This window comes from Macrotis lagotis, chromosome 3, assembly GCF_037893015.1.
Source record: "Macrotis lagotis isolate mMagLag1 chromosome 3, bilby.v1.9.chrom.fasta, whole genome shotgun sequence".
Taxonomy (NCBI): Eukaryota; Metazoa; Chordata; class Mammalia; order Peramelemorphia; family Peramelidae; genus Macrotis; species Macrotis lagotis.
The window spans coordinates 135,189,878-135,261,966 of record NC_133660.1 but is presented as its reverse complement, the minus strand read 5'-3'; the positions used below and the strand labels follow the sequence as shown (position 1 = coordinate 135,261,966).

The 72,089-nt window shown below is 33.8% G+C and overlaps 1 pseudogene; it reads left to right on the top strand.

Moving 5' to 3' along the window:
- Positions 1-42,769: 42,769 nt before the first annotated feature.
- Positions 42,770-56,554, top strand: LOC141519208 (THO complex subunit 3 pseudogene; annotated as a pseudogene).
- Positions 56,555-72,089: the final 15,535 nt, after the last annotated feature.

The following is a 72,089-nucleotide window of genomic DNA, read 5'->3' as shown; positions in this document are numbered from 1 at the left end:
TTCAGCAATATTTTTGTATAGGGTATGAAATGTAGTTATATATCTTATTTTTGACTTACTGTTTTCCAGTTTTTCCAGCAATTTTTGTCAAATGGTGAGTTCTTATCCCTGAATTTAGGATCTTTGGGTTTATCAAAAAGTACAGTACATTTACTACTGTTTCTTTAATATTTCATCTAATCCATTTATCCATTTCTCTATTTGTCATCCAGTACTGGACTGTTTTGATGGCTGCTATTATTATAATTTTTATATTATTATATTATAGTTTAAATCTAGTACAACTAGGTCACATTAATTTGCATTTTTTATTTAATTCCTTGATATTCTTGACTTCTTGTTGCTCCAGATGAATTTTGTCATTAATTTTACAGGTTCTGCAAAAATAGTTTTTTGTCAATTTGATTGGTATAGTGCTGAATTATTAACCAAATTTTGGTAGAATTATCATTTTTATTCTGTTATCTTAATCAACCCATGGGCAATTTATATTTTTCCAGTTGTTTAGATCTGAATTTATTTGTGTGAAAAATGTTCATATTTTGTTCATATAGTTTCTTGGTTTGTCTTAGACTATAGACTTCTAAATATTTATGTTGTGTATAGCTACTTTAAATGGAATTTTTCTTTCCAACTATTGTTGCTGGGTTTTGCTGGTAATATATAGAAATGTCAAATATTTGTGTAGGTTTATTTTACATTCTGCAACTTTGCTAAATTTGATAGTAGATTTTTCAGTTGATTTTTTAGGAATCTCTAAGTATACCATCATATTATCTGTAGAGTAGAAGCTTTGTTTTTCTAATTCCTTCAATTTCTTTTTCTTCTCTTATTTCCAAAGCTAATATTTCTAATACATTATTGAATAGTAGAGATGATAACAGACAAGTTTATTTTATCCCTGATCTTATTAAAAATGCTGTGATTTTATCCACATTACATGTAATGCTGGCTGATAGTTTTAGATAGATATTGCTCAATATCGAGGGGAAAACACCATTTATTCTTTTGCTCTCTAGTATTTTTTAATAGAAATGGGGCTGTATTTTGTCAAAATCTTCAGAATCTATTGAGTTAATCATATAATTTTTATTATTTTTGCTATTAATATGATCAATTATGTAGATTATTTTCCTAATATTCACCATCCCTGCATGGCTGATATAATTCCTACCTGATTATGTGTATTATTATTCTGTTAATAACTTCTAATCTCTTTGCTAATATTTTATTTAAAAAATTTTGCATCAATATTCATTAGATCCAGTAGGATTTATACCAGACTGAAGGGTTGGTTCAACATTAGGAAAGCTATCAGGATAATTGACCAAATTAATGAAAAAAACTAACATAAATCATATGATTATTTTAATAGATGCTGAAAAAAGTATTGACAAAATACAGTATATCCATTCCAATCAAAATCATCATAGAAAACAGGAATAAAGGTAGTGTTCCTCAAAATGACTAACAGTATCTATTATTGTATTAGCAATGCTAGCTTTACTTTGAAGTGTTATTTATTATGGCATTATGTATGCTTGCTATTAATAGAGATCTGACTGTAAACATGAATAGTTGTGTGAAACATTTTTGTTAAATAAAAAAAAAGAAATGCTAGCTTTAGAAATAAGAGAAGAAAAAATGAAAGAATTAGAATAGGGAATGAAGAAACAAATATCTCACTCTTTGCAAATGATATGATGGTATACTTAGACAATCCCAGAAAATAAACTAAAAAACTACTTAAAACAATGAACAATTTTAGCAAAGTGGAAGAATTTAAATAAGCCCACATAAATCATCAGCATTTCTAAATATTATCAACAAAGCCCTGCAGCAAGAGTTAGAAAGAGAAATTCCATTTAAAGCAACTGTAGGCAATATGAAATACTTGGAAGTCTACCTGCCAAAACAAAACTCATAAAGCATATGAAAACAATTATAAAACACTTTTCACACAAATAAAATCTGATCCAAATAATTGGGCAAATGTCAATTGCTCATATGTAAGTGGAACTAATATAATAAAAATGACATTTCTTCCTAAATTAAATTACCTAATCAGTATCATGCCAATCAAGTACCAAAAATCATTTTACAGATTTAGAAAAATAGTTACAAAATTTATCAGGGGCAACAAGAGGTCAAGAATATCAAGGGAATTAATGAAAAAAAATGCAAAGAAAGTTGACTGCCATATTAGATCTAAAATTGTATTATAAAACATCAGTCATCAAAACTTTTTGATACTGGCTGAAAAATAAAGTTATAGATCAGTGAAATACTTTAGGTATAAAAGAAAAAGTAGTAAATTGTTACAGTACTCTACTACTGATAAATCCCAAAGCAATAGATTTTTGGAATAAGAGCTCACTCCTTGATTCAAAAAAAAAAAACAAACTTCTAGTAAATCAAGAAGATAATATAGAAGAAACTAGTCATATACCAACATCTCACACCCTATACCATAATATCATCTCACACCTATACCAGGACTAGATCAAAATGGGTTCAAGATTCAGCTTAAAAGGTGAGATACCATAAACCAATTAAGAGAACAAAAAATAGTTTATGTGTCAAATATGTGTAAAGGGGAGCAGTTTCTTTTCGGGTTTTTTTAGATTTTTTTCAAGGCAATGGGGTTAAGTGGCTTGCCTAAGGCCACATGGCTAGGTAATTATTAAGTGTTTGAGGTCGGATTTGAACCCAGGTACTCCTGACTCCAAGGCCGGTGCTCTATTCACTGCGCCACCTAGCTGCCCCAGCAGTTTATTTTCAAAGAAGAGATTGAAAACATTACAGAATACAAAATAGATAATTTTGATCACATTAAATTGAAAAGTTCGTGCACAAAAAATCAGTGCATTAAAAATTAAAAAGAATGCAATATGTCAAGAATCAATGTTTACAGCTAGTGTTTCTTATAAAGAACTCATTTCTAAAATATAAGGGAACTGAGTCAAATTTATAAGAATACAAGTGATTCCTCAATTGATAAGTGATAAAAGCAATGTGAATAAGTTCACAAATGAAGAAATTAAAGCTATTTATAATAATGTGAAAAAATATTCTAAATCATTATTATAGAAATGCAAATTAAAACAACTCTGAGTTACTACTTTACATCTATCAAATTGACCAATATGACAAAAAAAAAAAGGAAAATGTTCATTGTGATGTAGAAAAACTGGGACACTAATGCATTGTTTGTGGAGTTATGAACTGATTCAACCTTTCTGGTAAGCAATTTTGAATTATTTCAAAAGGGCAATAAAACTGCACATGTTCTTTGATTCAGGAATACCACTACAAGTGATCCACATATACAAAAATATTTATAGCAGCAATTTGCATAGTAGTAAAGAATTGGAAGCTGAGTGGATTCCCATCAATTGGGTGACTGCTGAACAAATTGCACCATATGAATGAGAACTATACTATTGTTCTGTAAGAAATCCTGAAGGATTGGGACTTCAAAAAAGACTTTTAAAGGCTTTCCTGAACTGATGCTCAATAAAGTGAGCAGAACTGGAACATTGTATAAGTTAACAGAAACATTGTATGATGATCAACTATGATAGATTTGCTCATCTCAGCAGCACAATAATCACCGACAATGCTAACCATACTTCTGTTGGAAAATGCCATCTACATACAGAGAAGGAATTATAGTGTCTCGGGATATACTAAAGCACATGCATGCCTGGCATTTGAAGGTTGATAGTTTACCTGTTGCTGTGCTAAAACATATTCTCAGAGCTTGAGTCTTGTCTTTTTCTCTGGCCACACTGAGGTATATGGGAGCTCCTTGTGTTCTCACTTACCTGGAGCTACGTCACACTGTGGCTTAGGATCTCCCACTGGTTTGCTGAGGTGAAACTTGCTAGTGGCTTCCTGGGACTATTCCTGTCCTGGACAGGGTTACCAGAGTGAAACAGACTTTTCCCAGTTTCCTTTGGTTAATTGACTATTTCACCCAGTCTTTTTTCTGTTTTTTTTGTTCCAGGATTTTTTATGGTTTTGCAGTGATTATGGAAGAGTTTGAGTAATTTATCACTTACTCTGCCATCTTGCCTCCCAGAAGTCCCTTCTCAGGATCACATTTTTATGTTTACATATCTAAGTCTCTGATGAGGACCAGTAGGTCATTAATTTTATGTAAGGAAACATATTAATACCTAGAATTAAGTTAGCATTTAATACAGAGCCCATACAAAGTTGTCTTCTCAATTTAGATAAGTTTCTGAGATATATTGTTCAGCTATGTATAGAACACTTGGATTCAGAACAGCGTAGATTCAGATTCAATTTATGGTACTTGCTACCTTTATTACCCTAGGCCATCATTTAACCTCTCTATATCTCAGACAACACTCTAAAGCTATTATAGTTTCATTTTAATGAATGTTCATATTGATGAAACCAGATATTTGTGATAAATCTAAAAAAATTACTTTGATTTAATAGTTTGTCCTACCATTGCAATGATGTGTTAGACAGTTAACATTTTGAGACTACTTATTATTTTAAAAATTAGCTCTCCTGTCATGGAAACAGTGTAGTAGAGTGTAACAAAACAGTGACTTTTGAAATTAGGACAACTTGGTCAAACTCCTGCTTCAGACAATTTCATTTTTTTGTTTGTTTTTTGTATTTGCAAGGCAATGGGGTTAAGTGACTTGCCCAAGGTCACACAGCTGGGCAAATATTATTAAGTGTCTGAGGCTGGATTGGAACTTGGGTTGACCTGAGTTCAGGGCAGTGCTCTATCCACTGCACCACCTAGCTGTCCCTTGAATTTCAAGGTAAACTTTTGAAATGGTTTGATCTGAGTCTTAATTTCCTTATCTGTTAAAGGGGATAGGATACAAGGCCAAAATCTTGTGTTGTGCAGTGATGAACTGTCTTTCTAAGTCTTGGCAATGATTAAGGTTGAAGAAAAGATGAAAGTACCTATATTTCTAAAGTAATGTGTTAGCCATAGGGTAGGAGCTCTCATGGATAAAGATGACTGAATAAGTTCAGAATAAAGAATTCCTGAGTTGCTAAGACGCATGAATAAGTAAGTAATAATATTTCATTCATTTATTACTGTCTATTCTTCAGACTCTGAGATGCTTCCAACCTATACTGCATCATCAAATGATTGTTTTCCTAATTGATATTTATTTTATTTTTCCAATGACATGTTATGCAAGTTTGTCGGGAGGCTAGGTGGTGTTGGGAGACTAGGTGGAGTAGTGGATAAAGCATTGGCCTTGGATTCAAGAGTACCTGGGTTCAAATATGGTCTCAGACACTTAATAATTACCTAGCTGTGTGGCCTTGGGCAAGCCAGTTAACCCCGTTTGCCTTGCAAAAAAAAAAAAAACCTAAAAAAAAAGAAATTTTGTCATCTACATAAATATACATGTTTATAAGCCACATAATTTCCTTCACCCCCTCCCTTCCCCACGCCCTTCCTCTCAGCAGTACAGCCTGCCCACCAAAGTAACTGCAGTCATCCCAGAACAGATCTTGGGGAGCCTGGGTCCATGGAAGCAGTGATGGTTTCCAGACATCCCAGCCTAGGGATTAACATAAACAACTTGGAAAATAATCAGGAAAACTCTGCCACACCAGGGTGAGAGGGGAATGTAGTCCAGCACAGGCCTCATTGTAAACCCAGTCCCAGGGGATCAGGAGCAGATGAGGTGCCAGCTGACAAAAGCCACCTGGCAGGTCACCCAGCTGCTGCTTTCAGAGTGCTCAGTCAACTACAGTAAGGGGATTGGGTGAGATTACAAAGGGCTTTTTGCTATCTCTGAGACAGGACTCAGTGATTTTGACCATAATCAGATCCAAGTGGCAGGCAGTGTAGAGCCCCAGTCTCAGAAAAAAGAGCAGAAGCACAACAGAACTCATTGCCTTCAGAAGAGCAGGGACTCTCTTCACAGTTCCAGGTGTGCTTGTAGTCATCCACAGATCAGAGGGTAGGCAAGAAAAGCAGTTATAGTCTCTTATAAGACCTTGGAGGAACTGAGAACTTGCTAGATCCTGGGGGTTGGAAAACAGCTGCAAAGCCCTTAAAACTTTTGGAAGAGTGTATCCTCCACCCTGAAAGCATAGCTCCAACTTAACAAAGAGTTAAAATCAAGTCATAAACTGTGAAATGAGAAAATGATAGAAGAAAAAATATGACCTTTGATCTAACAGAGGATCAAAATACAAACTCTGAACAGTAAAAAATCAAAGTTTCTACTTCCAAAACCTCCAAGAAAAATAAGAATTAATCTTAGACTATAGAAGATCTCAAAAAAAAGAGTATGAAAATCAAGTAAGGGAGGTAGAGGAAAAATTGGGAAACAATGTGGGGAAAAAATGAGAGCAATGTGGAAAAATACTGAAAATCAAGTCATCAGTTTGGTGAAAGAGATATGAAAACATACTGAAGAAAATAACCTCTTTTTAGGTTAAATGGAGAAAACATCTAATAGGTCAATGAAGAGGAGAAGAATGCCTTAAAAAGAACTGACCAGTTGGAAAAGGAGATTACAAAAGCTATCTGAAGAAAATAATTTCTTTAAATATAGAAGGGAAGCTGACGACTGTGAAAAATCAAGGATCAGTAAAACAAAACCTAAAGAATGAATACTAGAAGAAAACATGAAATCTCATTGGGAAAAAAAAAAACAACTGATCTGGAAAATAGATCCAGAAGATAACTTAAAAATTATTGTAATACCCGAAACTCATGACACCCCCCCAAAAATCCTAGATGTCATTTTTCAAGAAATTCTCTGGGAAAACTGCCCTGATACTCAATAAGCAGAGGGTAAAATAGAAATTGAAAGAATCCACCAGTCACCTCCTGAACGAATCCCAAAATGAAAATTCACAGGAATATTATAACCAAATTTCAGAATTCCCAAGTTAAGAAAATATTGCAAGTAGCCAGAAAGAAATGATTCAAAACATGGAGCCACAGTCAGCTTAACATAAGATTTAATGTACCTTAAGGGATCCTAGGACTTGGAATATGATTTCCAGAAGGCAAAAGAACTTAGATGACAACCAAAAATCAACTACCCAGAAAGACTGAACATACTCTTTCATGGGAAAAGTTAGACATGCAATGAAATAGGGGATTTTCAAGCTTTCCTGATCTGAGCTGAACAGAAAATCTGATCTTCAAGTAGGACTCTCAGGTGAAGCATAGAGATAGTGGATGGGAAAGGCAAATCCTGAATTGAATTACTTGTTCCTGCATGGGAAGATGACACGGATAACCCATTTGAACCTTCTCATTTATTAGGACAGTTAGAAGGAGCATATATAGAAAAAGAGTTTTAGGGAGTTGAATTTGAAAGTAAATATATTTTAAAATGTGGAGTTATAGAGGAGAATGGAATGCACTGGGAGAAAGGAGGAGAGATAGAATGGGGTAAGTTATTTAATATAAAAGAGGAAAGAAAAGCTTTTGCAGTGGTCTGGAGGAGAGGGAAGGTGATAGGAGAGTGAGTGAATTGACTCAGAGAAGGAATAACATACACACTCAATTGGGCATGGAAATCTATTTTACCATGGAGGAAAATAAGAGAGAAAAGGAATAGGAGGAAAAGGACAGCACCCAACTGGAGTAGGGGGGGTGGGGGGAAGAAGGGAGGGGTGCAGGTGATAGAAGGAAGGAAAGATCTTGGGGGGAGGATAGTCAAATGCAACACACTTTTGAGGAGGGGCAGAGTGAAAGAAGAGAGAGAATAGAGTTAATGAGAGTGGGCAGTCATAGGATAGAGGCAAATACAGTTAAGAATGGCATCTGTATGAAAAAAATATACTGAAGCAAGTTTCTCTGATAAAGAAGCAAAGAGAACTGAATCAAATTTATAAAAGTAGGAACCATTCCACAATTGAATGATCAAGAAATATGAACAGTTTTCAGATGAGGTTATCAATTTAATCTATTTAAATATTTTTTTAAATATCCCACCTCACTCTGATGGGAGAAATGTGGGTTGGAGCAATTCTGAGGTACCCCCTCATATGTATTGGATTTGTTAATAGGACAGAAAGAAAAAATGACTAATGTTGGAAGGGATGTAGGAAAATTAAGAAGATGCACTATTAGATGAGTTGTGAAATGATTCAACAATTCTGCAGAGCAGTTTGGAACTATAACTAAAGGACTGTAAAACCATGCCTCCCCTTTGACCTAGTAGTGTCATTGCTAGGTCTATATTCCATTAGAGATGAAATACAGGAAAAGAAGAATCTATGTGTATAGGGATATTTATAGTAGCTCTCTCTTGTAGTAGGGAGTAGAAGATGGAGGGGATGCCCAGTGCTTGGGGAATGGCTGGACAAAATGTGGCATGTTATTGAAATGAAATGCTGTTTTGTTATGGGAAATGATGAACAGGATATTCTCAGTAAAAATTTTACATGAGCAGATACAGTGGAAAATGTATTTTATATAAAGAAACAATAATCTTGCAGGATGATCATCTATAAATGACCTACCTTTTCTTCACAATGCTGTGATACAAGAGAACTCTGAAGGATTTATGATAAAGAACTTTATTCATCCCAAAGAGAAGTGATAGTGTTTGAATACAGATTGAAGTATACATTTTTCATTTTATTTTTCTTGAGGTTTCTCTTTTTTGTTGGGGGAGATTATGTTTACTTTTCTAACACAGCTATGGTGGTAATATTTTTCATGGCTTCACATTTTTAACTTATACCAAGTAACTTGCTTTCTCACAGAAGGGGAGTGGGGTGAGAGGAAGGGAGAGAATTTGGTACTCAATGTTTTGAAAGCAAATGTTGAACTTGTTTTTATATGTAGCTGGGGGGGATTTTTTTTAAATAAAGATTAAAAAAATAAAATCACTGCAAATTTTCAACTATAATCTAAACCATTTTCATCTACCTAATTATTTTGCTTTTTTGAAGTCCAATGTTTTCTCCAAGATATATATGCCAAGATTATCCAAAGATCAAGAAAGAGATGTATAATAGGTTCCAATATACAATCCCTAAAGAACTGTGTGGGAGAAACAGTATAAAATAGGTTATTATATGAGGCAAGACCATAATATTTAATTAAAACCATGATTATAGAAAAGAAAATAGCACTGAAAGACATCAGATACTTGCCATGCTTACTCTTGATATCAGAGTGGTGACATAGGACAATTGTGCAAAGAGGAGTTACATGATAGGGACAAAAAGAAGGGAATTTATCTGTTGTATGCCCTTGCCTGTTTGTCTACATAACCAATATGATGCTTTATTTTTCTTAACTATACTTCTTTGTTGCAAGGCAAGTTCAGTTGAAATGGGATCATATTTCAAATATTGATACTAAAATCAATGAAATCATTTTTAAAAGTAAATTCATAAATACCATTTATAAAATTAGGAAAGGAACAGGTCCTATGGTCAATTAGTATATAAAAACAGTCAAAATACATTGGTACACAAACAATGTCAAAAGATCTAAAGAAGGCCATCAAGGTAAATCTTCTAGTCTGTTTCCCTGTGCTCCAACTTAAAAGGTGGACATATATTCAATTTGAATGTGTTTTGATGTGGATGTTTTGCAGATCGCATCATTAAAAGAAATATCCACATTCAGAAATTTTTGAGGTACTAATCTTACAAACAGGCCTTAGAGAAGTTTTATTTATAAACTTATATGATTGGGTTAAAGTAGTAAAATAATTTTATTATTTTAGAAAAATATCATATAATACAGACAAATGTTAATGAAGTATTAGAAATAAGTGGCAGTGAATTCTAATCCTTTCCCTATTAAGGAATAAATATTTTTGCCTAGTAGAATTATTATTTCTATCATATAGCTACTTATCGCTCATTCTAAGCTATGATGTGCAAGCAAAAAAAGCTTGTGCATTTTTTATATATCTCACTACTTTTCATTCCTGCCAGGTGTACATATACATGAAAGTGCATAATACCCACATATATGTAAATATACGTATGTATATAATATATTCATGTATATGCAAATATATACATGTGCTTTGGATAGATGAGAGTATTTCCTCTGAAGTTGGGCTCACATTTTATCTTTTTAAGTTTAGATATGTGTTTTGGTCCTTTCTTAAACTATATTCATGACCTGAAAACTTCTGATTGATTCCTTAGACCCAGTGACTGCAATTGTGTTGATTTAGCAAAAAAGGGCATCTCCCTCCATGAAGACAGAAGAAGAATGGTAGGGAGTCTCTCTTTTACTTTCAACAGTGTCACTTGTGTCTTGCCATTCAGGTGTATAAATTAATACCAAAAAACTACTTTCCTATTATTATTGTTAGTAATTTAACAATGATCGAGATAGGCCATTGAAAACCTAAATCATTATTAAGAAAATGGGCAACAAGCATCACACATACTTAGTTTCTAAGTAAAAGGTTTCTAAAACTGCAGGACTTAGTTTTGTATCCCAAACCAATATATTTTTTCACCGTCAAGTAAAGGAACTGTTTCCGTGGGAGCAGTACCCCATAGTTTGTAGCAGTAACTTGTAAAGATATTTAATTAGAAAATTCAACATTTTTCACAGCAAAAAACTTTTAGGAGGAAAATTAGGATCCTTTTTTAGTAATCATTTACTTTGGGGAGGGAAGTAGACGAAGTGAGAAAAATGGTTTTTCTTGTCATGTGAAAAAGTATAATTTACTTCACAACTTTTCCTAGAGCTGAGATTTATTTTTATTTTTTTGCCTTTTTTTCTAGTACAGATGTATGCACGAACATATAATACCATACATAGCTGCCTCATGTCTGCTCTGTCTGGGAGATCTGAAAAGATAGTTGGACTTATAGCAGATTGTCTTTCTATTTGCATTCAGTCACAAATAGAACACCAGAAAAACAGTTAAGAGGAAACAACTATTTTAGAGTTTCTGGAACAGTCTTATGCAAGATATATGTGTCCTCAAACTTCCATCATGAAGTTATGAAAGTTAAAGGAAAAAGACTTAACTTGTATACCATAACTAGTAAGCATACAGAATAAATATTATTCTTTGCATATGTGTACAGGGGTAGAGATAGGGCTGGGGTGCAGGGGGCAGGGGAAAGGGGATGATGTGAAAGTCTAACTAAGTCAAATAGTTGAGTCCTATTAAATTCTAAGGAATATTTTTAATCATGAAATCCAAAATAAAATTTTAAAAGGTTTATGCATCTTAAACTAGACATGAAATAAATATAAGATGTCAAAGAACTTTCAAGTGTTCATCTTTTGTCTCCTAAGTTGTTCAAAGTAATACATGACAGGGATCCCAGCAAGCAACCATATTTTCAAATGACTTAAAAGAGTGAAAAGGTAATACAAAAGAATTATTAAGATGTGCATGGAAAATGAATATAAAAACATAAACATATTAATCAATATCTAATGAAGCAATGTCCTGAAAACATATTTCCACATAAAAATTTGTGTCATAGTCATTTGCAAAATGGTCATTATGCCTATCAATCTTCCCAGAGTCACAAAAGTTATTTTTGAAAAATTTGGTAGAATAGACATTTTAAGGGAAAAAAGAGAATCCAATCTGAATTCTATCCTATATATACTATATGTACTATATATATATTGGATAAATTAATCTGATTGTCACTAAGCCCTCATGGTTAATTGTGATTCCTAATTTTTTCTTCCTCTCTCTCTCTCTCTCTCTCTCTCTCTCTCTCTCTTTCACATCCACTGATTATTTGCTTATTTATTTATTTTTGATGTTTTACCTCCAAGAAAGAGATATGGACTGATGACAGTACTACAAATAATTTTTCCCTACATTTCTAGTTTCTACTTTCATTTTAAACTTGATCTGTAGATGCCAAAGGATCAGGTACTTATGGAACAATTGTTGAATTTAATCAATCAACAAGAATTTATTAAGCTTATAAAACTGGCTAGACATAGTATGAGGCAGTGAGGATACCACTACAAGTAACAGACTGATTGAATCTTGTGACATTGTACAGGCACTGGACCTGAAGTAAAATACTGAGTTCAAATTTTTCCCTTTCTACTATATTCAATATCCATTTTGACCTTATATCAAAATAAGTTGCTTTTACCCGGTTGGATTTTATTTTGCTCAACTGTAAGAGGAAGCAATTGGATTGAGTTCTACAACTCAGTTAAGTCCTAAAGCTGATGTTCTGGAACCAAATGACCTTCTAAAGCAGTGATCTCCATAGACCTAACATAAAATGTTTGTATTTTAATCAGTAGAAGGTAGAAGGATAGTTTTACTTTCATACTGTCTGACAAAAGTCAACCATGAGTTTTTCTCTAACACAGTCACACCAATTAATATCCCTCAAGACTCTCACCACCCTTCATCCCTTCTACTCTCTTCCATTCATTTTATTTGCTCCTATTCTTTGACCTAGTGACCTAGGCTTTGCCTTCTCTGATATAAAGACAACTAAACAATTCAGTGGAGAGAGGCTTGGACTTTAAATCTGAAAGAGATATACTGGAATCTTATATATGTACATACATATATATACATATATATATACATATATGTGTAATTAAATAAAAATTTTAAATAAAAATAAATAAACATTTAGATACTATGTTTACTTTCTAATGGCAATTGGAGGGAAAATGAAAAGCCAGATAGATGAAGTAATACATGACTATAACTGTTTTAGGCTTGCAAAGTATTTTATTTTTATTTTAAAAAATTTTTTATATTAATTTCATTTATATTCCCTAATTACATGTAAAATTAATATTTATATCTTAAATTTTTGTATTCCAAATTCTCTCCCTTCCTCCTTTGTAACTCCACCACTTAATGATGCAAGCAATATATGTTATACATATGAAATAACATTTCCATATTAGTCGTACTACAAAATACATATACACATACACACAAACACAATTTGAGATATTTTTAAACTATCCACCTTGAACTACCCAACAGGTAGTTAAAACCAGAAAACCAGATAAAAAGCATCCTGAAAGAGAAGAATGAGAAATTAAAAATATCATAAAAAGACCCACATATACGAAAGGATTCAAAGCACCTACTTTACTGATAGGAAAGAACTAGAAATTGAGGGGATGACCATCACTAAGGGAATGACTGGACAATTTGTAGCTTATGAATTAATGGAATAGTATTGTTCTATAGGAAATGATGAACATTTAAATCATTATTGATTAGAAAAATGCAAATTAAAAACTCTGACATACCACCTATGAACTACAACCTATCATATTGCCTAATATGACAAAAAGGGAAAATGATCAATGTTGAAGGAGATGTGGTAAAATCAGGATTCTAATGAACTGTGGGTGGAGTTGTGAACTGATCCAACCATGCTGGAGAACAATTTGGAACTATGTAAAAAAGATTATCTGTCCTTGATCCAGCAATACCAATACCGGGTCTGTATCCCAAATATAATGTAGATTATAAAATCTAATATGTAAATCATATGATTTGTAGATCATAAAATAAAATATCATATATATATATATCATAAAAGTAGGGGAAAATTCACGTGTACAAAAATATTTATAACAGCTCTTTTTGAAATGGCAGAGGTGGGAGAAAATTTTACAAAAAATGAATATTGAAAACTATTTACATATAATTGGAAAAACATATTTAAAATAAAAAAAAAGATGAGGACTAAGAAACAAAAACTATTAGAATTATCAATTAAAAGAAAATTGGTAATGACAGTAATTTCAATTGAGAGGAGGTGAGAGAGCAGATTACACAGAGCTGGTGAGTGACAGAGAAGAAGTGGAGGCTATAAATTTTATCCCATTTCATACCCTAAATTTGCCTGAGAAAGGGAGGAGAGATATAAAGTCACATAAAGATAAATCTACTCTCTATTCTCAGATACCATGCTAGCTGATCTAAAGAATCATCACAGATGTCCCACCAAATGCATTTTGCTAATGTCTTAAAATGATTTATTCTTAAAGTTGCTTCTTTGCTTGCCATTTAGGAATGACTCATTTCACAATCTTAAAAATCAACTGTTTTCCCTTCACTTTATTATCTATTCCTCTGTTTTTAGATTCATTTCCTCTTTTAATTCTGCTAAATTTCCCTGTTTTTCTGAAGGGATTTAGGGCTCAAAGGAATGATAATAAATTTTGAACAAGTAGAAGAAACCTTTAGTGATCATAGTGTTATTTTGTAGAAATTTAACTCAATTCAGTTCATTCGAGATAATGGTAATATTGAAGATTAAATTAAAATTTGTTCCATGCACACATCCCCCCCCACCAGTTGATCAATAATCATTCACTTGTATTATATGTTGATAAGTGTGATGGATAGAGATGCAATGGAATAAGGAAAGGACTTTTGCTAGTGATGATACCTGAACCATTCTTTAAAGTCAATTATGGATTCTGCAAAGGGAATCATACATGGTTACCACCTCCAACCACTTCAAAAGCAAAAAAGGAAGGAGTTGAACATCTTGTAGGAGACTTTAACAGAAACAGAAAATGAAAGAAAAACAACAGCAAGAAATACATTTGGGAAGGTAGTTAGGTGCAAGACTATGGAAGAGTTTAAATGAAAAACTAAGAAGTTTAAATTTATCCCAAGATAATCAGAATGACTTTATTTTTCTACTTGATTTCTGTTATGAAGAAAAAAAATAAAAATAAATTTTAAAATTCTTTTTAAAACATTTGAATGGGGTTAGTTTGTTTAACTAAAATTCTATCATCAGAAATAATACTGAAATTATTTTTTTTATCAAATCAGGCCTTTATAAATAAAGTCAGTTGAGGGAAATGAAACTTGGTCTTATAACATTTAAAGATGATCACAAGATTTCTACCAATATCACAAAGCCATCTAGGTGGCACAAAAGTCAGGGTACCTGGACCTAAGAAGACCTGGGTTAAATTTGACTTTAGGGGCAGCTAGGTGGCGCAGTGGATAGAGCACTGGCCCTGGAACCAGGAGTACCTGGGTTCAAATCCAGCCTGAGACACTTAATAATTACCTAGCTGTGTGGCCTTGGGCAAGTCACTTAACCCCATTGCCTTGCAAAAAAAGAAAACTTGACCTTAGATAATTATCACCTGAGTACCTCAGAGTAATTAACTTGCTACCTGACTCAGATAATATTATTAACTAATTCCCAAAGTAACTTAAGAACAAAATGAGATAATATTTTAAAGTTCCTTTTGTAACTATAAGTGCTATTATTCTTTATTATTATTATTATTATACATTAACTTAAATGACTAATAATATTTGAGTAATAAAATAATCTGAATGAATTGAGTGAAACTCAACTACATTTTTTAATATTATGTTATTTTATTTTATTTTATTCTTTTCCAATTACATGCAAGGATAGTTTCCAACTTACATCTTTTTAGAAGTTTTTGAGTTCCACATTTTGCTACTATCCTCCCTTCATTTCTCTCTTCCCTCCCAGTGGTTAATATACAATCATGTGTAACATATTTTCATATTTGTCATGTTATGAAGGAAAGGGAAAAGAAACCATGAGAAAAAAGAAGACACATAAAACAAATTTTATTTTATTTTAAGGGGTTTTTTTGCAAGGCAAATGGGGTTAAGTGGCTTGCCCAAGGCCACACACTAGGTAATTATTAAGTGTCTGAGACCGGATTTGAACCCAGGTAATCCTGACTCCAAGGCCAGTGCTTTATCCACTACGCCACCTAGCCACCCCTTTATAAAACAAATTTTAAAAATTGAAAATAGTGTTCTCTGATCTTCATTCAGATTCCATTATGTTTGTTTCTTCCTCTGGATGTGGATAGCATTAAGTATCACAAGACTTATAGAATTGTCCTTGATCACCGGACTACAAAGTAGAACTAAGTCTGTCAAAGTTGATCATCCCACAATGTTGCTGTTAATGTATACTATATGGTTCTGCTTACTTCAAACTACACCAGTTCCTACAAGTCTTTTCAGGCTTTTCTGAAGTTCATCTTTTTCTTTCTTTCTTTCTTTCTTTCTTTCTTTCTTTCTTTCTTTCTTTCTTTCTTTCTTTCTTTCTTCCTTCTTTCCTTCCTTCCTTCCTTCCTTCCTTCCTTTCTTTCTTTCTTTCTTTCTTTCTTTCTTTCTTTCTTTCTTTCTTTCTTTCTTTCTTTCTTTCTTTCTTTCTTTCTTTTTCTCTCCTTCCTTATTTATTTAATAACAAACAGATATGTTACTATCAATCATAGAAACTCGTAAAACAAAAATAAATCCTGAATTTTCAGTGATTTGATTATGAGCCCATTTATGAAGTTCACTTAAGTAGATGTCTAGGAGGATTAGAAAGCACAATAAAATTGTGGAAAGAAACTCTTCTTTATGTGCTTAGGAATGCACAGTGATAATGACCTCTAAAGTCAGAAAAGGAGAATATAGTCATTGTTTCCTGTAAGAGTTAATTTAATTGTTTAAAATCTTGATTTTGTGTAGCTAAAGGAATAGGTAAAAATCAACACATAAATATACTCACTTTACTATAATTCATGTGGTCAATAAACATTTTTATTTCCCTCAGTTCAAAAATAATTTTCCCCTGACTTCAGAATTGCCATTTCACTAATCTAAAGTTATATTCACACAGTTTTAATTTCTTAAAACCACCTTGAAACTTTTGAAACACTCTGTATGTACTTATGTATGTATGTCTATGTGTATATGCATATGCGTTGTTATGTCTGCATGTGCATGCATGCATGAGTGTGTGTGTGTGTTAATGAGAGAAATCTATACTAATGACTTAAATTTTAACTGTGACACAATGATTGAATTGATTTACTAGTGTATCAAGGAGGTGATTCTGAGTTCTCAAAGGCTATTCAAGGACAGCATAAACTCAGGGAAATAGAAATTGAGCCAAAATTAAAGACTTGGGTGCCAACTATCATCCTTTCCACAAAAATTTAAATGAGATAAAATAACTATTGAGAAAAAAAGAAGAGCCCAGAAACTACTTAAGCTAGTAATTTTTTTTCAGAAAAATAATATAGAATTAAAGACACAATTGTTTTTAAAATATCATACCAATAGTTTTTACCCTGTTCAGTTCTTCAGGTTTAGAGTGGTAGCAAGAAGTAGTTTGTGAGAAAGCAGAGTTTCACAAACAAATTAGTTTTTTTTTTTTCAGGATTAAAAGTATAAGTATTACCATATTGCAAACATTTGCACAGATCATATCTAGTCTTAGAAGATAAAGCCTTGGAAACCACTGGGACATATCCAAAACAAGTATTGAACTTGCAATACCTTCAGGAATACCACTGTACACATGCAGCATACCTGTTATGTAGTAAATTCAATTGGGATGGTAAACTCTGGTAAATTAAAAATCATTGACAGATAGACCATAAAATGACTATTCCTTTGTTAAAAATAAATGAAAATATATAATGCAATCTATATTTTACACAATAAATCTTTCCTTGAAGATTTGGAGGGTACTATAAGAATGTTAAATTCTCTCAATGTCATTAGTATGAAGATTACATATACTCATACTATTCTGTGGTGAAAAAAAATGTTAGTTACATAAGTTTTCTTTTTTGTGTTTTATTTTGCTTTGGGGTTTTTTCTATCGGAGGAAGGGAAGTTTGGATATATTAAAACCTAATGCACCTGTAAATTGACTAGAAGATACTTAATAAAAAGAGATTCCTTATCTGTTATTCATTATTCTTACTAATGCAAGTCAAATAGATTTTAATATAGCTATAATGAAATTTCTTGAATTTATTATTAACCAACAAGGGTAATTTGTTGTATGTTATTGAAAAGTACATCAAATAAATACAATTGTGTGTATTTCATATAACAAATTGAAGATCAGCTCCTAATGCAGGTGTATGTGTTTTTTACATCACAGCCATCAACTTCATTTTCTGTTGCTACTGGGCTTGATTACCAAAATGTCCTGGATTCATTTGGACTTTTCCCAGTGGTACTACCAGGACAGCAAACAAATGAGGCTATAAGGAATTTATCAATGATGACACACATGCCTTATGTAAAGGAAGGTGATGAGTAAATTTTCAAATGATTTTGTTTTCCTAATTTGCTTATGGACCACAAAATGAAGCAATTATGTCAATTGGAACTTTTTTAAAAGCATGTCTTTTTTTAACTAAGTCAATGTGTGTGCAATGGTAAAATTGTCATTTATTTTCAGTCATGTGAAACAACTGTAAAGAACAATCTTATCAAGATGTTTTTCGTGTGCTATATTATTATAAAATGAAATAGTAAAAAGTTGGTTTGGGAATCTGACAGCTATAATTTAATAAAGGTGACAAGAACCCTTACATGTTTAATTTTATAGTTTAGTGGTATATCAATAATATTGATGACTTTTGAATATGCTTAACATGGGGAATAAATTCTTGTTTTGAAAAAAATTGATTAATGGTATGCTTATGTTGGTGATAAGCATGTGAGGTAAATGCAGGAAACTCCCTAAATCTAAACTTGGACCCCACCCTAATTCAACTTAAAAAAAATATATGTGTGACTGTGCAAGGTCTTCTAAAAATGAAATGTGAGAAGCAATGTTAAGAAAACTGACACAACAGTTAATTAAACCTAATTTCAAGTCTCATTGTTTCCATATATTGACTATGTGTTTGGGACAAATTATGTCACCTCTTTCTTCTCCACTCAAAGTATCAGAGAAGGTGCTGGCACATGATGGCAAAGGAAATTCCTCACTAAGAGTTCTTTTCGTTGATTCCTTTGAAATGCAGAACTCTTGATTTCTGACCAAGAGGGCAGTGAGAAGCCAGAAACTTTGTTAGCTGTTCTGAATTTCCCTCAGAAACAACATGAATCAAGCCTCTTAACAGATTTTAGTGAGAGAATCCACAAAAGAACAGAGTGAACAAGAATTCTCATGGGGGGAGTGTGGGTGTGCAGAGACAACAGAACAGACACCCAGTGCACCAGCAATGGGCGAGCTAGTGACTAAAATATAATTCTCGGCTGTAGGAGTGAAAGTTTTTGCAGACTGGGTTGCACAACTGTAAGAGTTCCAGGACAAGTGCCCAGCACCCCCATTCAGCTGGTGGCTAGATTGAATGATCCAACCAGGATAGAGAGTACCCATGCTCCCAGCAAAGAGGGACCTGGCATTCAGGCATAGACAGTCCAGAGACAGCCCTAGGTGTTCCTATCTTTCCCAATGACCCAGGGAGTGAGCAACTGACTTCATCAATTTTGATGGTCCAGAGGAAGGGAGAGAACCTCTGACTATTTCTAGCCCAGAAAATCTAGAACACTTACAGTTCTGCCAGGGTGGACAGCCCAGAGATAGCACTAGGCATTCCCACCATTCCCAAAGGCTCAAAAAGTGTGCAACTGACATCATCAGCACAAATAGTCCAGAGAGAGAAAGATTCACGAATTCCTTAGTGATTGATCCAGTGAGAAATCCACTGGAGTTCCTAACAACTACAGCTCCAGACCAGTGAGCAAACCTCTAGATTTTTCAACAATGAAGTGCTGTGAGCAAAGTCCTTCCCCAACATAAGACCTTTGGAATAGGTAACAAATCCCAAAATGAATAAAAAAGGTCAGAGAAAAGTAAGGTCTTTTGAAAGTTACTTTGGAGATAGAGGTGGACAAAACACTAACTTAGAAAAGGACTGCAGAAGGGGTATTACATGTGAGATTAGAGGAGAAAAAGAATTGGTGTCTAAACTGAAAAGCTTTTTAAAAGAGCTCAGAAAGTATTTAAAAAATCAAATAGATAAAAAACAAAAAAAATCAAAACAAAAGTCAAATGGAAATAATTGTGAAGAGAAAAGCCAAGAACAATTTAATACCTAGCAGCCAAAAGTGTCAGAAGAAAACAAAACTAATAAAAAATACAATCAGGCAAAAACAAAAAGAAAATAATTCCTTTAGAAATAAAATTCAGCAACAGCAAAAAGAAAATTCCTTCAAAAATATAGTTGGGCAAATGAAAAAAGATAACAGCACCTTTAAAAATAGAATTAACCAAATGGAAAAGGAGATACAAAAGTTAACTGAAGAAAATACTTCCTTGAAAAATGGTCTGGCACTAGGGAAACTAATGACTCCATGAGACAGCAAGAATCTGTTAAAAAAAAAATTTTTAAATGAAAAAGAAAAGAAAATGTAAAATACCTCCTAGGTAAAACAACTAACCTGGAAAATAGATCCAGGAGAAATAATTTATGAGTTTTTGGACTAAAATAATAATAAAAAATAATCTAGATAGTATTTTTAAGAAAACCATCAAGGAGAACTGCTCTGATATCCTGAAACTGGAGGACAAAATAATCATTGAAAAAATTCACCAATCTCCTCCTGAAAGGGATCACAGAATGAAAATGTCGGGGAATACTGCAGTTACACTTTGGATCAAGCAGAAAATCCTGCAAGCAACCAGAAAGAAAAAAAAATTAAAATACAAGGAGTCAGTTAGGATTACACAGGAGCTGGATACATCAACATTAAAGAATTGAAGGGTTTGGAATATGATATTCTGGAAAGCAAGGGAGCTTTTTATTACAACCAAAATCAACTAACCAGTAAAACTGACCATACTCTTTCAGGGAAAAGATGATATTTAACAAAATAGATGACTTCAACACTTTCCTGATGAAAAGAACAGTGTTGAATAGAAAATTTGTTCTTCAATCAGGAGACTCAAAAGATACATAAAAAGGCAAAAGAATGTGAAGAAAAAGACTGATAATCAATAAAATTAAATTGGTCACATCCAATCATGGGATTCAGAACACTTTAACCAAAACAATACCTAAAAGGTAATTCAGTATGAAATATATATGTTCCAAGCAGAATATCATCCAAATTCTTAGAAAAGAAGTTAAATGAGTTTTAAGAAAACATAGACAGCAAAACTAAACTAGTCTTAATCTACCTCTCTCAGAATTATATAAATTTAGTCACAAAATAAAGAAGAAGGAATTAAAGAGGTGACTAGAATATTGGAAATTTTAGATATGATAGATATCTGGAGAAAATTAAATGGGGATAGAAAGAAACACCTGTTTTTCCCTGTGATATATGAAAATAACATCAAAATTGGTCATATATTAAGGTACCAAAACCTCATAAACAAATGAAGAAAGGCATAAATTTTAAATGCATTCTTTTCAGATCATGATGCAATACAAATCACATGCAATAAAGGACCATGGAGGGATATTCCTCAAATTAATTGGAAGCTAAATCACCTAATATTAAGAATGAGTGTATCAAACAACAAATTATAGAAATAATTAATAATTTCATCCAAGAAAATGACAATAAGGAGACAACATGCCAAGACTCTTAGGATATAGACAAAATAGTTGTTAGGGAAAATATTAATATATAAATGCTTACATAAATAAAATGGAGAAAAACAAGATCAAAGAAATGAGCATACAACTAAAAAAAGAAAAAATTAAAAATCCCCGATTAAATACCAAATTGGAAATTCTGAAAATTAAGTAGAAATTAATAAAATAAAAGTAAGAAAATGTGAATTAATAAATAAAACTAAGTTGGTTTTTTGAAAAAATACAATAGATAAGCCTTTGGTTATTAAAAAAAAGACAGAAGAAAGCCAATTTACCAATATCAAAAATGATAAAGATGAATTCATCACCAATGAGGAGGAAATTAAAGAAATAATTTGAAGCTATTTTGCCCAATTGTAGGGTAATAAATGGATGAATACTGACAAAATATAAACTGGCTAGGTTAAAAGAAAAGGGAATTAAATACTTAAATAGCCCCACCTCAGAAAAAGAAATGGAACAAACCATCAATGAACTCCCTAAGAAAAATTTTCCATGGCCACATAGATTTATTTATAAGTTAATTCTATCAAATATTCAATTAACAATTATTCCCAGTTTAATTTAAACTATTTGAAAAAGTATTTGAAGGAGTTGTGCTGAATTTCTACTATGACACAAATATCGTGCTGATACCTAAACCAGAATGAGTTAAAATAGAGAAGCAAAATTATATGGATGAAAAAATTAAATAAAAATAAATTATCAAAGTGATTACAGTAAGCTATCACTAGAATAATACATTATTGTAAAGTAGGTTTTATGCCAGGAATGCAGAGTTGTTCCAATATTAGGAAGACTATTAACAGAACTGACCATATCAATAACAAATCTAACAGAAAACATATCATTTCTAGAGAAGCTGAAAGAACTTTTGACAAAATACAGCACCTTTTCCTATTAAAGAACATAGTAATAAATTGATTTTTTCCAAAAAAAGTAATAAGGTGTATCTATCTAAAATTATTAACAAGCATTACATGTAATAGATACAAACTGGAGGCTTTCCTAGTAAGATCAGGGGTGAAACAAGGATGTCCACTATCAACACTACTATAATGCCATATTGTATTAGAAATGACAGCTTTAGAAATAAGAGAAGAACCATGAAGGAATTAGAATAGGCAATGAAGAAAATAATCTCACTCTTTGCAGTTGTTATGATTGTATACTTACAGAATCCTAGAACATCATCTAAAAGACTCCTTAAAATAATTAGCAACTTTACCAAAGTTGCATGATATAAAATAAACCCATATAAGTCATTAGCATGTCTATATATTACTAACAAGATACAATAGCAAGAGATAGAAAGAGAAATTCCTTTTGAAATAACTTTAGACAACATAAAATACCTGGAAAACTATCTGTCAAGATGAACTCAGGAGCTATATGAAAACAACCAAAAAATCTTCTCACAAAATAGAATCTAATCTGAATAATTGGGCACATATCAATTGCTCATGCTAAGCTGAGCTAATATAATAAAAATGACAGTATCTATTCAGTGCCATACCAATTACACTTGCAGAAAATTACTTTGTTGAGTTAGGAAAAAAATACTAATTAAATTCATATGGAGGAACAAAAGATCAAGAATATTAAGAGAATTAATGAAAAAAGTGCAAAGGAAGGTGGTCTAGCCCTACCAGATCTAAAATTATATTATAGAACATCAGTCATCAAAGGTATTTGGTATTGTCTATGCAATAGACTAGTGGATCAGTGGAAGCAATTAAATGTAAAAGAAGCAGTTAGTAAATGAGTATAGTTATTTGCTACTTGATAAACTCAAAGATTCTAACTTCTAGGAAAAGACTTCACTCTTTCATTAAAAATTACTGGGAAAACTTGAAGACAGTAAGACAGAAACTTGGCCCAAGTCAATATAATGTTGGAGTTCAAATCTGTCCTTAGATACTTGATAATTACCAGCTGTGAGACCTTAGGAACGTCACTTAACCCTGATTGTCTCCAAAAAATAAACTGTATCATTTTCTTTATGCCTAACATTGAACCAGGATAAGCCATATCCAAACTACATTTTTCTATATCACCCATGTGACACTGATCAATTAAGCACAACCAAGCCTTAAAGAGGTACATAATGGAAATCTAAGCACGTAATTTTATAAGAATTGTCAAATGGTTATATATCTCAATTTTTGTAAGAATTTTTGCATTTGAAATTTCTTTCAAAGTCCTTTTATTTGCAAATTTCAGATGTGTGTTCACTTCCCACTTCTATTTCATCCTGGATGTGTGACCCTTTCCTTATTTGTAAAATTAGAGAGTTGGCTTAGATGTCTTGTGGTCCTTTCTAACTTTAAATATCTGACGCTATTACTATTTTTCTCTTTTAATTGTCAAAAAAATTGCAAAAGTTATCTATTTTGTCCAATATGATTTAGTGCATCAAAATACTCTATCAGATACCTTCTAAAAGGTTATATTCATTTCTAGCTGGAATTCATTTCTCTGAGCAATATTCATAGCAGATGGTCAAAGAATGCAGGAATACCATTGATAACTGAGATTATTCTTGATCCAGGAATTTCATCAAAACTCAAGTTCTTATGATTGCTTTGAAACCTTTAGAAGTTAAAGAATCTTGTTGATTTCCAGTGATATTGGTCACAAAAATACACACTTTCTGGAATAATGCAACATTTTTATCAATTTGTGATATATAGCTGCATAAAATAGGTTTATGCTCTGTACAATGGAAAATCTATAAGGTCATCATTTAGGCAATAAGTCTAAAGGTATATTTTAAGGATCCAAGAGAGATGCACAAAGGTCTTTCAAAAGATTAATAGAATTGATTTTTGTTTGGTACTATATGTCTATGTGATACTAATTTAATATGTCATGGATCTAATTTCACATACATCTTACTATGAAGTAGTGATAGAAAAACAAAATAAAACAACTCTTGCTCCAGGAGAAGGTAGCATTCCAATAGCATTATGGAGAGGAGGAAAATAGTATATACACAGATAAGTAAATACATAATTGTTTCAAATAAAGTTAATCATAATTTCCTTGTACAGGTACATGTTCTCCATTTTCTACAATCAAGAGATTCTTCACTTTAATTTGACCAATTCTCAATGTATAAACTGGCCTGTATCCAAAGACTTTCAATCTTGGAAGCTTCTGTTAGAGTTCAAAAAATATAGACTCTATCTTTCCTTTGGTTTGAGATTTTCCTCTTTTTTTTCTCTTTATTTGTAGCGATTTATTTTTTTTATGCAATAGTTATTCCAGCTCTACAGAGGGAGGAATGTTTGGCCAAGTAGTCTTGGCAAGCCAGATCCACCTCAGGCAGGAAAGAAGATTGTCCAGGACTGACTAATTAACTCATGTCAGTTTAGCCAGGGTTTAATCCAAAAGACAAATGGGAAGTCTCACCAGGCAATCAGGAGCAAAAATTAGGGACTGGAATGTGCCAGTGGCAAGCCAAGATCTGAGGCATTGTTTTTGGCTGATCCAGCCAGTAGTGAAAATGAAGCAGACATAACAAGAGCCAGAGGGTCTAAAAGGTACATTAAGGAAGCAAAAATAATAACCAGAGTTAAGGTGTTGAGAAATCAATGTCATTAAGAATCAGGAATATTTCTGGAACCTTGTGCATCATCATCATCATCGTCATCATCATCATCATCATCACCATCATCATCATCATCATCGTCGTCATCATCATCTTCAGTAACATTTATAGCATATCTACTATGTTTCAGGCCTCACACCAAATCTAGAGGTTAGAATCTAGGGCTATCCTCATTTGACAGTTGAGAAAACTGAGGCAGAGGTCAGTTTTGAACTCAGGTCTTTCTGACATCAGTTGCTCTATTCATTGTACTGCCTAGCTACTACCTGCATTTATTATAAAGGATTCCTGTGAATAGAGTTTCCATTTAACTATATATCTCGTGCTCTTTCACTGCACTATTCTATAACTTGACACCTCCTTAAGATGAAAAATAACTCCTGATTATGTTTTAGTTACAAAGGTTATCTTTAGAATGATTTAGTTGGTTTCGATTCTGAGAAAGACAGGCTCTGTTGTCATTAAGCACCCTTTCACAAGAGCCACAAAATAGGCAATATACCTGCTCAACCTCTTATCATATCTCTTTTGGCTATTTCATTCAATTTGTATGAGCATCAATTGGACTTGAGTGCTAGTTTTACATTGGGTAGTGCTTAATCCTTTCCAGATGTCTTGCAACATATAGTATAAGTGATTTATTTGAGCAAAATTCATTCTTTGATATTTTGATAATGATTATCAGCTCACTGGATTCCATTGTAAGGAATGTGTGAAATTACATAGTAACACTATTTAAATAACATCCTTTATATTTTCTTTTTTAATTCAAATGATGATTGATTAATAAAGAGGTTCTTTTTTTTCACAATTCAGCAGCTATTAACGTCTTCTTTAGTGTGTGGAGGCCTCAAAGGTAGCTTATGTAGTCATTAACTACTTTTCTCAAATGTCTTAGTTTTGCTCCACGAAGAATAGGGACCTTCATTCTATAATAAAGTTTACCTGAGAGGACAAAATAAAAACATCCTAATTAATGATAGGAAGCTGGTGAAAATCTAGGCAGCTCCAGATGAAGCCGAAGTTAACTTACAGCTTACATGTTAAAGGTAGGATCAGTTTCTGGAATGTAATATCTGTCAATGATGGGTAAATCAGCAAATTAATCACAAGAGAAAATATGCAGCTGAACATATAGTGAGACTTTGAAAAACCCAGGAATTCCTGGCTGTTTTTGAGAGTATGGATGAGCTTCATAATTGTATGTATGACAGTTTCTACATTTCATAGACACATTTTATGCTTTACTAACTTATAAGTTACTCCAAAGTACTTTAAAAGTGAAACTTCTCCAGTTTGTATAACTCAAGGTATGTGAAGTAAATTAACAAATATTAGGGTTCCCAGTGCAAATTCAATACTATAATCAAAGAAATATTGTCTCAACTATGCATCTACTGCTATGGCATTAAACTCATATTATAATTCATTGTAATGAAACATTATGACATCCTAAGTTTCCATTGATTACTGACTTGTGATCTCTCTCTAGCAATGATACATACTAGTCACCTCTAAAGTCTTTTTTATCATTACTGAAAGGATATTGCGGATAAAAGACATAAAGAGTAGACTGTAATATTGAAAATATGAACCTGGGTGACTACAAATAGTGGTACTTGGAAGAGAAGTAGTTATGATTCAAAGATAGGTGATTTGGGGGAGGGGGAAATCACATAATGAGATCTACACTGCAAATAAGCAGTCTTTCAATTCTGCTTATCTTGTGCATTTCACTTTATCCTATCCAAAATGAAAAATTCTGGGAGAGTTGGAATACAAAGGGAGAAAGTTAGCAGTTCTTAATCACTTTTTACTGACCTATAATACAGAATGTGCCCTTTAAGTGTCAAGCTTCTACAACAAGGCAGTGATTGGGGATGGAGAAGGATGGCTGTGCCTGGGGAGAATGGGGAAGAATAGATAATATCTGTGTAACTGCTACTGTGAGTTCTCAAGGAATGGTTAGAATCTCACTGTGATGCCCTAGTTCAAATGAAGGGAATTTGGGAACTTGAATAGCACAGCGGAGAGATAAACTAAGAAAGAGGGATGGCTAATGTTTGAGGAAAATGTAGGCGCGATTGTTTTATCAATAAATTTCACAATTTACTTTCAAGGAAAAGGTATAATGATATAATCGATTTTGCAGTTCCAATTAGTTGATATTTTAGGGTCAGACTATGATACTCAATTTAAGAAAACATTGCCAGAGACAATAGAAAAAGGAGAAGATATCAATTATTTCAAGAAAAGATCAAGTTTTTTGGATGGCAAATTCACTGACAATAACATAAAGGATATAGGAGCTGATGAAGGCAGTTTGCAAAAACTTTAAAGTGACTTCATGGCTACATATTCATAATCTGAATCTTATGTTTTCATAAAGTAAAGTTGATCCTTACTAATAATATAAATTTGAAACTTGTCAGATGTGGATTTTTAGAACTATTTATTTTCTTCTCCTTAATATTATAGGTATTCGGTGAGATTATTTTATTTTTGGAAGATTAAACTGATGTGATCAGGGAGAAAACAGCCTTAAAAACCAGTCCAGGGGCAGCAAGGTGGCACAGTGGATAGAGCACCAGTCCTGGAGTCAGGAGTATCTGAGTTCAAATATGGTCTCAGACCATTAATAATTACCTAGCTGTGTAGCCTTGCGCAAGCCACTTAACCCCATTTGCCTTGCAAAAACCTAAAAAAAAAAAAAAAACCTGCAAAAAAACAGTCAAACTTTTAACAGTGATATAAAATATCAATAGTGTTAAGAACAGGCACAAATGCTTAAGTAATGAAACAGATTGTTAATATCTTTAACCTTTAACCTAATGTCACGGTTTGCAAGCAACAGTAACATATTTCCTGAAACCTTTCATTATCATTTAATTGATATGTAATCTTTTCTAAATTTGCCAAATCACTTAGGCCTGAAAAACATTTGGGGATGTTAATTTTGTTTTGCTGAGTCTTAATATTTAATAATTATTCTATAATACTTTTCTTAAATTGAAACTATCAATGAGATTATCACCAAAGAGTTCTCTTTCCAATGACTCCCCATTCCACAATCCCTCAAATATATATACATATATATATATGTTTATATTTGATCATATGTATATGTATCTATGTATATAGATACAAATATATGTGTGCATCATATAATTAATGGATATAAATAGAAAAATAAATATCCATTAGAACTTTCAGTGCCACCCAAAGTCCCCTTGATTTTCATTTCTCTCCTGGAGAGTTGTAGAGATATTGAAAACAGGAGGAAAATGGATCATATAAGGAGCATAGTCATTATCTTTTCCCCCTTACCAAGGTATGTTAATCCAGCTAGACACATCAGGAAAATCTTTTCAATGAGTGGAAAAATAAGCCCAAGTTAAGCACAATATGTTTATTAACAGTGTATACTGTGGGGCGACTCGATGGCCAAGTGGATAAAACACAGGCCCTGGAATCAGGAGTACCTGAGTTCAAATCCTGCCTCAGATACTTAATGAATACCTGTGTGGCCTTGGGCAAGCCACTTAACCCCATTTGCCTTGCAAAAGCCTAAAAAAGTATATACTGTGTAAAATATTTCCAAGAAATATAAAGTTTATGAACCTCAAAAGTAAAAAACTTGATAGGCTTATCTACATCAGAATTAGCACTCCGAAAGCATTGCTGGTGAAGTTGTGCCCTGATCCAACCATTCTGGAGAGTAATATAGATCTATGCCCAAAGAAAAATAAAACTGTTCAGACCCTTTGACTCAGAAATTGCAATTCTAGACCTGTATCCAGAAGAAATTATAAAAAAATGGGAAAAGTCCTACATGTTCCAAAACATTCATAGCAGCTCTTTTTTTGTAGTGGGCAAAGAAATGGAAATTGAGGAGATGCCCATTAATTGAGGAATGGTTAAATAAGTTATTGTATATGAATATTATGGAATCTAGGGAAGAATAGAATGAATTACACAATCTGGTGCTGAGCGAAGGGAGCAGAACCAAGAGAACAGTGTAAACATTAACAACAATATTGTGAAATGTTCAGCCCTGATGGATGCAGTTGCTCTCAGCAGTTCAGAGAGATAGATACAAAAACAAAACAAAACAAAACATCTCTTCAATTTTCAATTCTTTACCACTACATAAAGAAATGCTACGAATATTTAGTAATGTTGGACTTTTCCAATGTTTTTATGATTTCTTCTGGGTATAGGCTTAGAATTGGAATTGCTGGATCAAAGGGAATGAACATATTTAATGCTTTTGGGCATTGTTCCATATTTCTCTCCAGAATGGTTGGATCAGTTCACAATTGCACCAGCAATGCATCAATGCCCCCATCCTCCCACAGCCTTTCCAACATTGATCATTTTCCCTTTTACTCATCTTGGCTAATCTGATAGGTGTGAGATGATACCTTATTGTTGTTTTAATATGCATTTCTCTAATCAATAATGATTTGGACCATTTTTTCAGATGATTATATATCGTTTTAATTTCTTCATTTTCAAATCCTTTGACAATTTATCAATTGGGGAATGACATGTAAATTGATAAATTTGATGCAATTCTCTATATATTTTAGAAATCAGACTTTTATCAGAACTCCTAGTTGTAAGGATTGTTTCCCAGCTTCCTGCTTTCCTTCTAATTTTGGCAGCACTGAGTTTATTAGTGCAAAAACATTTTTTTTAATTTACTATAGTCAAAATCATTCACTTTGCATTTTAAAATGTACTCTAATACTTGTTTGGTAATAAATTGATACCCTTTCCATAGATTTGATTGTTAATTTCCTATTCTATTCATTTATCTATTGTGTTGCTCTTTATGTCTAAATCCTATACCCATTTTGACTTTATTTTGGTATAGGATGTGTAATGTGGGTCTATGTCTAGGTTTTGACATACTATTTCCAGTTTTCATAATTATTTTTGTCAAATAGTGAGTTCTTATCCCAAAAGTTGATGTCTTGGGTTTGTCAAACAATAGATTGCTGCAGTCATTTAATGTGATTTCTTTTGAACCTATCCTAATCCACAGATCCATCACTCTATTTCTTACCCAGTTCTAGGCAGTTTTGTTGACTGTCCCCTTTGTAGTATAGATTTATAGCTGATAGAGCTAGGACATTTTCCTTTAATTTTTTTCATCAATACTCTTGCTATTCTTGCCTTTTTGTTGCTCCAGGTGAATTTTATTACTATTTTTTTCTACCTCAGATAAATGGTTATTTGATGGTTTGATTGGTCTGCCATTGAATAAGTAATTTATCTTGGGTAGAATTGTTATTTTGATTATATTAGCTCAAACTAGCCATGAGCAATTGAAATTTTTCCAATTACTATAACTGACTTTGTTTGAGAAGTACTTTAAAATTGTGTTCAACCAGTTTCTGGGTTTGTTAGGGAAGGTAGATTCTCAAGTATTTAATGTTTTAATGTTATCTGTAGTTATTTTAAATGATATTTCTCTTTCTATCTCTTGTTCTTGGATTTTGCTGTTCATATGTATATATATATATATATATATATATATATATATATATATATATATATATATATATATACTGATGCTATATGAGGGTTGATTTTATATCCTACTACCTTGCTGAATATTTTAATTGTTTCAAGGAGTTTTTTAAATGATTTTCTTGGGTTCTCTAAGTATACTATCATATCATCTACTAAGAGTGAAAGCTTTGCTTCCTTATTGCCAAGTGTGATTCGTAAGGATGAATGCTGAAAAAAACTTTTATACCATGTATTTGGAAAAAAATCAATAAAAATACATTTTAAAAGTGTTAGCACTCCAAAATTACTATAATTAGCCACTTTAGCCAAAATTTATAAATAAGATATTTTCCTTTGACTCAAAGGGATCTGTAACCAATTCAAAGTTAGACTTCTTCTACCAAAGCAGGTCCTAACTGTTCCACATTTTCTCAAAATTTTCAATTGTCATTCTCGTCTAAAATTATTTTGATAATAAGTCATTTGAAATGTATGTAAAAATCAAAAGAAGGGGCATCTTGGTGGCACAGTGGATAGAGCACTGGCCCTGGAGTCAGGAGTACCTGAGTTTAAACCCAGCCTCAAACACTTAATAATTACCTAACTGTGTGGGCTTGGGAAAGCCACTTAACCCCATTGCCTTGAAAAAAAATATCAAAGGAAAAGGCATTTGATACATATTTACAATACTAATACCTCATTTGTATACAGCTTGGAAGTTTCAAAATATTATATGCATTAACTCATTTAAACTTCACAATAATACTCTGAGGTATGGCTACTGTTATTCCTATTTTATGATTGAGAAAGCTGATTCTAATTGTCCCAAAGTTCACAGCTTGTAAATTTAAAGAGCAGAATATAAATCTTAGTCTTTCTGATTTCATGTCCAACAGCGTCTCTTCAATTATATATTGTTTCTCTACATGCAAAATGACACCTACTAGCCAGTGATATCTCTACATAAGTCCACTAGAAAAAAATCCTTTGAAAATACTGTTTTAATTGTATGTGAAAGTCCAAACTGATCTGGGGTTTTAAGTGTGTGATAGGTATCAGTAATGGGGGTTTGTGTCCTTCTTTCCTTAAAACCTAGGCTTATTTATATTTTTGATAACCTTTTCAAAATATCTCCTAATTTTTTTCATTTCCTGGTTTGATTATACTATATATCTTAGTTTTCTTTGATTTTGTGACACTAGCTATTGTCTATTTATAATTTGTAGATTCAGAGATATCAAAATCATCATTGTACATCATGTACTTAGATGACAGAAGGCATATATCATTTCATCATTATGGACACCTATTCTAATTACACGAGCCATAGTTACTCTTCACTATCCCTAAGATTTACTGTTGTCAAAACAATGTCATTACTCAATGGACATCAATCAATCCTAGGGAGGACCCTCCCCTGAAATAGTTACATTTGTTGTTGAATGTTTTATGCAATCTTTTACTGAACTCACAATCTAAACTTGCTCATTTTTCCAGAAAATTTCAGAGCTTGTATTCAGTTGAGATGATCATCAAGACCTAATCTTGCCTACCCCCCATATTATGCAAAGGTGTTGGATTACTATTGGGTAGCAAATTGTGCAAAACTTTAAAAATAAAATTTCTTGGGGAGGTGGGTAGAGCACTGGCCTTGGAGTCAGGAGTACCTGAGTTCAAATCCAGCCTCAGACACTTAATAATTACCTAGCCGTGTGGCCTTGGGCAAGCCACTTAACCCCATTGCCTTGCAAAAACTCAAAAAAAAAACCAAAATAAAATTTCTTTTCACAAATTCATGGACTATGTCAATATCATTTTGCTTAGATTAAAGATAGATAAAATAATTTCTTTAATATATTGTTTGGTCAATATTTATGAAAACGATAGATGAAGCTCAAAATTCCAGTGCTCTAAATTTGTTTAAATTTATTTATTCTGTAATGTATGTCTATCATTCAATTAAAGAATTCTGTCATATAAATACAAAAATTGTTTCTTATTTTTTATTCTGAAATTAAATATCTTTTTTTCAGCTGACTGCTAAATTTTGCTATTGAGCCATGAGAGTAAGACTGGAGGTACATGGATCATCAATGCGATGAAAAGGAGATAATATCTGACTATGATATTTATTCTGAATCAATCTGGTACTGAAAATGGACAGCCAATTTAAAGATGAAAGAATTAATGAGTAACTGAAATGTTTATCAATTCTATATGCAAAGTACTGTTCTAGGTACTGTGAATGCAAATAGAAAAAATATTACCATGTCTCAAGAAATTTACGTTCTAGTGCAGAAGACAACACACACACACACATATATATATATAATATGATATATTCCTGATCTTAGAAACTGCTTTTCAGTAGACTTATCTATGTTAGTCATCCTTTGATATCAAAGAAGACCATGCCAACCAATCAAGAGATTGGTGGCATGACTTGCAAAATTATATTTATTATAGTGAGGGTTATGCTATAGAAGGCATCCTTCTCACTTACCTTTACTATAACAATTTCACCCTATGACTTGATTGATAGGACTGAATGATAAGACTATTGGTGATGGTCTGACAGTTGTGGGAGTCTATTGGCCTTGACATGATTTCTTTTCCTTTTGAATTAGGAAGACACCATAGCCTTGGCAAGCATCAACATGTAACATCTGGTAACTGAATGTGGCAACTTGCTATATCCTAAACAGTCTCACGATTGACTAATCATCAATATGGTCTTTCCTCTCAAACTTTCCTTGGTTTCTTTTCCTCACATATCAATGGGACCTCCTGACACACACCAATGTTGGGCAAGTAGCAGCATGTGACATCGGGCAACAGGATGCAACAACCCAATATATCCAAATTTGTATGTTCAGTGTAATTTATATGTATATGTAATATACACATAGGGCAACTAGGTCACACAGTGGATAGACTGTCAGCCCTGGAGTCAGGAAAACTCATCTTCATGAGTTCAAATCCAGCCTTAGATAATTATTATTTTTGTGACCCTGGGGAAATAGCTTAACTCTGTTTGGCTCAGTTTTCTCATCTGTAAAATGGACTGGAGAAGGAAATGGTAAATCACTCCAAAATCCATACAAACAAAACTTCAAATAGGTTCACAAAGAGTCATGTATGATTGAAATGATTGAGCAAAAATAAAAATATAGACAAAATATACATATGCAAATATTTGTATAAGTATATTTCTGAAGTAGTATAGTATAATCCTTGTGTGTCATTGTTTTAGAGGTATAGTGAAAGCATTCAAATGATCGAATAAGACAAGAAAACTTTGTGATATACCCTTTCCAATCTGCACACATGGTATGGGCATCTGCTGAGGAGCTGTAAGAATCATAACTTCTTGAATCTCAGAGTTGGAAAGAACTTTAGTGTCTATTTTATCTGAAAGCTTTTAACCTTAAGTTGATAGAACTCCAAATAAGCCTGTGAAAAGATTTTGAGAATTCTATGAAATTGGATAGGAAACAAATTGCATCTTTATTTTCAATATCCTCTAACTGCTATGTAGCATTTCCTTCAATGATTAAAAAAAAATGCTCTGTTGAAGCATTCATTGATTTCACTAGCCTGCCAAAGGGGCCCATCAGAGAAAAAAAGCACAATTAAATACACAATCACACACACACACACACACACACACACACACACATACATACACACACACACACAAACACAGCAGAAGAAAGAGAGTGACAGAGTTACAGAGATAGATAAAGAGACAAAGTGAGAGAATGAAAAAAAGAGAGAAACTAATCCCTCATAGAGTCCAAACCATACTTGAACATTTTCCTCTGAAAAATCTTCAAATAATTAATGACTCCATTTTTGCTTGAAGACCTTCCAGGAATAGAAAACCTAAGGCATTCTAGTCAACTTTTGGATAGTTTAATGACGAAAAATTTATTTCTAATATCATCGGGAAATTGGCCTATCTTCAGTCTCCACTAGCTAAAACTCATTCTGTTCAGTGAAAAACATCCAATCAGAACTATAATTATTACCATCTGCTCAGATACCTTTCCAGGCTACTATCTTAAGTTTTTTATTCCTTTTTGGATGAGAGCCACTCATACATTTTCCATGAACTATATGATGATCTTTTTGTTTTATCTGTACTATAAATCATGATTTGAGAATGTTTGGGTGCTATTGTGTTGTTATGCTTTAAATTCCCAAGGAGAAATTATGAATACAATCTGGCTGCTGGGACATAGTAAAGTTCTCTTATCAGCTGTATAGGGAAATAAGTCAGAGAAAAGAAAAATCCCCTAAGACTTCCGGGGTCCCTTCATGTAGAGCTTCTACAATGACTGGATATCCATTCCTTATATTTCTCCATATTTAACCTATACTGACTGAAACTGTTTGATTTTGCATCATGTATTTAGGAATCTCTATTCAGTCCAGTGAACCCCTAAGCACTGTAATATGTTTGTTCATTTTTAATGAATACCGCTGACTAGCAAGATTAGCACAGGAGGTTTCATTTCAGTGGTCATCATTACAAATGGTTTAAATAACACACATTAGTTTTGTTATTCTCAGACTATAAAATAACCTGTCAAAGACCTCTCTCCATTTACTCAGATATGTTGTTGCTTTGTTAGTGTCTATTGTACTCAAAGAAACATGTGATTCAGCTCTTGTTTTTCACTGACCAGCTCCCATATTCCTGAAGCTAAGAACATGCCCTACTGGCAATCAAAGACTTTTTTGTTAATCCTACAATTATCTGAGAGAGCTGCATGGATATTTTATTTCAATAATTCTATGCAAAGTTATTATGTTGGTAAGAATTATTTCTTTCATATGACACATAATCAGAATTTATCATTTCATATTCTAGCTCAGGATTGTCTAAAATGCTAATGGAGTTTCAAAGGATATTGATTAGTCCAATAATAATATTTTAAGTCATCTGGGGATGATTAATACAGTTTTTCAAGGGTTTAATATTATTTTTTAAATTTGACTTTCATGCTAGGTCAAAATTCTTGTATTTATTGTAATAAACATCATTACCATTCATTTCCCCTTTTTTAAATATATAATGCTTGAGAAGGGTTAAAATTGCTATCCTGCTACAGAGAGAGCAGGTAGCATATCTGTGCAATAGATATACATTTGATTTATATTTCTCTGCAGGGTGAGAAATAGGTGGGAGGGAAGGTGACATTTAAGTGAACATCTAGGAAACTAGCAATTGAAAGCCACATATTGTTCAAGATAAATCACCATTTAAGGTTTTGATTCTGAGTGTCTTTCTTTTTCTTACCTTTTTTTTTCTTCATACCATTATTTCTGAGATTCTATTCTGAAATGCAGCTTGGAGGACTATTATGCAAGCCATAAAAAGCTATATTCACTGGAAATAAAAATCAGATGGAAATTTAATAATAAAGCAACATGCTAACATTTGTAGTAGTTTTATGTATTTTAAACTTTTTTCCACCATCCCTTATATATATGGAATATCTGTATATATTTCTTTTAAATTATTTCCCACAGATGTTTTAAGGAAATTAAATGTTCATTATTCTCGGTTTATGTGAACATGTTGCAGTAATACAGTGTATTACAGAAGTTCTGTACTTTGTAGTGGATCTAACACCATATTTTTAATGTGGCAAAGTTTTTGCCTTTCAGCATATTTAAAAATAAAAAATATAAAAAGTCCTTCATTTGACTGCAAACATTCTTTTCTCTTATTCAGAGATAACTCTTCCTTTTGTGCCTACTAAATTATTGATATCTTTGGTCAAGATTCACATTTCTTTGCCAGAAAATTCACTATCCTTATGCATAAGAATCTAGGTAGCTATGTGGTCTTGCAGGTAGTATGGGTTGTGGGAAGTAATTTTTACAGAAAGGAGTAACAGTTAAGTGCAAAATGGGTGAAATGTGTTCAGTCACTTCTACTTGAATCTTTCTGGCCTATTTAGAATGTTTGCAGATTAAGCTGTCAATTTGCATATGCACATATTTGTCTAAGAAAGTATATGATGGCCTCTAGTGGCATAGAAAAAAAATCAATGATAGCACTTTCATATTAGAATCAGTAAACAGTCTAAAGATAAAGTAGCCAATATACATGTTGTTAAAAAACATACATTCATTTTCAGAATTATTGAATTTTAAATCTTCATCAAAACATCGAAAGAATCTGAGGATAAAAGCATAGTTTATTTAATATGTGGAACAAGGTTCAAAAAATAATTGCTTGTATCTTAATCTAAGTTTATTTGTACATCTGTACATTTGGGGTACTTTGATGTTTTGCAACCCAGAGTTAATGTACTGACATATTCTTTGTTTTTCTTTAGAATGGCACACTAAGTAGAATGATGTAGGCTCAGATTTAAAAAATAAAATGACAAACTTATCAGGAGATCCCTGCTACATCCTAACTCAAATATTTCCAATTTTTGGTTCATCTGTGAAATCATCTTTGTTATGACACAAAGAGAAATGAAAATGAGAATAATTAATATCTAATATATTATTGATTAGAAAAATCTAGCTCATCTGGTACCAATGTTATTGGAAAATAAAAAGGTATTTTGGAAAAATGGGAGGACTGGTATAGAAAATACAAAAAGAAATATTTGGAATTGTGATTATTCTCATGATCATTAATGCATGCATTCATTATTATAAATTTTATAATATTTTTCAATGCATTTTAAAAACATCAAATGAAGAGTTTACCAGCTGAAAACATTTAAGTCTTGAGCTGACAGTACATTCTCAATATTGTTTTGTTCATTCATCAGTTCTCATGTGTTATCTTAATAATTAGATTTTGTATATTGAACAAATTAGTATGCTGTTGAGAACAGAAAGGATTGTACAAGGTAGACATTTCTATACTTTTCTCTTTAAGTGTTCAATTAAAATTCATTACTTCTAACAAAAGAATTTCTAATTCTTCCTCCTTTCTCCATCCTTTTCTCTCTTTCAGTTACTTTTTATTCTAGATTAAATTCCACCTCTAGATTTTCCTTAAAGAAAACAAATTAATAAATCCTCCTTTTTATAGTTACTGTCAATCCCATATTTTGAAAATAACCTCTCTGTTATAGCACAAATTCTAATAATGGGAACATTCAATTAATATATATCCTTACTTATAAAAGGATTGATACAATTTCATGACATACTATAGAAATAGTAATTTGTGTTTCAATTGGCATTAAATAGTAAATAAAATTAAAAATATTTTCCAAGTTAGAATTTCATGCCAGTAGTCAGCTAAAGTATTCAAGAGATTGTACACTTTGATTTCTATTCTTCTAATACATATAGATGATAGATGATAGATAGTTAGATAGATAGATAGATAGATAGATATAGAGAGAGCTATAACTATATATGTAGATAAAGATTATGATTAAGATATAGATATTGATACAGAGACATACTTAAATATATTTATTTATATATTCATATGTGAAATTCAGTATATTGAAGATAAATCTATTTCAAAACAATACTGAGATGACATGCATGTGTATTTTATTACAATAGTAGAATATCCAAAAACACTGAGTTTTTTAAAAAAGAAAGCTCAGTTAAGCTGAGTAAAGAAACAGCCTCGATCTTAGAAGCTGTCATCAGAAGCTCTCAGAGCTGTGGTGATGTTAATGTATAATGCTATATCTTAATAGTCATCTCTCTTGGCTATTAAAATGCAGCATTGCACATTAAAATCACTACCCCACTGCTGTTGAAATACTTAACAAATAGGCTGTCCCTGGAAAGTGCCCTTCAGTTCAATGGGAAGCTGTGGTTTCCAAATGAGCTGTCTCAGCTACTCTAATTTTCTACTAAAGTAGGGGTGAGGGAAACTAACTCTTTTTGAAATTTTAAATTTAAATATGACTTTGAATTAGATACAGTATAAGAAACCAAGTCAGGAAAGTAGTTCTTCTTGAACCTTCTGCAGTAACCTAGGTTTTTTAAATGATCATATAAGAGAATGTGGCAAATGATAGTGGTGGGGTGATTGAATGGAGTGAAAAATAGCAGTGAATACTGGTTTTTATTTGAATAGAATAAATGAATTTCCTTTATTTCTTAAACTGAACATTCTTCTTCAGTTTGTGACATAAATGAATGTACACACACACACACACACACACACACACACACACAAACACCCAGTTACTCTTCCTACTCTTCCTATCAAAAATCATCACGTTTAAGATTTAATATTGCTCAAGAAGGCATCAGGACCAAGAATAAACAATGAATTCAATAAGAGATATGAAATATATAGGATCAACATAAAAAAACAAGATTAGCAAGTCTTGATGATGATAAACAGATAAATATTTCCCATTTACTACAAAGAGTAATGACTATACAAGTAGAATCATATAGTCAATAATGATCAATACATTAGTTTATTTTGCTTAATTATACATCTTTGAAGGGAGGGTATGAAACTGTGGGTAGTTATTAGGAAATGTAAGGGGTTTTGTCACATTTTGTTTATTAAAATCACCAAGAAAAATAATATAAAGGAAACTAGTCTTCACATTCTAATAATTAAAGATAATTAACAGTATTAGCATTTATATCTATACCAGGCAAAGGATTAAAAAGTGATCATTTGGGGGTGGCTGGGTGGCACAGTGGGTAGAACGCCAGCCCTGGAGTCAGGAGTATCTGAATTCAAATCTGGTCTCAGACACTTAATAATTACCTAGCTGTGTGGCCTTGGGCAAGTCACTTAACCACATATGCCTTTCAAAATCCTAAAAATAAAAAAGTAATCATTTGTGCCAAATACTAAAATTTAAATTTATACCTATAATTTCCCCTACACAGCAATAAGAAGAGGTTATGTTTATTCAATAACAAAATATTGAAATAAAAAATGTATTCAGATATTCACTAGATAGTCATCTAGTTATTACCTATTGTTTTGAGGAGGGAAAAACTGTCAGGGAGAGTGAAATTTAAACCATTCTTGTCTCTCCTAAGCTCATTTTACATGCCACCTGAATTTCAAAAAGTTCTGGGAAGCATATACATAAGTATGCATTTTGAAGCACTTAATGAACACATTAAAGCACAATAAATAGATTATAGGTAAAATTTCATGTTATATGTATATTGTTTGATAGTTTCAGTCACTACATTGTTCCTTGCAAATGTGTCCTAAAATACTTGAAGATGTTTAAGAATAAGTAAACTACCAATATCACATAAAATAATAATTAATACAATTTGTAGTAGGTACTGCTTCAGGAAACTGGCAACCTGCAGAATAATGGACAAGTGAAAATATTTTGAAGAATTATTTGGTAGTATACTATGAAATGTATAAATTTCCTCACATGATCCTATTATTTAGGGTATTATAGTAAAGTTGTTTTAATTGTAATAGCATAATAAAAATATAAATGAATGAACAATTAAAATGATCCTGGAAATATCCTCAAATTGAGAAATTTATAGTATACTAACTAAATGTAATGCTCTGGTTGAATAAGTAGAGAAAATATGAAGAAAATAAGGGAATTATTTAAAAATTTTGTAAAATAACATCAATAGAACAAATATCATAAACATTGATAAATATCATAAAACAAATTGACCCCAAAACAATAGTTTCATTTTTATTTTTCACATATAGTATTTTTGTTTCATTTATTCCCTATCTGATTGAGATACAAATAGATCAATTTCATGAGTTTTGGTTATATTTTTTAAATTTCTATTTAATTAAAATGAAAATGCTTTAAATTTTTTAAGAGAATAAGATTAAGAATATTTTATAGTAATCTTATAAAATACTATGAACTATTATTGATGTTATTTTTTATCTATGCAATAGAAATAAAAATAATTTTATCTCTCCCTTTACTATATCTAATTGTAATTATTTGTCAAACTACAGAGTATTAGAACTGAATCAAGAAATGAGGGTCCAATCCTTAAATCTCCCTCAGATTTGTCTTTTAAAGTGTGTTGTAAGGAACATGCACAGGTATTGTTTTGACTGGTTGTAAATGAAAATGTGGGAACCTGTTTTCAGTCACTGACTATTGACGGGTTAATACAGTGTAAAGGTTGATAGTTTTCTGATTGATTTCAGAGCCAACAAAACTGAAGGATCAAAAATATATATACAAAATGTTTAAGTGTATAATTCATCCTACTGGCAAATGAAGTTGATATAAGATTAAAACAGAATAGTAATGATCTATAGCAAAGGTAAGGAGCAAAATCAAGGCAGAAAGATTTCCTCCAAATTTGGTAACAACTCCAAGTTCAATATCCTTCAATGGAGAAAAATGCTGATTATGAATTTTGTAAGAATAATGATTCTTGGGGCAGCTAGGTGGCGCAGTGGATAGAGCACCAGCCCTGGAGTCAGGAGTACCTGAGTTCAAATCCGGCCTCAGACACTTAATAATTACCTAGCTGTGTGGCCTTGGGCAAACCACTTAACCCCATTGCCTTGCAAAAACCTAAAAAGAAAAAGAAAAAGAATACTGATTCTTGAAAATAAAATAGTTATGACTAAGGACCATCTCAAGAGAGCAACAGAAGGGATAAAGGGAATTTCAGGAGGACAAGGCAAGAGGTTATCTTTGGTCACATATACTCTCAATACTTGAGCATGACTTCGTTCAAAAAGCTCAATTCCATTTTTCTAATATCTTTTGTCTTCAAAGAAACAGAGTTCTGGTATTAGAAAGTTGTTCTGTAACAATTCTTTTTTGCTTTGTCTCAGTAAATTGCTTTTAAATGCTAATAGAATTCTAACTATATTGGGCAGCCCAGCAGATGTGTGCTCCTGAGTGATAGTACCAGAAAATATATCATTTTAGGGCCATAACTTCACAAGATAAATAATCCTGAATAGTGTACTATAGTTAGAATTTTTCCTAATCAAAAAAATAAGGAAATGTTGTCCTATAGTTTGTTATAAAAGGTAGTCACAATACTTCTTGGCTTTAGTAGAAATTGAGTTAGAACCAATATGTCCTGATTCACAGTTCAAAGACTTCTTTCATTGTCATCAGATTCTATCTATCTTCCCCATGTTGTTCAGGCTCATATAAGAAATAGGTTCTATTTTGGTTACTTGATACTTTTCTTATCATACTAGGTTAGATTTTCTAACAAACATGGCAGTCCATTTGAAACAATCAAATGCACAATCCCCATTTTACTTCCATGATAATTAAAGAACAAAATCTATTTCTGGCTGTCTTCAAAGTAATTGTCTAAACTTAAAAAGCAATCTTTCAGAGAGGTAACCATATCAGAAAATTTGGTCTAGGTATATATGTTGATCTAATCTTTTTCTTTTATTTTTAAGTTTTTGGGTTTTTTTTGGCAAGGCAAATGAGGTTAAGTGGCTTGCCCAAGACCTCACAGATAGGTAATTATTAAGTGTCTGAGGCCGGATTTGAACTCATGTACTCCTGATTCCAGGGCTGGTGCTCTATCCACTGTGCAACCTGGCCACCCCTGATCTAATCTCTTTCATTTGAACACTAAAAGCTGAATAAAAAACAGTACAAATTGGATATTTTGGGTGAAATATTGCCTTTTGCTTTTTTATGCCATATTCTCTCTCTCTCTCTCTCTCTCTCTCTCTCTCTCTCTCTCTCTCTCTCTCCATTATTCCAGTCACATAAAGTTAAAATGGCACCTTCCATTTTAACAAAGAAAAATACTTGAAAGGGAGAAAATGCTACAACTGTATGAAATAGATTTATCCATGATCTTCCACATCTCTAGTAAGGATAAGCAAATGTATAACACTGGTTATTCAGTACTAAGGTTGTACACTGAAATAATCTCAAATGGTCTACTTTTCCACTTTGACTTAATTTATTTTATTTGTCAGTATTAATATTGTTCTCCTGCCTCTCTCTTCTTTATTCTTAATTAGATGATGGGCCAATAAATATTTAATAAGTGCTTCTATGTCCTAGGCCTATGTAAATACAAATAAAAGAAAGCCAAGGCAGCTAGGTGGCGCAGTAGATACAGCACTGACCCTGGAGTCAGGAGTACCTGAGTTTAAATCTAGTCTCAGACATTTAATATCTATGTGGCCTTGGGCAAGCCACTTAACCCCATTGCCTTGCAAAAACATTTAAAAAAAGAAAGTCATTCCCTGCCTTCACAGAACATACAATCTAATAGAGGAGGACATACAAACATACAAAATGCTGAAAAATTATTGGGGGTGGGGTGCAGGGAGAACTTGGTCTGAGAGCATGGGTGAATCCATTCCAAAGAGTGTAGGTGATGCCACAACTAAGGTGTGAGTGCAAATGCTAATACAATTTCAAAGGAAGATGAGTTTTTTGGTGATAAGGTTTCTTGGAGACATGATCATGAGAGAATGAAGACCAAGGAGTTCAGTTGAAGGGAAATGAAGAGTTCAATGTCCTGTGAGCACTCTCAAAAGGAAATTTGGGGGAGGAGATCTTTACTCCACTCTGTATTAATGAGAGGGGCAAAGGGTACTGATGATGTAAGAGTACCACGGTTGTCACAGTCTCAAAGGATGGTTAATATATTAGTAACATGTTTTATTAGGAACATGATCAATTCATGTAAGTCTTTCCATATTTCTTTGAATTTGGACTCATAATGTACTCCCCATATACACATCTAAAACTGTTTCATTGAAATGACCATCACTTTGAGATTCAAGAAAAAACTAAACAAGAAAAAATGGGGTTTTTTGTCATTAAAACATTTACTCAGATGTCTTGCATATAGCAGTCTTGTTCTAAGTATTGATTGATTAATTTGCTATTGACAGAAAACGTCTCACAATTTTCACATTTTCATACCTGTTTCAAGACATTATTTTTCAGTCTTTCCAACATAATGTATCTTCATGTGTTAACATCTTTAAACAAACTCAAAAGGAAAGGAAAATGAAAACCACATTCTTACTATGTGAAAATATTTTTGATTATGGGTATGGGTGTCTACAAGGGCAAATTTAGGCTTGACTCATTTTTTTTAATTTTTGCATTAGTTTCTTGAACATTGCAAAAAATGATCTTCATTATCTTAGTCCTTCACAAAAATGGTTATCAATGATTTCTTTCCTTTTAACTCAATGTATGTATTAAGCATATAATGGACACAGGGTCAGAGGTACTGGGTTTAAATCTGGAGTCAGCCAAACTTATGACCTTGGGAAAATCAAATGATGATGATGATGAGGAGGAGGAGGAGGAGGAGGAGGAAGAGGAAGAAAAAGAACTTCAATGTTTGCAAACACATCATAGATTTATTCATTGAATCCACAACTTAGTCTAGGAGCTTTTATTACCTATATTAAAAAAAGATGAGGAAATTAAAACACAGAGAGTTCAATCTATTTTCCTAGCTCACATGCTCATAAGTCTCTAAGGCAGTATTCTAAGATAAAGTTCCTGAAAAGAACTGTATGGTCTCAGAACTCTTGCTACTATTTCTTCTAGGTTAACCTCTTAGGACCTAGGTTTCTTCATTTGTGAAATGACAAGATTGCACCTCAAAATCTTTTTTGGCTTTAACCTATGATCTTATGATTCTTTAATATTAGTTTGTAATGAGAATCTATGCTCTGTCATAAGGGTTTTGCCATCTTGATTTGTAGTAAAATCTGTAAGAAACTATAATATTGTATCTATTCTGTTTTCTGGGTCCCAAGTAAGTCACAATACAATATATAACCAAAGACAACTTAAAAGCCTCATGGGAACAAAATAATGCCATATGCACTCCTGATAGACCACCTTCCTAGAGGAAAAAGAACAACCAGGGATTAGGAAAGCTCAGTACACCACACCAAAGTTGTATTTTTCATCCAATTCCTCATTTTTCATATCTTACACAGAAATTCTTATAAGGATTGGACTAGTTTCATTAGTGAAATTATCTTTAGTACTGGATGAAAAACCTATCTATCTAAGTGGAAAGTCTTATAACTTATTTTCTGTGCATATCACTTAATTATGGCATCCAGTCTGACATAGTTACTAATATTAACAATATTTTATTAGCTATATCATCTAAATATTAACCAAATTAATGTATCACTGGAGGCCATGGGAAAAGCAGAAAAGATAATCATGTAATCATAGATTTAAAAAAAAAGGAAGAGAGTTCATATCTAACATGCACAAATTCCTCATTTTATTTATAAGTAAAGGGAAACCCAGACAAATTGTGGATGCATTCATGTAACTTATATATACTTCCTCAGATTATACTACCACTTTCAGAAATTCTCCTCTCAGGGCCAGTGGTCAAAGAATCTGAGAGAGAGAACAAATGTATTTCTCAATTTTTCTACACCAAAATAGACATTCAAGTATCTTAAGGAGAGAGTACATGCATATATTCTTTCTCCTCTAATAAAGAACTCAATTGTACTCTATTATACACATATGTCCTCAAGTGCTAAAGCAATATCCTATTCATTACCACAGGTTGGAATTAGGTTAACTTTCCCTAAAAAGACATTGAGACCCTTTTAGATACTTGGTTGTTTCAGGGAGCTAGACTTAGTCTAGGTATATCAGAACCTCATCAGATAACTACAAAAATTTTAAGAAGCTCCAGGGATATTTGGTTGATTGATCGTGATGGGTAAATCAGAGAAAAGAGATTCTCTTGACTGTATCAACACAAGCTTTATTTAGTAGCACTGTTTATTGATCATCTATTTTCTATAAAAACTAAATAAATTATTTTTGTTCGCTGTTGAATGGTCTTCAATTGTCTCATTATGTTTCACAATTAAATCTAAACTATGAGGAAATAATCCTGAATCAGCTCCAAATTAGGGACAGAGAATTTTCTGTTTACTCATTATTACAGGGCATCATAGAGTAGTGGCTTCATGAAGAATATATTGTCTCAAGATTAGTATTCAAATAGATTAATAGCTTATTTTGGGGATAAGCATAGCCACTGAAACCTAACCCATAGACTCTGGGAAAGGATGGATATAAATCAACTGATTATCTTGAGATAACCCATTGTCCTTTGAAGTCTAGTCAATATTTCTTCTTTATCTTCTTAAAATGATGATATATAAAGAGAGATATGGAAAATCAAATGTCTAAATATTAACTCTTATTAAGTTCACTAAATTATATGGGCCCAAGGGAGATACTACTTTGGCCATTTCTGCCTTACACTAAAAAAAAGAACATTTTAAAAATAGCATGTGTCATTTATAAAGATCTTGACCATTGTCATTATCAAAAAAGGTAATGACTATATGATTACTGAAAGGGAAGGTTACAATGAAAATCCCTTTCCACATCAATTGAGTTGAGTGAATTAACCTCACTTCCTTGCAATTCTAAAGCTTCTTAATTTTATGATGTGATTGTGAATTAATTTGCTTTCACTTTAGAATGTACAGCATTAAAAAATCAAGTGAGATTAGAATATCACAATTACTTTGATATTCTCACTTATAGGTTCTCTAGAACCAGTTCTACTTGTGAACATTAGAAAAAAAGCACAAATCTGGCCACAGACACTTAATAATTACCTAGCTGTGTGGCCTTGGGCAAGTCACTTAACCCCATTGCCCTGCAAAAACCTAAAAAAAAAAAACCCAACAATAAAAAGGAGACTTGTTATTGTTACTGGCAAATTGATAATAACAAAGGAGGAGATTAAGGACAAGAGTGTGATGGTTTGGAATAGTGAGCTACAAATTTCCCTACAAGAAGATTTTTCTGCTATAAAATAGAAATGTTTTATGGTAGACAAAAGATGCCAGCTCGGTGGGTAGCAGTGAAAAGAGAAGCAGTTCTGCTACTTACTACTGAAATGATATTTAATAAGTCATTCTCTCTGAGCCTCAGTTTCCTCAAAGATAAAATTACAAGCTTGGATTAAGTTTCTAGGCTGCCTTCTAATTTTAAATCTATGATCTGAAGAGGATACTCTTCCATTGGACAATCCTGGAGACTTTATTTGACCACTCTGGGATTTAGGCTCTCAATTATATCTTCTCTAAGATTGTTTTTTTATTCCAGTCCTAAAGTTGATTCTGTGACCTATTTTTTTTATTTTTTTTCCCATAGCCTGAGCAATGTTTAAGAGAAAGAAAATCAGGCTTCATTCTGAGTAATATGCTTTGTTGCCAGTAACCACTGCTATTTAGTATTGATGGTCCTAATAAAAGTCTTTTTTTGTTAAGAAAAATGCTGCTACTTATAGCTACATGTATAAGTCTTCAAAGTCAATATTAATTAAATTTCATAAAGCTGAATCAGAGTGAATTATGTTCCCATAGTAGTGCATTTCAATGTCTTTTGATTTGGGGTTAGCTTTATTAAGCTGCTAGAATATGTAAGGTATTATACAATGCAAATATGTGCCTGGTTCTGGAATTATATGAAACATGGAATTACTGAAAAGATAAAGTTGAAAAGGTTAGGAAAAAGAAAAAGGGCAATATTTTCAACAAAGGTGGCACAACCTTGTACACTTTGTCCTGATGTTTGCTCCCAATTGATATGATGTGACTGTTTTCAAATCCTTTCCTATCAAGAGTTATGCTGCATGTTACCCACAAGTTGCAGGATGAATGGATTTTTGATAAGTTATAGTGTGCTACTGCTATTATTCATCAAGACTTAGGTAATATTGTTTCCTATTGAGAAGTTTCCATGGATCCCTAGGTCATGATCTCAGAATCCTGATTTTGCATATATTGGACATCTGTTACAGGTGATTAGATGTATTTAAAAACTAATTTTCAGAAAACTGAAACTAGATATATTGAATTTTCTATTGAAATCATATAAAGACATCAAAATGCTACTCTTTTGCCAAAAGTATCAGAAATTGGAAAAACAAATGTCAATAATTAAAATAAATTATTTTTTCTAGTGCTTTATAGTATCAAAGCACATTGCATTAAATAGTTCATTTGATTTAGGCAATGGAAATACGGGATTCCAAATTTCAGATGAAAAAATAGAGATGCTTAGAAAAATAGCCATGTTCATGGTAATAAGAATAAGAGCTATTTTTTTGTTTTTATTTTTGTTTTTTTTTAAATTCTGGAAGCTAAGATAGTAGAATAATGAGTAAATCAGTCTCCCACATTCACCTCCAAACAACCATAAAATAATACTCCAAAACAAAACCTGAAACAGTAAAAACAACAAAAAATGGGGTGAAACAATCTTTTAGGCAAAAACAAAACAAAACATGGAAGCCTGGCAAGAAACGTATGTCTCATGGGAGTATAAGAGGAGCTTGGTCCAGGAGAAGAAAAACCAGCCCCATTTAAGTAAATGAGCTTGAAATTCTGAGCCCAGTGTGCTGGAGTAGACAAAAATTAACACCAGGACCCCCCAATATGCCTCAGTATAGGAAGAGGAAACAGACTGAATTCCAGCTCTCAGAACATCCATGTGTTTCAAGACAGTCCCTGACAAACAGGAAGATACCAACTGAATGAGTGCTGAAGCAAAAATGCAGCTTCCACAAAAGACCAAATGGCCATGTGCTCTAGGGGAAGTACAAAAATACCCCAATGACCTCAGCATACACCAGACATGAGAACTGAAACCTCAGCTCAGAGCCAGGAAAACTATTAGACCCAATAACCTTCAAAAGCACCAGATAACCCCCATCACAATCCCTCATGGTAGCCTCAGATACGAGGGTCCCCAATGGACCTCAGGATAATATTAATGCAGCATAAGACCAAGAGCTAGGGCCTGGAACCCTTGATACAAGAAGCTTAAGACAGTAGCCCTTTCATCTCAAATTTAAAATAAAGGGAAAATAACAAAATAGTATGCAAAATAATTATAATCTAAGCATAAAAAGCTATATAAAAAAGGGGAAGGCAAAACAAAAACTCAGAGGATAAAAATGTCAAAAACCTCTATTAACATAATCTGCAAAGAAAGTGATGTCAAGCACAGAAAGAACTAATTGAATAACTCAAAAAAAGCTTAGAAATCATATACAAGAGATAGAGGAAAACATAGGGAATGAAATGAGTGTTGCAAGATAATTATGAAAATAGTCAACAATTTGGAAAAAAGAAAATTATTTAAAAAGCAAAATTGTTCAAATGGAAAAGGAAGTACAAAGCAAACTGAGGAAAAGAACTACTTAACATTTAGAATTAGGCAAGTGGAAATTAATGGCTTTATGAGACATCAAGACTCAATCAAACATATTCAAAAAAAAGTAAAAATAGAAGAAAATGTAAAATATTTCTTGGAAAAACTAGACAATCTGGAAAATAGATGTTAAAGAAACAATGTTAGAATCATTCCAATTAGGTGAAAGTCATAATCAAAAAGAAGACTTGAATAACATCTTTCAAGCCATTATCAAGGAAAGCTGACCTAGAATCCGAGAGTAAAATGAAAGAATTCAGTCATCTCTGGAAAGAGATTGCAAAATAAAAATTCTAAAGAACATTATAGCCAAATTTCAGAACTATCACAGCAAGGAAAAAAATACTGCAAGTGACCACAAAGCAACAATTCAAATACCAGGGAGCCACAATCAGAATTACATAGGACTTTGCAGCTACAACACTAAAGAATCTAAGATTATGCACCATTATATCCCAGAAAACATTATATCCTAGAACTAGTACTGCAAACAAGGGAAATGGTCAATGAATGAAATAAAAGGATTTCAAGTTTTCATAAAAAGTCCAGAATTGAACAAAAATATTCATCTCCAATATCAAGGCCCAAGATAAACTAGGCAGAGTCAAGATGGCAAAGAAAAGAAGGGACTGAACTCTCCCCAAAACCACTCCAAATACCTTTAAATAATGACTATAAATAAATTCTACAATAACAGAACACATAAAAAGGCAGACTGAATTCCAGCAAACCAGTCCTTGAGGAGACTAAATCAGTGATAGAAGTGGTAGTTTTCATATACCTCAACCCAGAGACTTTGAAGACAACTTAAAAGATGAGTAAGAGAAATCTGATGCACAAGAATAAGAGTGGAGCATGTCCAGCCCAGGTTGTGCCAGTCCAGGGCAGGATTAGGCTTTAGTAGCACTGAATCAACAGATGAAACAGCTGCTTTTAGAACTCTTTGCCAATAGATAAGAAGAGTGTTGAATGTCCTGGCAAAATGAGATTACAGGGTACTGTGGTTCACATTGGGGCCCAAAATGAGATTACAGGGTGCAGTGCTTCACCTTGGGGCCCACAGCAATGACCTTCCTCCCAGAGGGGAGCTGAGAATAAGGAGTCAAGCCACCACTGCCTTATGCCTCCAGCTCAATTTTATTACTGCTTAGCTTCTACATATATACACTGTTAGGTCTTCCAGGGTAGAAAAAAGAATAATGAGGTAATTTGGGGGGGTGCACAAGCAGGGTACTGCAGCATCTTGCATTACAGGATAAGGGGGTACATTAGGGGGGAGGTGGTAAAACACAGCTGTGTCTTGTGCCCTTGGGCTGTGGAGCAGAATGTCTAGCTTCCAAGGACTCCAGCGCACCTTATTTCTTAGGGCGGCAAGCCACCTCCTGAGATTGTCCAGGTGGCAGTCCATTAGTATAGCCTGTGTTCCCACAACAGGGTCCCTTTGCTAGCTCTGAGGTGTGACTGTTGCTTTGTCCATTCTCAGATCCAAGTTACAGTCCTGGGTGACAGTACCAAGGAAAGGAAGAGCAGGACACAACAGAGTTTGTGGCTAAACAGAAACGGGGACCCTCTTCACAGTTCCAGGGTAGGAAAGAGTGCTTGTGATCACTCCCAATCCAGAGCAGCAGATAGGAGAGCAGTAAACATACTTCTGCTTAGATCATACCATGTTGGAAGAATTAAAAACTTACAGCTCCCTAGAAGTATCTCTGAAAAAACTACAGAAAACTCCAGAAGTTGGGACAGTGCACTCTCTACCATGGAAGAAGAACCCTACTTTAACAGAGTTAAAAATCAAGTAACAGGCTGGGGAAATGAGTAAAAAATAAACAAAATAAGGCTGACCACAGAAAATTATTATAGTGACAAAGAAGATTAAGATACATATTGAGAAGAAGATAACAAAATCAAAGCTCCTAAATACAAAGAAAGCTGCCAAGAGAAACAGGAATTGGATTTTATGGAAGAGCTCAAAAAGGATTTTGAAAATGAAGTAAAATTGGTAGGAAAAAATGGGAAGAGAAATGAGAGTGATACAAGAAAATCATGAAAAATGAATCAATAGCTTGGTGAGAGAGTCACAAAATTTGCTGAAGAAAATGGCACTTAAAAAAAAGACTATACCAAATAGCAAAAGAGGCATAAAAATTCACAACAAAACAAAATAAACAAACAAGCAACTTCTAAAATATAAAATTGCCTAAATGCAAAAGGAGGTACTCACTAAAGGGGACAGTTAGGTGGCACAGTGGATAGAGAAAGACAAGGAGTCAGGTGGACCTGAGTTCAAATCTGCCCTCAAAAAGCAATAATTACCTAGCTTATGTGACCTTGGGCAAGTCACTTAGCCCAATTTCCTTGCAAAAAAAGTAAAAAGCTCACTAAAGAAAATAATTCCTTAAAAATTAGAATTGAGCAAATGAAAGCTAAGGAGAAATCAAGAAACAATTTTGAAAAAGATAAACAAATGGGGACATGAGAGAAGCCAGGAAATTCTCTCAGCTCTTCCCAGTTTCCCTCAGAAACAATGTTAAGGCACTAAATGAATTCTGGAAAGAAAGAACCCACAAAAAAGGGAGCAGATCAGTTTTCCAACTTGAAATATCTTGGAGGGACTTCAGGCAAGGTCTGTCTCACTCAGGTGAAGGGGAAATATGGCCCATCACTGGTGGGTGTGCAGAATGCTTGTAGGAGGCTTTTAGCTGCAACACAGACCAGCAAATAAGGCCTGGGTTCTGATTTAGGCACCAGATATGAGGACTCCAAAAGTGAATTGCAAACTCCAGAACTCCAGCACAGACAGCATGTCTAGGCTAGACAACCCAATGCAGTGAAGAAGTCACTACCACTTAAGGTTCCAGAACTCAGAAAGTTATTAAGACCTCTGAGTTCCAACCCAAGAAGCTTGAGACAATGCTTCCCTGTGGTCCAAGAGCTTCACCTTTAAAAATCACAAACTAAGTTAAAAACAAGGAAAAACCAGGAAAAAGTTTACTATAGAAAGTTACCATACCAATAAGTAAGATCAAAAGACCACATCAAAAAGGACTTTGTAAAAAGCCTTCCAAGTCCCAGAGGGGAAAATGGATTGTTTTTAAGTCCCAAAAATCCTCTAGCAGAGCTCAAAAGGGATTTTAAAAAATCAAGTAGAAAAACTGAGAAAAGAAATGACACCAATATTTATGTATTGATATATGACACCAATATTGGTGTATCGGTATATGACACTGATCAGGAAAGAAGAAACAAACAAAAAAGAAAACAGAAAGAACGAAGGAATGTGAAAGAAAGAAATGAAAGAAGTTAGGAAGACCAGAGAGAAGAGGGGAAGAGAGGGAGGGAGGGAGAAAAAGAAAAGGTCTTGCAAGACTTGGTTGTGATAAAATCATGCTATCTATTTAACAATATCATTCTCTTTCCCAAATATTCATTAAGCATCTCTATAATAAAAATGTTATAGAATGTCTATCAGGCATTGAAGTCAAACTCATTGGACTAGAGTTTTCAAAATCCATTCTCTTTCATTTAAAAAAAATATTTAGTCTGTCATCTTTCAGGTCTGTGGTAGGTAATTCATTGTTGATAATTATTCTAATATCATAGACTGCAGATTAGGAACCACATCTATCAGTTCTTTCAGTATGGAACAAGCAATCTATCAGAGTCAGGTGTCTTGAACCAATCAAAGGCAATTAGGTTCTATTGTATTATCTCCCAGTTTATCTGAGATGCCAATTCCTTTAAAGTCAATTTTATTCTGTCCTATCCAATTCAAATTTCTTAGTCAGGTATACAGAATAGAGGAGTTAATCAATCCTACCTAGTCTCCTTTTCTCATTCACGTGCTTTTCTTTTCATATTTACTTCAAGCAACAAACTTAATCTTTCTATTGTTCTCCTATTTCTAATAATAGAACTTTAAAAAAGCTGACAAAGCAAAAGAAAACAAACTAAAAACCAAAACTACAATCTTTTTTCATTTCCTTTTCTTTCCATGTATAACAAAGTTTGTACAGTTTTACCAATTTGACACTGTTTTTGAAAGATTATGATTCAAATTGTATACATTTTTTATTACCAGCTCTCCTTTCTTTGTGGAACTATTTCATGCTCACTCTTTGTGTTAATTCATGTAAATCCATGAGACTTGAGTATTTTTTCAAACTATTAGGTATGGGTTACAACACATGTGGAAGCCCTGATTGGAAATATTGGATGCCCAATTGGATAAGATAGGAAATCAGATGAATTAAATGTTTGAGTAGTTAGCAAAAGGGAGAAGATGAGGACAAATAGCAGCAAAAAAGAAACAAACATGGCTGCATAAATGAAACCTAGAAGAAGAGGAGCTGAATAAAGAAACAGCTGCTTTGGATTGAGCTGACTAAAGTTAGAAGGGTCCAGAAGTTACTTGTGGCATATTTTTGGAGAAGAGATCTATGACTGGTATTGCTAAATGTAGAAAACAGAATACTTCTGTGTGATTACCCGGTAAGGCTTGTCTGTATCACTCTTAATATTTACTAATGATAGCTAACATTAATAGCGCTTACTTTGTTCAATTATTATCTCAATTGACACTTGCAATGTAAGTGCCCTTACTATTCTTCATTTCACAGATGAGGAAAGGAAGCAAACAGCAGTTAAATTTCTTTCCCAAGGTCACACTGCTACTAAGTAACTGAAGTTTGAACTCAGATCTTTGTCCCCAAATTCTGTGCTTTATATACTGTACCACCTAGTTGCTTTTTAGTGCAGATTATAGCTTAGGGGCTATAAAAATGATCAAGTAAGTCTTGCAGCTGATATAGGAGCTGTATTGAATAATGGAGATTTCTGCAGTTCCTCAAAGCTCCTCAGAGAAAACTGAATTTTGTTAGGTGAAGCATTGTTTATTTGCCTGTGTTGCTCTTTAGCACCACCTTCAGTTTGAGAGAGGGACACTTTTCTGATTCCAGAGAGCAGAGAGGCAGATTTAAGCAAGGCTTAAAGCTTGTCAGTGAAATTGCTTAATAATGCTTCAGCACCCAGCCAAGGGAACAGACCTGGAAAACTTTGGATCTCAGCCTCAGGGTTGCTATACAATGCTCCTCAATTCTATAAGATTGCTCAGTATAATGCTGCTGCTGCTGCTACTTCATTTAAAGAACTTGAGCTAAAGCAGCCAAAAGCATTCTTGTTACAAAATGAGAATGGGGAGGCTAGGGAGTGCAGCAGGTGATTTCTAGAATCGTGCGTTTGCACTGGCAAAGGAATTTTCCCACTTAGGTACTTTACTGCTAAATTTCTAAAAGAAATTTGGGTCTCTTTTTTTCCCTTGGACACCTTAAATTGGTATGTTTTTGTTTATTGTGTGTTATCCAACTCTGTGACCACATTTGGGGTTTTCTTGTAAGGATAGTGAAATGGTTTGCCATTTGCTTCTCCAATAAATTATTAGGAGAGTGTGACAAAGATTTATGGGTTAGATATATTTTGCTATTTATGTTTGTACCTTTTATTGAATATATATTACTCTGCCTCCTTAGTATATATTTCATGTTTAAGAATTAATAATTATCATTGTGACTGTTCTGTATAGGTGAGGGCTCAGAAGATATAGTAGTAAGTAATAGGAATATATTGTCTCCACATCAGTTATACCTATAAATAACTAGAGGTAAATAGACTCATCTATTACTGCAAAAAAAAAATGGCCACATCAGCCCCTACTTTGAGAAAACTCTTCAGACCTGCTTGCCTGTGCAGGCAGAGGTTAAATGGATTAGAATAGATACTGTACTGAGTGTATCATGCTGCTAAAGTTGTCTACATTTAATATCTTTTTTCCTGTTCTTTCATTTTATTCCAAACATTTTATAATCAGATTTCTGAACTCATCATTATACTAAAATAGTTTTATGCAAACTTCCCAGGGATGTCTTAGTTATCAAATCTAAATATTTTATCTCAGTTTGACCCTCCACAAAGAACCTCACATATTGTTGGCACCTTATAAATGATCAATAACACACTTCAGTATTTGACACTGTTAGTCACCTTCTCCTATGGGATACTCTCTTTTCTTGGTTTTTACAGCATTCTGCTCTACTCTTCTGTTCCTCATTCCTCTGACCTTATTGTTTCCTCCATGTGATACCTATTACCCATATCTGTCCTGCAGAGCTCTCTCCTATGTCTCTTGTCTCCCTAGTTCTGGAGAATAAGCAGAGTGCTCTAGATAGATGTTAGAGAATGTAAAAGACCTTCTTATGGTGACAGTATTTTTTGGTGAAAAGAGGATTGGTGCAGGAGTTAAACGGAGTTTCCATACCTTCCTCTGACACAAACTGGCTATGTGACCATGGGCAATTCATTTGACTTTGAGAATTCCCTAAGTCTCTAAGTTTTAAAGTATTTTTGATTTTTTTAGGTTTTTGCAAGGCAGTGGGGTTAAGTGGCTTTCTTAAGGCCACACAACTAGGTAATTATTAAGTGTCTGAGACCAGATTTGAGCTCAGCTATTCCTGACTCCAGGGCTGGTGCTCTATCCACTGTGCCATCTAGCTGCCCCATTTTAAAGTTTTTTTTTTTAAAGTTTTTAAACAAAAATGTTTTTAATTTTTTTTATTTATTTTTAAAGTTTTTGCAAGGCAATGGGGTTAAGTGGCTTGCCCAAGGACATACAGCTAGGTAATTATTAAATATCTGAAGTCGGATTTGAACTCAGGGACTCCTGACTCCAGGGCCAGTGCTCTGTCCACTACACCACCTACTTTTAAAAATAATTTACATTAGTATAGGAAGTTTAAAAAAAAAGATTAGTGTAGTAAGATGAAGAAAAAAAAGCCAGGGGGTGGGGGTTTGATCTCTGTTCTCCTGCGGTTCTCTATGTCTGAATGGGGAACACCTCCAACCTAGCAGGGTACTCTACACTGGGAATGAGTGCTATGGTTGGGGGGGGGGGGGTAGTTCCTCTGAGGGTCCTTTCCCACTTTATGGCAGGGATGCAGGAGCTGTTTCCAAGCCACAGCAAGACTTGTGAGTTCCTGCTGCACTGGTGACCTGGAGCTGTGATGAGCACCACCTGGGCTTGGGCTCCTTCTACAAGACTACCAGTGTCTGCTCTCTAGGAGAAGTAAAAGAAAATAACTGGCGAGTGCATGGGGACAACTTGGATCTGTTGTGTTGGCATCTAAGAAATCTAGACCTCTGTCACTGCATCTGGAGACAAAATATTTGCATCTAGGCCATTAGAACTACAAAATACAATGCCACTGTGAATAATAAAGGGGTGAATATTAACATTTGCTGAAATCTTCATGGGCAGATTATTGCTGTGGTCACTTTCATTGATGCTGAAATTCATCATTAAAAAACAGTTTAAATTTGAAGTAAATGAAATCTCCTGGAATAATGATAACAATAGGTTTTTCTGGAAATATGGCAAAAGTTGTAACAACATAATCCAGTGCAGTCCATCAATGCTCATCCTAACTTCATGGATTTCAAACTTGTCCCTACAGGGAAATTCTTTACCACAGAAAATGCTGATTCATTGTTAGCCTTTGGGATGTTGATGAATAAATATGTGTGAGATGTTTGTTTGTTTGTTTTTCCAGATAGGATTGGTCAGTGAAAGCCCTCAACTCTAATTATGATGGGAAGAAACTTGCATGAACATCTGAAAATGGACATTGTGAATTAGAGACAGGTAATAAGTTTTGGGAGGTGCAGTATGAATCCTTTACATTCATAATAACCTGGCATCTCAAAAGATCTCTACTGGCATTTGCTTGTGATGACAAAGCTAGCAAATTTGACAGGAATTGGGAAGCAAGGACTGTGAAGTTATCTGGTCTTCCTAATGACTCTACAAAGAAGACTGGAGGGTCCAATGTGTAGAAGTGAGTGTTGAGTCAGAAGAGACACTGTGTAAAGACCTGGATAAATCACACATCATTTTGTCTATTTTGTATGATTTGTTTCTCCCTGTTCTCCTTGTATTTCTCCCATCCCCAAATATGATAATTAAAAAAAAGAAAGCTGTTTCTGTTTCTGTGTCTACCCATTTGAATACAATAAAATTTCTATTTGCAGTATTTTTGTGGAAGTGGTGGGATGGTAGATAATGCAAAGAGCACTGAATTTAATTGAAGAAGTGGAGAAGTGACTGAATTTAAATTTAGACATCTCTATTCACAGCTTAGATCTACTACTATCTAGAACTTGGTCTCTTTGGACCTTAGTTTGGTCATTTTTAAAAATGAGGGTTGTAGATGAACTCAATCTTATGATCTTTCTTTCTAAAGAGGATTGCTCTATGTACTTCATTAATCCTGAATGGTGTCACCAGTTTCCTCATTTTTCCTCATTGCCTTTAATATTTTTTTAGAATTGTATTTATTTAAGGCAATGGAGTTAAGTGACTTGCCCAAGGTCACACAACTAGGCAATTTTAGTGTCTGAGGTCAAATTTGAATTCAGGCCCTCCTGACTCCAGTGCAGGTGCTCAATCCACTTCACCTCCTAAATGCCCCTTTATTTCCTTTAATTTTGAGAAAGTTTTATAAATGTACATTTCCTACCCTGCGCTGACTCTTAAAATTGGTTGTCTTGGGAGGGGACCTCATTGCTTGGCCAAAGATTACCTGACCCATATTAATAGAATAGAGATTAAAAAGATAGACTAGATCTCTCTATAAAGAGACTTGTAAATTTTTATCATACATTTTTATAGCACTTGGTTTACAAAATAATTTCCTCACAATAACCCTTAGAAGAAGGAGGAGTAGTTAATATCCCTATGTTATAGGTAATGAAATGGTGGCATAGAAAGGCTAAGTAATTTACTCAAGGGTCACATGATTAGTTAAGTAGGTATTTCTTCCTGAGTGACTGGAGGTGATTCCAAATCCAACTCATTTGGGTATCCATATATGTGATTTGTGTCTTGTCAGCTCTCATCTGCTCAAACTCATTCTGCTTGTGCATAAAGGTAGTAAAGATGGATGTAACATTTTTGGGAAAGTACTTTTAAGAAGAATTTTTATATTTCAACTTTTAATAAAAGAGATTTGGGAACGTTAAAAAAACAAATATACCAGGAATTTTCCATCCCAATGAAATCACAGTTCCATATCTTTTCAAAATACTTTCATCTCTAAGAACTTAAAATAAAAAAATAGTAAGATATACTAATTTACAATAGGCATAAAATAATTATGAGTTGGATGGGCTACTTTAAGAATTGCCTTGATGTCTTGAAAATATCTGAAATAAAGAGTTTTCTGCAGGTCAATCTTTTGTTATAATCTTTGTCCAGTGGGAGATGAAAAGAAGAAAAGAATCACATAAAGCATCAGCCTTTGCTATGCATATCCTGCAGAGTAATCATTTATGCATCTAAATCCGACAATTTAGGAAATATCATGATGCTGTCATAATGCATTAAGAAAGCACTCAAAAATTAAAATAATTGAATGGACATATTACCTAAACTGACTTGCTTTGCAGCTAGATATTATAAGTCATAATGTGTTTTTTAATACAATAATCTCATAATATTTGTGCAGAACTAAAATATATGCTTATTCTGTTGATTTCTTTCACACTGTCAATGTTCTCATTACCACATTCAATAAAAATGATTGCAGAGAATAATGATTGAACAAGATAAAATCCAGTTGCATTCACACAGTGAAAAGTTAATGCTGTACATTATTTCCTGAGGAAAATAAGTTTTCCAAAAGTAAGATGATTCTAATCTTGGTGTAATCCAGGGTCACCTTTAAAGTTTATTCTATATATTTTCTGGTTTTGCAGTGTAATTATGAATCATGGAATTATACAGTCACTTAAGATATAAATTTGAGGGTCACTCCAAGGACAATGGAAAAATGAATATAGGCATGCCCTAAATTACCAATTAAAATTTTAAGAGGAACAGCATAATGATAATGTAAATGAAGAAATCAGAAAACCATAACTGGAAAATAAAGTGGACTACAAAGCTGGAGAAAGTGAAGGATAACTAGTTGATGATGTGCAGCTTCCAAATAGGATCCATGTGATGTCAAGAGATTCAGAGAAAGAATCCATCATGCTAGATGTGTCCCATATAGAAGCTTTAGATTGAGAATGTATGGAGAGATCTATTGTTGGAAGATATATTGTATAATAGACTGATCAAAAAATTAAATATTATCTATATTAAGAATTGGGAAGACCTAAGACCTATTTCTGGTAAATGTTGAATTCCAGTGCCCTTATACCCTATGAGTAAATATAGCAAAGATATTGGCATTATTGTAAATCATTCTGATGCTTAAAGTTAAATCCAGTCAAGAACAAGTGATAAATATTTTCTACATCTCATAGACTCAATGATTGCCTGACTCTCGATCCTTGTACCCAAACCAGAGACCATGACTTTGACCCTTCAACATTTTCTCCTCTGTAACTTCTGTTTTGATGAAATTCTGTATAAACTCACTTTTATCTCCCAAAGATTATTATTTTAGCAAAGCTTCAACTAGCCTTCACATCACTCCTTCCTATATAGCTGTCTCCTCAAAGCCTTCCCAGTTCTTTCCTCCTTTATCCCTTCCCCACCCAGTTCTGGAACTATAAATCATAATCAAATTAACTCTGTCATTATTCCTGGAAGAAGTCTGCCAGTATATTCCCCATTGACTCCCTTAATCATCTCAGTAACTCTTCCTACCCAGGAAATCACTATGCATATTGTCTCCTACAAAACTCCTTACAAGGATTGTCTGCACAATTGTATTTGTAACCCCAGTCCTTAAATAGTGCCATTAAATAATAACTGCCTATCATTTTTTCTTTTCATTTTTTTTTCATTCACCAATCAAGTACTAATGTCACTGTCCCATAATTCTGGATACTACAGAAAGACAATAGAGAATCTAGATATTTGATGGAAAGGACAGTGGATTAGCATCAGAAAACTGTTTTTACACATTGGAGAATGATGTTAGAAGGCATTGGAAATCATTTCATCAATGCTATTAATTTTTTTAGAGGTCAAAATTGAGGTCTCAATAAGTGAAACAAACTCTCTAAGGTCATAGATTGTGTGTTGCAGAACTATGCTGTATTCATATAATTTTAGAGCAAAGCATTTAAACTGACTTAGCCCATTTCCATATTTCACAGAGTGAAGAAACTAGTTTACTTCTGACTCTAACTTTGATTTTGTAATACAATTCTACAGCTATTTTTGATGTTGTTGCTTCTTTATTTTTATTGTTGATGTTGATTTTTAGAATCTTTAAAATGACTAGGTAGATTAGGCATTGCTGCTCAAGTATCATAGCAGAATTATTGCTATTAACTGTCTTCAAAAGGTGTTAATGGGATAGTATCATTTTTCTACCCCTAAGGGACCCAGAAAACAAGGAACGAGTAGAAATTCTTAGGGGAATAATCATCAGCAAGTGACAGTGCCAGAAGGAGCTGTTATAGTGGGCACTGATGAAGGAAGATGTTGAAGTCCATCATGGGCCACATTCCATAGAGGTAGCCATATTTTTGAGAATTTTTGGTTTGGGGAAATTTTAGTCCTATGAGAACTGTTTGTAAAAAATAAGTGGAACTCTATTATTTACTTAACATTAAGAAAAAGGGTAAAAATTACTGACCTTTTATTATATTCCCCATGAATAAGAGAGAATAATAATTGAACACCAGAAAATCTGATGAGAATAAAAATTTGTAATTAGGTATGTTATGTGTAATATATCAGGCCAGTTGGGGAGACCCTAAAGATATATATATATATATATATATATATATATATATATATATATATTTACACACATACATATATCTATATATAATAGTAAGCAATCTCATTTCTTATTTCATTGCTTTTCTTCTAGATAATCTGATCAATTTTTATGTTTTTTTTTAGTTTTGTGCTACTAAAAATGTTTCAGCTGGTTTAAGTTAGAATTTTGCTTCCACTCAGAAATCTCAGTGTTAAAATTTTTATGTATTTAACATGAGTTCTGCAGTGGAATTTAGGAAGCACAGGGAAGAGAGTGCTGAGGCTAGAGTCAGGAAGACCTGAGTGCATATCTGATCTCAGCCATTTACTAGCTGAATGACCCATGACAAGTCACTTAATATAGGGATGATGATGATAGTAATAATAAGAGGTTGCTGGGAAGATCAAATAAGCTAATAATTATATAGTGCTTAGTATAGTATCTGGCACATAATCTCTAAATAAATGTTAATAATCATTAATATTGCTAGTATTATTGAAATTTTCTCCAAATTTTGTGATTCTTAGCCACTTCAGATTGTTCTTCTACTGTTCTGTGGAAGGAGAAGAGATCTGCCTGAAACTGAAGGTTATTTCACATTCATCTTCTTTTTTTTAATTTTCATGGTCAAGGAATTAATAACAATGACAATCTACTATTAACAAATGTTTTAATGAATAGGTGGATTTATTCTCACAAAAAATTATTATGGTTCCAGGACCACATTTGTTTATAATTCCAGTATAGTAACTGTTAAATGAGTCAAAGATACACAAATTCATCACCCTAACTCTCTTCCAGAGTCCTGGGCATCATTTACAAAACAAAAGTTAGGATTACTGATAATGATCTAGGATGCACTGTATAATCTTGAAATCTGACCAAGTTTAGAGCTCCCCCATAGTGCCAGCTTCAGCTACCTTCATTAGTCTTTGGAACAAATTCTCATCCACCCATTGTATTGGGAGAAGTTTTCACATGTTTGGAGTAGACAAACCTCTAACTCTACAGTGGACTTGAAGTCTATTGGTTACTCTCAATCTGGTTTAACCTGTCTACAGAGATGGATTTACCAGGGAGTGGTCACTGTGGATTCTACAGGTTTGGGGAGCCACAAGTGAGAGTTGGATGAAAGGTGTATACCAAGGAAATATTAACAACCCTGAAAAGGCCTCACATCAAAAGTGCTAGTCCTTACTGAACACCTCATATATCCCTTATTATAGCATCACAGGACAGTTATTATACTAGTTTGCTCTCATATGTGTTCTCATATAGAAATATTTCCGATAATGAAACATGTGAAAGAGTTAGGTCCTAAAGGAGAACTATCCCTAAACACTTCCAAATTTTTCTAGAACTATTTCAAAATCATAATATCTAGCTCCATTCAACCAAGAGCTCTATCTACTATAAGTAATTATTTTTTCATTCACTTAAATCTAAACAATGCAGCTGCACAAAACACATTAATTAGATTAGATGAATTGCCTAATAATGTTAAAAATAACAATGAAAGCTAATATATTCTCTAACCAGTACTGAACAATAACAAAAAACTTCATTATATTAAGGGGGTAGGTGTGGGGCGTCCCTTTTATGTGCAAAGCCTCATAGAATTCTTTAGTTTTCAGTGAATTTCCTTAGTGAATATCAACATAAAGCTGAAGAGGAGTAAAAGACATCACAAAAGCTAGTCACCGTTGGTTAATCATAAATCTGGATAGTTGATACAGCTCAATTTAAGGATAGAGAAGAATACCAGAACCTATGCTAGCTGTTGCCTTTATGTACACTGGATAATTAGGAACTGACTATTGTGACATCAGACAGACACAATTGCATTTTGAGAGAGAGCCCATAATATAAAATACCTCTTGAGGCAAGGGAAAAAATATCTGCAAGTGCCAGTAACTACAATGAATAGTAATTCTATTTTCCATGAGTGAAGGAACCAAAATCCTCCATAGTTATATATTCCAGTAATCCTTCTACTTCTCTGTTTTGATCTTTCAAGGAAACCAGAAGGAAAGCAAACACCACACTGCCCTTTCACAGTTATTTCATAGTTAGTCTATTCAAGCTAAGTTAATTTTGAGACAGAATATTAAACTTCATTGCCCCATTTATATTTTATATTGTCTGGGTTGAATCTTTGCTAGTGGAGTGACTATCATGCAAATCTGAACACAGTTATTTGTTGTGGCTTGCTTCACCTTGGGGCCCACAGCAATGGCCTCCCTCCTGCAGGGGAGTTGAGAATAAGGAGTCAAGCCACCACTGCCTTATGCCTCTAGTTCAATTTAATTACTGCTTAGCTTTTACATATATATACTGTTAGGTCTTTTGGGGTAGAACAAAGAAAATGAGGTAATTGGGGGAATGCACAAGTGGGGTGTGTGTTCAGCATCTTGCATTACAGGATAAAGGGGTATGCTAGGTGGGAGGTGGTAAAACACAGCTGTGTCTCGTGCCCTTGGGCTGTGGGGTGGAATGTGCAGCTCCCAAGGACTCCTGTTTCCTTATCTCTCAGGGAGGTATGCCAGCTCCTGAAACTGTGCAGATGGTGGGGACTTTAGTATAGCCTGTGTTCCCACATCTCCCCCTTGTTTTTCCTTAAGGACTGGGGGACCTGGATAGGCATAATAAACACTGCAAAATAATAATAAACATAATAAACAACGCAAAATGCATAGGGGCTTCTACACAGGGTCCAGGGGATCTGTAGGGACTAGAAGGGGGGCGGGGAGTGTCCAGTGTCAGGGAGAAAAGGGCAGGGAGAGGTATGTGGGGTTTTAGGTCATTTGGTATTCTCAGGTCCAGAGTACAAGGTTCTGAAATTCTGGGGCCAGTAAGCAGGGAAGACAGACACATCATGACCAATGGGTAAAAGAATGGGGGGGAAGGGATAAGTGCACACTGAGGGGTGACCCATGCTTTGGGGGTGTTCAGCAAGGATTTGGTGAAGAGACAAGTGTCCTCTAGGTTTAAAGTTCATCCCTCTTTCTGCTAAGGTAAAGAGCTCAACCTGGAGCCCTGAGAGGAGGTTGGGGGGAATTGTCTCCTCCCCCCTCCATCCACTGCAACTGGGGTTTCATCTATTGTTGTTTAGAGACATTCTTTGCATTTCTTTGCTAAGGGCTATGCAGGTGGAGGGACAGAACTAGTGAGATGTGGAAGCCTGGGGTGGGGGGGAGTCACAGCTGCCACTGCTGCTGCTGCTGTGATTGGCATCATCTAGAGAGGCAGGTCGGGTCAAATGGTCAGGAATACACACCGGGGCAGTGCAATCTGTGGGAAAAACAAAAGCAAACCCTCTCCCTTGCCTTAGAATGGAGGAGGAAGGGAAGTGGGCAAGGACCAAGGCCAGGGCCAGGGCTTGTTGCACAGACTGGGTGTGAGGGCTCCTGTGAGTGAGTACAAAGGATCCATTACTGCAGGTTACATAGCCCAGGTGCTTTCTGTTTGCATCTGTAAAGGCTACATAAGCCTGTGGAATGGGTCAGGGGAGGGAAATGAAAAGGGGAGCATGCTGACAGGAAGCTCTGAGATCCCCTTGAGGAGAGGGGAGGGTGAATTATGGTTATCAATAGACCCAGGTAAAATCTCTCATCTAACAGGCATCTGTGAAGTCATTAGCTGCTGCTGAGGGGGCAGGGGGAGATTCTTGATGTTTCTGCGGAGGCTGGATCCAGCCATCTTCCTGAGGCAACTCAGGTTAGAGAGGAGGAGGCTTTAGGGGGGTGGTTTGTCTGGTGGGGGATCCGGGGAGGGCTTAGGAGGAGGGAGGCGAGTGGATTCTCATCAGTTTGAGTGCCCTCATCGAAGACCTCAGTGAGGTGGCACAGGCCCTCTGCCCTGGCCTTTTCTGTATCTAAAGCTGCCTGTAAAATATATTGAGGTCCCTCCTCTCTCCCTGAAAGGCAGGTATGTATTGCATTGATAATAGGATAGAAGGGCAGCAGGGGAGAAAAAGTCACCATGGACCTCAGCTCTGCGCAAATATCAGCATCCAGGATATGGCCAGCTTCAGTCCAGGGGGCCAAAGCCAAAACTGCCTGGAGTGTTATCTTACATTCTCTTTCAGAGCATTTCAGGTGATGGGAACTTAGGATGTGTCTAAGAACCCATACTTGGGTATCTTGGGAAGAAGGGGGAAGATTTCCCATTATGTTAAGGGACTACAGGGGGCTCTAGAAGCTGTGAGGCCGCTGGGGCAAGGGGACCATCATAGACCGGTCAATATGCGGCACCTAACTTAGCCAGCAAGGATGAGTGCGAATTCTAAGGTGACCCTCAGAATTTTGGGGGTATCCTGGGTTTCAGCACCATTTGTTGTGGCTTGCTTCACCTTGGGGCCCACAGCAATGACCTCCCTCCCAGAGTGGAGCTGAGAATAAGGAGTCAAGCCACCACTGCTTTATGCCTCCAGCTCAATTTTATTACTGCTTAGCTTCAACATGTATACTGTTAGGTCTTCCAGGGTAGAACAAAAATTAATTGAAGGAATGGGGTGAACAACTGCGTGTATGTGTGGCATTTTGTGTTACAGGACAACTGGGTACTTTAAGGGGCAGGTGGTAAAACACAGCTGTGTCTTGTGCCCTTGGGCTGTGGGGCAGAATGTCCAGCTCCCAAGGACTCCAATGCATCTTATCTCTCAGGGCAGCATGCCAGCTCCTGAGACTGTCCAGGTGGTGGGGCATTAGTATAGCCTGTGTTCCCACATCTAGTATAGCCTGTGTTCCCACAGTTATTCATACATCTTTTCTTCTATATCATCTTTTAAATGTAATCAAAATAATTTTAAAAAATAGATATTCAATATGAAATTTTCTTATCATGGTATTTTTTCAACCAGATTTAATTATATTGTTAATTATAGTAAGAAAAGCTGTCAATTGAAGAGTATTTTTGTTTTTAATGAATTGTTTTTTTCATTATCTCACTTGAGCTTCATAATTTCCTCAGATTTAAGTAATGAAGGTATTATTATCATCTTCACTGTTCAGATAAGAAAATTGAGACTGATATAAGTGTTAACTTATTTCCCAAAGATTACACTGCAAGTGTTAGAGGCAAGATTTAAATACATGTCTACCTTACTGCATGTCCTTCATGTTGCCCACTTCAAGTTGCTTCATAAATTGCACAGACAAATCTCAGAACCTGCACTAAGAAAATGTAGATCAATAAGAGAAACAAAATACTTTTGAAGCCTGGAAATTTGCAACTTGAAGGGATTTCAGAGGCTATATAGCCCAATCACCTCATTTTATAATTTTATAATATTAAGGTACTTATTTAAGATCACAAGTGTAGCAAGTAACAGAAGCAAAATTGAAACCAATTGCTTTGACTCCAGAACCAGGAATCTTTCACTAGTTGGAAATCTTAACAAAATATATTTTTCTAAATAGCAAGAGGGATATTAAAAATGTTTTGTAGGTGAAATGTGAATTATCTAGATTTCATAATAGTTTATTTCTAAATTAACCATTTAACTAGAGCAGAAGTTGTTTTTTCTTCTTTTTTATTGCACACGTAGTGAAACAATTCATTATCTTATTTTTTACTTTTTGCCTTTATAACAGGAAAGTCATCCACTCCATTCCTTTTACTGTCCAGATGAAAAAACTGAGGTCTTGAGACACTAAATGATGTATCTTAGAAAGCTAGGTGGCATAGAGTGCTAGACTTGGAATCAGAAAGACTTGACTTCAAATTCAGTCTCATAGACTTACATCAAATCATTGACAATGGTGAGTATAAGTATTATTATGTATTTTTGACTACACAGGAAGCTAAGTCTCTTAAAGCTTAAATAATTTCTTTAAGTTCACATAGCATATCTATAGAACATGATTTAACTTTATAATTTAATATAATGATTATAAAATCCGCATTCATTCCACTAAGCAATGAAACCTATAAGAGGAAAGGACCCAATGGTTAATAACATGAATATTTAAAAGTAGAACTAAAGCTTGTGATCACTTGATTTTGTAAGTTAATTTAATTTTTTATTCTATAAACTATTTCATTCAGAATTTAAAAAAGAAATACAAAATTGTAGAAGTAAATAATTAGATTTGGATTTTCTTATTCAATCCTCACAATTCAGCCATTATATGTGTACTGTGATTTTGGAAAGTAAACATTGCTTGAGACCTTAAGGCATATCTGATGCTTACAATGTTCATGGCCTCAAGCAAGTTTCATAATCTCCCTGGGCCAAAGTTTCCTCATTTGTAAAATAAAGGGATTAGATTAAACCATTTATGAAGTCCATTTTATCTTTAGAACCTTGATTCAATGTCATTTATTTATGAGGAAAATCCTTGGGGGAAGAAAAGTAAGTTAGTAAAACATTCTTAGCTGAGAACTATTTCAAGTATCTCACAGAATTTAAGAGTTACTAGGCAGCTCTGTAGTTAGATATTCCAAACCACTCATGGAAATGAACCTTACCTACAACAAATGTGAATAGTAGTAAACTCAATTTTTCTTGAAGATCTCCAAGAAGGATGTAGTCATCACATATCTTGCAGCAGCCCAATCCATTTTCTGATAGCTGTAGTCAGGAATTTTTTATTGCAGTTGTTTTTAATTTTCCCTTACATTACTTTAAATTTGCTTCTTTAGAGCAGAAAAGGACTTTAAAAATCATGTAATAGTGCTTTTTTATAAATAAAAAAACTAAGACTTATAAAGTTTGAAGGTTTATACATGGTCAAATGACCAGTAATTAGCAAAAGCAGGTCCTGAATATGTCTTCCTCTACTCTTTCCACTATATTATATTTTTTCTACTTATTTAAATGATGGGGATTGCACTTAAGGCTATTCTGAATTCACATGATTATTCAACAACATTATGAATGGATTGTCATGTTCTGATATTACATTATCATTTGAAGAATTCTCTAAACTGTTAATGAATCATTGCCATGTTGGATTTAATTAATCCCTATGAAGAAATAAATGCCAACATTAAGGTCTAACAAGGTCCTGAGTGTGATTTTTATTTGAATTCAGAAGAAGTGCCCCATTAAAAGCAGTAAAAGTGTTATACTCTATTTATATTATCCTTGCATCAATTAGCTGAGTTTTTAACCAGTAGCTTCATAAAATAATATTTCTGTACTCCAAACTATTCTACTGAGGAATTTATCTGATAAAACAAATGAAATGTTATGACATTTTCATTTTTCATTTGTCTTTGGTTTTAAAATTATAGCTGCAAATAATTTAAGAAGAAAATTTACAGATTAGTTTGTCTTAACAAGGTTAATCTGAACTAATTGTGGCTACCAGCAAGTAAGAGACTAAAAAAAAATGATAAAATTGATGTCCAATTTTATCAGTATTGTAGCAAATATTCTAGATCAATTTCAGTGTACTTCTCAGAGACTGTATATGTTTCTAATGTTGGAATTAACTTCCCTTATGTAATTAAAACACTGTATAATTAAATAGCACTGAATAACTTACTGTGTTTTAAGAATGTTATCTCATTTAATCCTCACAAATACCTTGGGATGTAGTTACTATGTGACACTCATTTTAAAGGAGAGGGAATAGAGGCAGAAAATACTAAATAACTTGCCCAGGTTGAAATGGCAGGCAAATGTCTGAGGTCGCATTTGAACTCTGGCCTTCTGATTCCATGTGACCAAAAAAGGAAAAAAGACTAACATGTACAAAAATATTTATAGCAACTACTTTTGTAGTGGGAAAGAATTGATTGAAAGGCTGCACATCAATTGGGAAATGCTTGAAGAAAAGTTAAATACGAATGTCATGATGTACTACTGTTCTGTAAGAAATCAAGAGCAGTCAGACTTCAGAAAAACCTGAAAAGACTTGCATGAACTGATGTAGAGTGAAGTAAGCAGAGCCAGAAGTACATTGTGCCCTTTAACTGAAACCTTATATGATGATCAAATATGATAAACTTGCTCTTCTCAGCAGTAAAACATTCAGACAATTCTAAAGGTCTAGTGATGGAAAATAGCATCCACATTCAGAAAATAAAATAAAGAAATAAGAAAATAAGAAATACTCCCAATAAGATTGGGGTGAAGCATAGAAGTCCATTATCACTACTATTATTCAATACTGTCTTAGAAATGTTAGCTTTAGTAATAAGAGAAGAAAAGAATATTAGCATAAGTAATGAGAAAAGAAAATTCACATTTTTGCAGGTGATATGGCATCCATAGAGAATATTAGAAAATCAACTAAAAACTACCTGAAACAATTAGCAACTTTAGTAAAGTTGCAGAATATGATGCATGAAATACCTATCAGTAGTTGACTGCTGAAGGACAATCCTAAGAGAACTCTTAAGGATCACACCATGCACATCCAGATAAAAAACTATAGATTCTGAATGCAAAGCAAAGCATACTGTGCTCAATTATTAAAACTTTTTTATGATTTTACTTTTTTATCATATTTTCTCCCTTAGTTCTAATTTTTCATTCACAACATAACCAATATGGAAATATGATAAACATGATTGTACCTATACAACAAATATCAAATTGTTTGCTGTCATGAGGCCATTGGAAGGGAAAGTAGAAAAATATTAGAGTCAACAACTTGAAAAAAGGACAAATCTTGACAATTTTCTTTCCATGTAATTGGGAATTTTTCTTCTTTTAAAATAAAAGTTTAATAAATATTTTGTGATTAAAATTGAAGCTGCCCTTGGCTACCATATATTTTTATTTCTCTATATATACATGATTTACCTCAACTACTACTTTCTGCTGGAAGGCCTTTCCCACAGTATGCTATCCTCAATACTAGTGACTTACCCCTGATATCACCTTCTATCTACTTTATCTGTCTCTTTCTGCCTCTATGTCTATCTCTGTGTATGTCTTGCTATCTCTCTGGGTTTATCTTAGTCTCTCTCTCTCTCTCTCTCTCTCTCTCTCTCTCTCTCTCTCTCTCTCTCCCCCTCTCCAGCAGTTTTAGAGAGAATAAAAGAGAGAATATAAATATATATGTACATATATACATATACATATATTTCTGTCATTCTACATCTTTCTTTGTCTCTCCACACACATACATATATGCACATATTTATAGAAAGTAGAATATAATATTAATGTATACATGAGCAAACCCAGAGAGATGAGAAAGAGAGCCAGAGACAAATGATACAGAAAAACTGAAAGACAATATGTACATAGGTATTTACATGTTGACTCCAATATTTTAACATAAACAATTTAAGGGCATAGACCATATTTGAACTTTATTTTCTCAGTACTTCACTGGACCTGGTACACAGTAACTGCTTATAAAGGCTTATAATTGACAGGATTAAAGTGAAAGTTTGAATTCAGGTGTTTTTCCTTTCATTGCACCATAGTACTTTTATGTCTTATTTCATTGGTCTACACTGAATAAAGTGAAATTAATAGAATCTTCTTCCTTTGATCATGTCTGACTTTTTTTTAACTAATTACAATGCTAAAGATAGAGGTAATATGCTTTTGGAATTCCTAGATGAAAGACAGCTTGGTGGGATGATTAGCTTGGTGGATAGCAAAATCTGGATCCAATTAAAACATCCTAATAGTCTAAAACAATGAGCTGAATCAAATAAGATTAATTTTAATAGAGATAAATATAAACTTCTATAATTGGATTCAAAAATTAACTTCAAAATAGTGGAGAGGATATCAAAGTTTGGCAATATTTTCTGTTAAAAATAGTTATTCTAGTAGGAAGCAATTCTAAGTCAAAAGGGAGCAGTATATAAGTGTTTTCCTGTTCCATTATAAAACAACTAATAATATCCTCAGTGACATTAAAAGAGGCAACTATGATGGATTGAGTAAAGTAATTACCTTATACTTTTGTACTTTGTCCTGGTCAGGTCAAATCCCAATAGGATGTTAATATCTGGGCATCACATTTTGGAAAGTCATGCAATAGATAATATCTTTTTGTTTTATATTGCTATTTTCTTTCTATACTAAAATCTAACACAGTACTTGGCAAAAAAAATAAGTCATTATGAAGTATTAGTGAATTTATTGATAGACTAGATGGACATTGAATGTAGAAAAAAATTGAAGTTTCATTACATTTGAAGGTTTTTTGTTTTTGTTTTAAAGACAGAGAGAAGACTGGCAATATACTATAATATCATTGGTTAAATGAACCAAGGATGCTTATTTAGCTCAGAAAAAAAAAATTCAAAGACTGCTGAGTATTTTAAGAACTGGCTAATGAAAGAAAAGTTTGATTTGTTTTTTGAGACTCCATTGAGCAGAAAGGGAGCCATCAATGGGAGTTGTAGAATATCATGCTAAGGTTTGGGATGTCTGTGTGGGAATGGAAATTCCTAAGCACTAATATCTGAAATTTCAAAAGGCTTCTTAGGCTGTCCCTCTTCTGAAAAGTAAAGCCTTCTTCCCTGGAATTCTTCAAGCAGAGATTGAATCAACACTCATTATGGTTGTTTGGGATGGGAACCTTATTCATGTGCCATTGATTGAAACCAATGTCTTTTATGTCCCTTGTAGTTAAGAGATGCAGAGACTGAACTTAGGGATTTAATATATCAGTACAATTGTATAATTGCCACATTATTTATATATGTAGTAATGTTGTCAGTGCCTTAAAATGTTTGAGGTCACATATGAAACTCAGAATGAAAGTTTCTTATAAAAGTATTTCTTCCAGTTGTCCGTGGAAAGTTCCTCCAAACCCAGGCAACAGGCTGTCAGTGCCAACTTGGGCAAATCTATTCAAGAGCTCTCTTTCCTCTCTTCATCCCTCCACATCTACACACTCCAGAGCCGTCCCACTGGGTTAAATCATGCACAGCCAAAGCGAACAAATAATTCACTCCAAGGCTGCAAATCAATGTTGCAGAATACCTGAGAGATAGCAACCCCTCATCAGCAAGCCCAACCAGCCATTAAGAAATTAATGCTAAATAACCAAGAGGATAGCAACCTGCTGCGGGTGTTTGGTTCCACGCTTCATGCAGCTGAACTCACACAGTGCCTGTACAGTTTAGAAATGTGAGCCAGATGATCCACTCTTACTTAGTCCTGGTTGTGTCTTTGAGGCAGTAATTGCTTGTTGAAATGAGTTACTCACAACACACTTAGAATTTAATCTTTAAGCATGCCAAGAGAAGCCTAGTTGTTCTCCCGGTTCTGGGATTGGTGCTCTGTGATTGGGTTTTTGATGTATAAAGAGAGGAAAAAAAGAGGCTGGGGGCCCAGGGCGGAGGGCATGGAAGGGGAAAGGAGTTTGTCATGCTTAAGGAGCTCTTTTGGAAACAGAAACTTCTGAGAATAGAACAAAGAAGACAATTTCTCTAGAAAATACTTTGAAAAAAAAAAGGCTGAGACTAAACTCTTTGAAAAGGGTTAAATTAGTCACTGCATGTAAACAAGTTCAAAAGACTTAATATATTCCACCCCCCCTTCAGCCCCTCCATTCCCTAGCCCTTCTTTTGTTCTGATTGAGTTGAAAGTCCCAGGCAGAGAGTGTATGGGCTTGTCAAGCCCAAAATCATCAGTGACTTCTTTATTGTTCATTCAGCGGGCAGATGCATGTGAATTTCTTCTGAGAACAGTTACCCTCCACAGAACAGAGAAGCAT